Here is a 60796-nt window from a genome sequence, read left to right as displayed (position 1 = left end):
GTGACCTATAAATTAAAGTAACTTAAAGAGCATGTTAGCACAACCAGAAGTTAAAATAAAAAAAAATTCCACTGTGAATGCTAGTCATCAAAATGAGGGGAAAAGACTCTTCTCCACTTTACCTTATGATGGCTCTATTTCCCCCCAAATTGCTGAGGTATCAATTTGAGGAGGACAGTTTGAACTAAGTGCATCGCAACGCTTCCTTCTCTTGACTAGACTCTAAAAATTCTAAGTGAAAAGAAGCAGCAAACTAAAATGAATGCTTTGTGTACTGCTTGATGGGCAAATTTTATGATGGTTATTTCTAAGATAGTGTTTGACGTCTCTGTTTTTGGTTACTCTGCCTTAGTAACTTTTTACGAGTCTTTTGCTTGTCATCAGTTAATTATTTTATTTAATTCTCTGGAGGTAACAACTGCAATTAAAAACTTAGCATTATTTGTCTTGGTTCAGAATGATTCATCATTAAAATTTTCAGCCAAGAAAAAAAAATAAAAAAAGAAAAAAAAGAAAGAAAATGGGCGGGGCCGTTGGCTCCCTACTGCAGCCCAGCGACCGTCCCGCCTCCAGCTTGGCTGTCCTACTAGCTACTCGCGACTTGGGGCACCGGCACCGGGACTACGGGGAAGGAAGTCGTGTTGCACACGGAGGATCCGGGAAACGAAACCAGGAGCCACGGTGAGGTCACTTCGAGGCCTCCTTCCAGTTTTCTTCAGGAGAGGTTGTGCAATGGCTGTACCCGGCAGACAGGAGGAGAGTCGCTGCCCAGTACACGGTTCCAGGACCAGGGCTCCTGGGGGGCTGCGCATTGACAGCGACAGTCAGATGGTGGACGCCCTTCTCTGTCGCCTACCAGGGCGGGTCTGCCTGGATTGTGTAGAAGAGACTTCGGCTGCCTCATTCTTTTTGATGGAGTGGGGGAGAAGGGCCCGGGAAGTAGAGAGGGCCCTCGCCAAGGGGTCCTAGCTGTTTCGGTGGTAGCCCTGGCCCAGCCCAGAGGCAGTTCAAAGGCAAGGCACGTCCAGGAATGAGAAAAGCTGGCCTGGCTCTCCTTGCACACTGCTGTGTGCTTCATAGCTCAGAGAGCTTCTCTGAATTGAGGCCAGAAGGTGAGCTCAGAGCTTCTGACAGCATCATGGGGTAATAGGAGGAGGGAGTAAGTAAAGCTGCTAGCTGCCACTGAACAGCAAACATTAATTGGAGTTATGGCTGCAGCTCAAACTCTGCTTGGCAATCCAGAACACCAGATGAATAGGGAAGACAGAACGGTAGGTGGCAGGTGGGTGAACCCTTTGCTTCAGAGTCACATGTCAGTTTCAATCCTGTCTCTACTGTCTTACAGCTGTGGACTCTGGGCCAGTGTCTTCACTCGTGTTCCTTCAGTTGCCTCATCTCTGAAATCTCTAAAATTGTGTAACTATTACAAGAACCACCAAATTAAGACAGAGCATTGTGTGCATTAATATAAGGTGCAGGAGCCCCATCTGGCACTGCAGAACATCCCAGGGAAAGCTCGCTCCCATTATTACAAGCATTTGACAAAGTGCCTGCTGCTCCCAGCTGACCTTCTGAATCCCAGTTGGCTTTATTGATGCACTGGCATTCCTGGAAGTCTGGGCAGGACCACTTCCCAGTTCCAGGAACCAGCGCTTAGCATTTCACATTTCCCAACTGGAGACATGTTAGAGAGCCACAGCTTGGTGAGTGTTCTTAGGCAGATCAGAGCTCCTTCCCCTTCCTGATCCTGCCTCACAGCAGAACTTTCTCTTAATGCCACCCTGACACTTGCAATACTTGTAGGGCTTTGAACAATGAACATACACATGGGAATGAAAAATGAAATGAGTAGGATTCTATGTTTGGATAGAAAACCATCCTCACCTGCCGCAGTCTGGCTGGGCACAAAATCACGAGCCACTCAAGCAGGAACAAACTCTCAAGGAGCTCTCTCTCCTCTGCTCCCAGATCTCTCATTGCCTGAATGAGCCAAAATACTTCCAGCCTCAGGACTTGTGCTCTGGAGGTTCCCATAGCTAGAGCACAGTCACTCCAGGTACAACCCACACCCAGGACACCACCCAGTGGATGGTTGTAGACATTTTTCAACTCAGATCTGAGTTGCCTGACAATGTCACTGTCACTATCAACTAAATCATTGCCCTCATAGCCCTTTCTTCTAGCATCATTATTTTTTACTCAGAGTACTTAATGTATTGTAAATATTTAAATACAATTATATCTCTACATGTGTATTTTACATGTTTATAATAAATAATAAATATCACATATTTGTAGTAACTGTGTTCCATGTTTTCCTAGTGTCTGATGTAGTGATTTGCAAGCCCTGTGCCTTCAATTAATGTTTCTTGAATAATAGGATACAAGCTAAGTGAATATTTATAAATTTGTAAATGAATATGTATGTGTACATTGTGTGTCTATATGCACACATAAGACTATTTGAAGAATGATAGATTAAAAAAAAGTACTTAAATTAATCAGCACTAACAATTGTTATTTCCATTTTCCAAGTTTTGTTTTTAAAAAGTTCTTAGAAAAAAGTTTTGCCTATGTAAGTAAAATCTACGTGACCACAAGCGTAAATTGAAATTCAAGCCTTTTCAGTCTTATGTAATGACAGTCTTTTAAAAATTGTTACTGAAAGTTGGCCATTTGGGAGAATGTCTTTATTTTTTCAATGAGCATGAGTGCCAAGAACTTGCCCCTGGAATCAGGAATCATTTAAGTTATGTAGCTAGTTATTTATTTCTATGACATTAAGTAACTATCGTATATTTACTTACAGGCTTTGTTTGCTCATTTATAGGTAATAAAGTAAACACCTCAAATTTATGAGGCAGCAGTGGGTTGTCCAGAAAGGCTTTTCAAGAATAAATATGCCCTGGGCTGGAGTTGTAGCTCAGTGGTAGAGCGCTTGCTTAGCACGTGTGAGGCACTGGGTTTGATCCTCAGCACCACATAAAAATAAATAAATAAAATAAAGATATTGTGTCCAGTTACAATTAAAAATAAAGGAAAAAGAATAAATACACAAGTCAAATGAGAAACACTAACTTTGAAGATCAGTTTTTTGTGTCTTTTGGCTCTTTGGTTTACTGCTTAGTTTTTTAAACACTTGGCCACTGCAATCTCGTTTTATCCTAGTTGATGTAGGATCTATGTTTTAATTCAAAGCTTACTACAAAGTAACTACCCCAAATTGGTTGTAAGCCTATTTTGTCTAGTTTTGTTGAACATGAAATACAGAAGTAGATTTTTATAGGAAGACTCCCTGTTATAACATTGCAATTATAATCAGCCTCTGTAAAAGGCCTCTGTCTCATATTTTACAGGTATGGGCAGCGATGTACTCAAATGCTCACCAACTCTTATCATGTCCATATTTTAAAAGAAAACAGTTATTGTTCAGCTTAACTGTTACCCCAACCACAATGAAACCACAATAGATGAAATGTTTTTCTCTTCAGAAGTTAATCAAACCTTCTTTGAATGCATGCAAGTTACCCACAAACATACCTACAAGAACATGGAAATTATTTTTTTTTAAAGAGAGAGTGAGAGAGGAGAGAGAGAGAGAGAGAATTTTTTTAATATTTATTTATTTTTTTAGTTCTCGGCGGACACAACATCTTTGTTGGTATGTGGTGCTGAGGATTGAACCCGGGCCGCACGCACACCAGGCGAGCGCGCTACCGCTTGAGCCAGATCCCCAGCCCAAGAACATGGAAATTATTTGATTTTTGATTTACCTCAACCAATGTTGCCTTGTCTCATTGGCCTACTCCCATTACTTTTCTTCTCCCCAAACAAAATCTTATTCTCACTTATTGTTAGGGAGCTAGAGACCTGGACTTCTGGTGAAAGTTTTTAGAGCAGTAAAGTTGTGCTAAAATAATTTAAAACATACACCATCATATTAGGGCTTGAGAAGAACATGAATTGGTTTATCTTGTGTTTGGGTTAGAAAGATTTGTTCTTAGGCAGTTGAGAAGTAAATTCAGAACTACAACCCAAATTTAGTTTATGCCAACTTTATAAGGACAGTAATTTTAGGATCTTCTAAAATTATAAATGCTTCCCTTTGGGTTCTAGATTTTACATTAGTACATTTTGAAAGCATTCAAACAGAAACTTCAAGATCCCAGGAAATGGACCAAATGGTTTAGCTTTATCAAAACACAAAATTTCAACAAATTGAATGGACAGGTTTAATGAGCTTTTAGTAGCAATCCATGAATAAAGCAGTTTTTTGACTAAAAATAGAAAACTTACACTGGGAATGGCTGAACAGTCGGTTTTTATAAAGCAGCTTAAGAGGGAACTATGAAACCATATAACATTAAAGACAAGTTGGCAGTAGAATGAGATGGACATCATTACCCTAAATACATGTCTGAAGACAAGAATGGTATGAATATACTTTGGGTACAACCACAGTGTGCTCTATATGTGTAATATGAATTATAATGCATTCTGATGTCATATATAACACAATAAAAATAAAAGACAAGTTGGTTAACAACTGGTAACTTCAGGTTGCTCTTCTTAAAATAGTTATGGTGGGGGCCCTGACTATGCTAGCTAAAACCAGCTGTTTGCAGTTAACAATCTTTTCCTGATTTCTAGAAGCTCAGATAAACAACTTAGCTTCAGTTTGGTGACATGGAATTTTATCATGAGTGATTCCATTTTGCTTTGGTCTGTTAGAGCTTTGTTCAGGAGTTCAAACAAAACCAAGAGCTTGCAGTAAGTTTTATTTGACAATGACGATATGAACTATGAAGCTGGAATTGGATATCCTGTATGCTGTTTCACCCTCTCCCTGCTGGTAGAGGTTTACAATGATAAAACAGTCCAGAATGAATTTGAAAGTGATATACTTAGATGTACATAATAGGTAATAACTCAATTTCTCCAAAGCTGCCCCTAAACGGAATTAGGGAGAAGTGTATAGTAATTAGATTGTGACAAAGTTTTGTATTTTTCTTGGAGTGATTATGATTCCAATGGCACAATATGATTTTGGTTATAGACTTGTTTTCTTTTGGTACTGCATAAATATGTTTTCTTTTTCCATGAAGTCTTTTTAGCATTTGTTTTTTAGTAAGAACACTGGAAGCAGTTATTTAGTTATCATGTTAACTTAATTAACTAATTTCACTAGAACATAGCTCAGTCATTTTCCCCAGTTGAGTAATGTTGTGCTTGGAATAGGTCCATGATCCTTTGTATTAGAGTTATGTAGAGAAACAGAACAATGCAGAGTTTTTTTTTTTAATAAGAAATTGACTCATACAATTTTTTATGCAAAGTCCCATATTCAACAGTTTGTAAATGGGACACAGACACTAGTATGGCAGTATATAAAAAGCAGATGTGTAACCGATGTAAATCTGCAATATGTATACGGGGTAAAAATGGGAGTTCATAATCTGCTTGAATCAAATGTATGAAACATGATATGTCAAGAGCTTTGTAATGTTTTGAACAACTAATAATAAAAAAAGAAAAAAGAAAAAAAAAAGAAAATTCAGGGATGAAATTCAGTCTGAATCCAAAGATCTGAGTACCCGGGGAGTCAATGATGCAGACACCAGCATGGGTCTGAAGGCCTGAGAGCCAGAAACACTGAGACCAGAACACAGACAAAATGGCAGGAGGAGTTGGATTCCTCTTTCCTCCACCTCTTCTTCTACTCAGACTCTCAAAGAGTAGATGAAGCTCACCCACACTGTGTAGGGAAATTTAATAACTCATTCCACAGACCCAAGTGCTTGCTTCATCAAAAAGCATCTAAATACCTCTGGAAATAAGGTTTAATCTGAGTACACTCTAGCCAGTCAAGTCAACACATGAAATTATCCATCACATGTCTACCCTTATTAATGTGCCATTCATATGCCTCTCTTAAAATAAATTTATAACCTAGCTACCCCAAGTATAATTGAACATGCACTGGGGTATCTTCCCAGAAGAGGACATAAAGTCCTTGAGTGACTTTTACTCTTTTCCTTGTTATACCTTAACTTAAATGCTATGATGTCAGATTAAAAAAAAATGCTTGAACACTGTGATATATCATCTGTACATCTTATGTTACATGATATGAGATGAAGAGAGTAGGGAAAGCACACACACATCAGACATAGCTAAAAGTGGAGGAAATAATCTTATCATTACAGTCCTTGTTTCTGAAACTGGTCACATGATCATAACTGGTATCTATAGCTTTCTTCTACTGCTCTGTTAATCCCCTTTTCCTCCAGCAAGCACCTCTATAGGTACAAAGGTCAGTTAACACATTACACCAGAGCTTATGATGTGCCATTTTTAATGCCTGAGATATTGTGTGATTACTAAAATTCTAAAAGCCACGGGAAAATGAGGATGGAACCTTTATCTTCAATACTGTTTCACATACTTTTAACTATAGTTGAAGATGTAATAAAACAAAACTGGGATAAAGAAAGTAATCAGGGAACAAATGCACACTATTTTAGCCTGTGTTTTATTTTCTCTTTCTAGAATTTCTGTTCAAGATGAGAATGATCTCTGACCAAAGCACACATCAGGGCTGAATGTTTCACTTGGTACTCATTAGACAAGGACTCAGAGGCACAAAATGAGTCAGGCCTTTTCATATTTGTTGCTCGAGTTGTGCAGAACAGACCATGGGATGTGGAATTTCTAGAGATAATCACCCAGTGTGCCCTGTGAGTTCCCCTTTCTTGCTCCCGTGCTGGTCTGTTCCTGAATCCCAGCTCAGAGGCTGGACACTGGACCATATGCTTCCTCTGGATGTGTAGGTCCTGAAGGCTGCAGTTTTTAGCTTGCTTGGCAGTGGGGGGTCACAGGCTTACAGTGTTCCTTCATAATTTTTTTGCATCATTGGATCTTCTCCCCCAAAAGCTTTTAGAAAGTGTCTGCCATCATGGGCCACCCAACAACTTCTGAAATCCTACTCAAAGTAGCATGGGAAATAGGGCCCCACCCAGAGGTTTAAAGGACTAGGTGATGCTAGATGAGGTTAATAGAGAGGACTGTTCCATGAATGTGACTGTGTAGTTTAGAGCACCTTTTTTTCTACAGTCATATTTGAACTTGTAGATATTGTGTTAATATCAAATCTTCTTTTTCAGGACTATGTAAACCATGGACAAGAAAAGTAAGTAATTTAAGTGTTTTCTTTCCTCCCTGTATTAAATTTATGGTTAACTTGTCTTTCTCATATAGTTTTCTTTCCTTCTTTTTTTTAATACTTCTGCAAGGTTGTCATTTGTATCTGTGTTTAGGTGTCTAATGCTCAGCACTCCTAAAACCTTTGTGAGATATAAATGACAGATCTCACTTTTTTGCTCAGAATCCTCCAATTCCTGCCAATCACACTTGGAAGAAAACACCAGATCTTCCTAAGGTCCCAGAGAGGAGCTGTTTCCTACTGTTCTACTGATAGCTAACCCTATTCTTCTCTTGATGATGTTTCTGTTTTTCTAACATGACACATTCATTCCCAAAGTCGGAGTTTTTGCATTTTTCTTTTCCTTCCTCTTGGAACTGTTCTCACTAGAGCTTTTCCCTTGTCATCTTTTGGGTCACAACAGGAATTCTATCTGCCTAAAGTAACAGCCTCTTACCCTGCTGCTGACCAGATGTGTTCTTTTTTCCCATCAGGTAAATCTGAAAACGTTTTTTTTTTTTTTTTAAAGAGAGAGTGATAGAGGGAGAGTGGTATGTGGTGCTGAGGATCGAACCCGGGCCGCACGCATGCCAGACGAGCGCGCTACCGCTTGAGCCACATCCCCAGCCCCTGAAAACGTTTTGAAAATTTATTTTTTTACTACCCAAAGATAACTGTCAGCAGCCAGAGAGCAGCTGCCTTCTTGATAACAGTTTCTCCTCATTCTTCAACGGATCCTGTCACATTACTTATCATCTGTAAACATTCTTTTATTTTAAAAGAAATAAAATCCAACTGGGCATGGTGCTGCACACCTGTAATCCCAGCAGCTCAGGAGGCGAGGCTTTGCTAAGCAACTCAGTGAGATCCTGTCTCTAAATAAAATACAAAAAGGGCTGGGGATGTGGCTCAGTGGTTGAATGCCCCTGAGTTCAATCTCCACTACCAAAAAAAAAAAAAAAAAGGAATGAAATCCAAAAGTGATATTTGTAAGTTGCTAATATGTTTAACTTGTTTGTGAAGTCTTGTTTTTTTAGTGATATGCAAATTCATTTTCAGTTTTCCATTCAAATTTATTTTCTGTTCTAGGTATTTTTGCATGACTCAGTGCTGTAATATTGTGGACCTCAGTCTTCTGAAATGATATTCCATTCCTCAGGAGTTGCTAGTCTGTGGACTATGCAAATAAGCTAATTAAGCAGCACTGCAAACACACATTTGCATGGAACATAAAGAACATACTTACCAAATTTCTTCCTCTATTCTGCTTCATAAATACTCATGAAATGCTGCTCTAGCTTTTTGCCCTCTTTGTTTTCAAAGTATATTTTTTCAGATAACTGAAAGTGCAAAATTTAAATTTCTAACCAAAATATTATAATTGATTTCTTAAAAACGTATTGAACATAACTTAGGAAAGAATACTCGGCAGACCGAAACCCCAGGCAAACTACTAACCCAGACAGGTGTTTGGAATCAACTAAAAGGAATGCCATGCTTTTCTCTATATACTGAGTCTTCTCAATGATAGATAGCACTATAATATTTGGACTGGACAATTCTTGTTATCTGGGAAATGTTCTGGGTAGTTTCAGGTGTATAGCAACATCCCTGGCTCCTTCCACACTGAAGTGACGATGCTCTTAGAAATACTGACTCATGCCTTTATTTTGGGTTTCCCAATGACAACTCTGATTTTCATGAAGACATACCAGAATCTTTATGCAGGTTACTCTCCGTCATTGTTGATGTATATTTTCCATCTAAGATGGAAAGGGAAATCTAAGAGTGGAAGGAGAAGGCTGTGGCCAATTCTATTCACAGCCACCCCCCTCAAAATAGAGGAGGATGTGAAACCAAGCATGTTTTATGTAAAAAGCTCTGAAAAATAAAATCACACTTTAAATTTCACCGACATAGGATTTCTGAGTCAGAGTTTGATTTATAGATAGCCAGGTAATTCTTAAAGGCTTTGTAATTCTATTTTTTTCTGTATAATTACAAATTATTTCTCTTTTTCATATTTTAGAAACTTTAGGACAGTCTGGTAACCCAGAGCCCGAGGATTCCTATCCTGGGACCACAAGTGCTTACCCAGAACCCTGGGCTGACATTCCACTCCCACCATATAGCTTTTCACAGTTTGGTGGACCTCCAGGGACACTATTGATGCCTGTGCCACCACCTCTGAACTGCCCACCTGGATTAGAACATTTAATTCTGGTAATTTCAAATACATAAAATACTCAAAAAACTGTGCTTCCAGTTTACTTACCAAATTAGTTATAATGATAAAATTATTAATTATAAAAGTTATAATGATAAAATAATTAGTTATAATGATAAAGCAATTATTTTCTTTTTATTAATTATCTTTGGAAATGGTAACATCATGTTTGGTTAATAGATCCACTCCAATTCTTTTAGATTCAGTTTACTTTGAAACAAAATACGAACGTCTTTGCTAATTGTGTTTTCTATTATCTTGCATATAGTGTATGCTTGAAATCAAAAGCAAACACTTGTTTAGCACTATTTTCTAGGCTTTGTTCTAAGCATAATGCCTGTATTGACTGAATCCTCATACTGTGTGGTGTATAGAACCTATAATATTCTGTTTTACACAAGATAAAGCTGAGGTCCAGAGACAATATACAGCTTGCTCAGTGTTTAAAACCTAAGGAAGCAGGTCTGGCTCTTTTATCCTGGTACCTTGATTCTGGACCCCATACCCTTTAATATTAATACTGAATAATTTCCTTGACAGGTGAAAAAAAACTTTTTATAAATCTTAAGTGTTCAGCTTCAGTAAGTGGTACCAAAAAGAGTGTTTATGTGTAACATGATGATCATATTCTTATAATTATTAATTTTTAAAATCAATACAATGTTTATTATAAATATCAACAACAAGGAAAAAGAAATGTTGAATTTTGCAGTATTACATGATAGCTTATTTATCAATGTGAGTAAGTAAAATAGCACTATGAAGGTAAGTAAAATACACTATGAAGTTCTATATGTCTAATCTATAAACAACTAGATATTTCCATGATAAAAACTGATGTTTACGTAAATGAATTGTCTCTTTCCTACTAGCTTACTTTCTCACAATGCACTTAAGGAGTGTTTAACCACTCATCTTTCCACAAAATACCCTGAAATGTATATATTTTTAAAAATCAAGGTCATAAAATGTGTTGAAATCTTATTTACCACAAATGATGATATCAAGTGCACTTAAAAGAATACTTTTGAAACTTGCAGAAAAATTCTTTAATTGGATTAAACATTGTTCATATTTTATACACCTCATCTCAAAAGAGCACTGTGCTCTAATTTTTATAAATACCAGAATAACTCAACTTTAATTCACTTAAATTTATCTTCATCAATAGTGAATACTTTCAAATACATATTTTCAATTTAAAACATGTTAACTATAATTTTACATTAAAAAGTAATATAGACTATAATAAAAATTTAATATGAATAAATGTTAACATGTAGTACTAAACAATGAATTATGAATATTGATTGGTTGGCTGAAACATTTGAAATTCTTAATTTTGTTTTTACTCTAATAGATAGATCAGTTACTGGTTCAGCAGCAAGTTAAAATTCTGGAAGGTATGTATTCACTGTATTCTTCACATTTTTAGAAAGACAGAATATTAAGCAGATGAAACCATATGAACTCCCCAAAATACAGCACTCTAGATGACATAGGATGATAAACGTATTAATGTGCAAATGTCTCTTCAGAATAAGCAAACCACGAAAGTCATCAGCAATTCATTTCTAATCAAATAAAATTTACTTTATAAGTGTTATTTACAATAGTAAATGTTGTTATAGTAAATGTTATTTTTATTGACATCTGTCCTTATGATGTAGAAACTAAACTAGAAGAAAACTATCAAGATGTAATTTTGCTCTTCTCCTTCTCTCTCTCCAAGTCATTCTAAAAGTTTTGATCATTTTACTGGTTTCTACAAGCTCAGCTCTGTTCTCCCAATTTGAGATCACTTTGAGAATGGCACATAATCACGTGTGTTAGTTCAGCTGCTTTAGTACATTTCCAAAGTGAGTGATCTTCTGAATTCAAATGGGGATGTTTGGGAAAAATTGTTGTTCATGCCCACAGTTTCTTCTGGGATGAGATGAACCCAGTGGAATGTGTGGTCCATGGGCTCTGGGTTCCCCGGGGATTATGGGGACAGTACAGGGTTGGCAGATGCTCACCACGGGTCTGGATGCTTCTTCCTGCAAGAGCGCTGCTGCTCCTGTGTGGGCCCAATGTATCCAGGGCTCCCAGTTTCAGGAATAAACCCACAAAGCCAAAAATACTTCAGGATGTTTGCCAAGGAAAGAGGCCCAGGTAGATGTATGAATGATGGCGTCCTCCTTGCAGATATCAAGGCATAATAGAAACTCCGGTGGTTTGTTAGAGACTCATATTCACCTTTTCCACTGGTAGAAAGTTGTATTCCACTGGTAGACATTAGAACATGAACTGTATTATCAGAGTAATCAATTTTGTTAAAATGCACAATTGTCATCTTTCACGTTTAAATTGCTTATAAATTATTAGATATATATAATGTTTTGGTGTGGTTTCCATTCTTTAAAATAACTTTTTTTTTCTCTAGAATGCAACAACTTTTTAAATAATTTGTATTCTGAATTAAAAAAAAATTCTATTCTATGGTATACATTACTGGGATTATAAAATCCAAAAGGCCAGTCACTATATATTATATAGCATTCCATTTCTATTTTTTAGATACATAAGATTTATGTATATTTCAGTATATGTCTTTAATGTAGAATATATAGTGACAGATTCACTAGTTTTTAATTCTTAATTTTAAAAAGAGATATCTTTAAATTCATCTGTTGTGAGTAATATGAAAAGTACTAGTTTATTTTTGGCATCTGAAATTATGACAAGCACTTAAACCTTCGCCTAACTGAAAACTTAATAGATGCTAACAATATAACTGCAGATGCTTTTGATTTCATTTTTTCCCATGTAACTGAAAGGAAACTTGAGATTTTGAAAGACTGTTGATCTCATTTTGCAGACACAAGTATAAAAGTTTTGAGATTAAGCTACGTCATCAAGCCACAAGTTGGTTAATAGATGCCCTCTCAGAAATAAATTTAATTTTTAAAATTAGTTTTTAAGCTTTTTCAAAAACCTCAGCTTGTGGCAGATGTTGTGACTAAAGATAGTCCTTTAAAGGCCAAGACTAGGCCAGTTTGAGTCCCCTCAAATTCCTTGAGAGAGGCTACAGTGATAGGACTTGTGAAGGACAAATTCAACTGTTCAGGGTCCCTCTGGTTGCATGTAAGGTTTCCACCATGTGGATCTATGGGGAAATTTCTTTGGTAAGGTGATGTTTTGGTGTCAGCATCTGTCACTCCTCCCTTTCCCTCATGAAACGATGAGCTACCTGAGGTGCTGTGTTCACCTTGGGATGCCCACCATCTAGATATTTCGAGTTGAAGCCCTAGTTCCCTAGCCTGGTCCTGTCCCTTTCCTCCTGCCTAATACCCATCTCCCACTTCTCACTTCTCGACACATCCTGCTGAGCTGAACCAGGGTGCTGTGGGCCCCATGTGATGGTCTAATTCACCTTCCACTTTCACTCTCTCCCTTTTGACATGGGTCCATTGAGAGCAATCCCCACCCATTGCCACATTGCTCAAACACAAAGGCAAAAAATAAGATACAAATATGGTTTATTAAATAAATCTCCAACCCATTGTTTTGATGTAGTATTTCATAGAATATGGATACAGAAAACATCCTAGAGACCCTCCCTAACATGTGAAAACTACCACTATGTGAACATTTTATCTATGTAGCCAGTACCACTGTACCCACCTGTAGCGCGATACCAGGAGAGTGACTTGTTTTCTTTTCCATATTTTTCATAATGATTCAAATTCTTTGTATATTAATATCTCTTCTCACCCTTCCCCTTTGCATTTTTTTCTCACTCTGATCATCTCTGAACAATATCCCTTTTTCATCTTTCCTCTTCTACTTGGAATAGCATTCACCACTGATCCAGCTAGATATTACAACGTCTTAAGACATATTCAACATTTTTAACATACTGGTGACTGTGATTTCTTCTTTTTTTGTCTTTAGCCATCACAGGTTTCGAAACTAATAACAGATATGAAATAAAGGACAGACTGAAACAGACAATCTACTTTGCCGTGGAAGATAACGATTGCTGCACTCGCAATTTCTGTGGGTATAACAGGCCTTTTACCATAAAGATCCTTACTCTTTCAGGTCAAGAAATCATAATTCTGAAGAGACCACTACGATGTAATAGCTGTTTCTTCCCCTGCTGCCTGCAAAAGGTCTGTGAGCAATTATTAGAAAAGTCTGTGAAGTAGTTCAGTAAGAATTTTCACCCTTTCATGGAACTTGCATAACCAAACGAGATCTAATGGCAAAGTGACCATGAGCTATAGAGTTAGTATTTAGTCAATTGCATAGAAAGGAAGGCATGTAACCAATAGTCCTCTGTCCCTAAATAGTTTTCCCCATAGGGTTGATCAATAGCTCAGAGATGAGAGAATTCTTTATACCTTATACCCAATGACTATGATAAGCATGATCAAAATTGATGGAGTTACACCTTTGAAAATATCGTAGAATACCATTCTAAGAGCACATGGAAAAAGAAATGTGTGGGATCCCACAGGTCTGCAACTCAGTCATCCTATACAGATTGCTGAGAAACCAGGACACAGAGATAACACAGGCAAACAGTTATTCGAGGTCTTAACTCTGTACTTACTTTGAGAGGATAGGTGAATTATTCCCATCAAGTGATTCCTATCATTCATTATTCATTAATTACTTTGCTTTCCACATCATTTGGGATAGGAATAATTTAGTACAAATTTTGGCCTCAAAAGAGTTGGATGGGAAATGCTGTGCAGTTGAATAGTGCATTAACATGCATCCTGTTACCTTGAACTTTTCAAAAGGTCATTCCAGGTGAGCACAGTGAGGCACCGTCATGCTCACCCAGCTAATGAATAAGTCAAAATTCCAGTGGCTGGATTCTTTTTATTATAGTAGCACGAATGCTCATATTTGAACATTGCACCATTGAGCAGAGATCTGTCCATACATATAAGCCAGTGGTTTTAAAGGAGTTTAAGAAAACAGTTCCTTAACAATTTAGACAGTCTTTGAAAGTAGGGAACTTGAAAACCATGTAAGTGGAGATCAATGCTTTAGAACACTATCTGTGCAGTCTGCCTGAATTTCTGCTCATCTCTTCCATAAACTGAAGAATCTGGTGCAAGTTTATTTACCCCTGCCTTCTTTAGTCAGGTCCTCTATAAAGGATGGAAAGGAATAGTACTGACCTAGTGAGGATGTGTTGGGCATTGGAACAATATCTGACATTGAAAAAGTGCTCAGTAAATGAAAGCTACTAGTAGACATTATGACAGTGATAATTATATTCACAAATGTCCTTTTGCTTTTGTAGATAGAAGTTCAAGCTCCTCCTGGTGTACCTATAGGTTATGTTTCTCAGACCTGGCACCCATGTTTTCCCAAGTTCAGTGTTCAAAATGAGAACAGAAAGGAAGTACTGAAAGTTATTGGTCCAATTATGGTGTGTAACTGCAGCGCCAACATTGATTTTGAGGTAACAGATGGGATGGTTTGCTTTCCTAATATAAAAAGAATCTATTTTTTCACAAGATGGAACAAATATCTTAAATAAGTATTTGTGTACAGATATTTCAAGAGAAAGAAACTATGCTCATATATTTACTCTGGGCTCCAGAGACATGTATTGATCCAGTTAAAGGTCAGTATTGATTATGCTAAGTGAAGAAAAGAGAAGCAAAGTCATGTTAAAAAAAATAAGCCAAGTATCTAACACTTAAACATTCTTTCTGTATATTATCCATTTTAAATGGAATGCCAACCTTGACAACTCCACGATCTGTACTTTATCTATATCACAGTTTCATAGGATTACCACATACCTCGTTTCATGTGAACAATTAGGTCATTTCATTCAGTTTTCAAAGTCAGAATCCAACTGGTAGTGTGTTAAATTCATTGGCTATTTTTTAATTGACATTTTTATGACGCTAAGGCTTTCACATGCCAGAAATGTTACAACTTTTATTTATTCATGTCTTGTTTTGGATTCTTTATAAGACCACATAAGTTTATATATATAGAAAATGTGCGCCTTTTTTGTTAAATTTATTCCTAAGTAGCTTATCGGTATTTTTTGATGTTAAAGAGGTATATTTATATTTTAGATGTTTATTGCTAACATTGAGAAAAATCTTTGTGTTTTTACTTTTCATTCAGTCACATGTTTGCATTCTAGTGTGTAGGAGGTGTTTCTCTTTTGTTTACTTGCGTTTTCTATGTATAGAATTGCAATATAAATGGGATTGGGAGCTCTTCTAATGTATACATGCTGAATACCTCCTTTTCTTCCATGCTATTTTCAATAGCAAAGATGAATATAATGGTAATAATGGAAATACTGGTAAATGTTTTATAATTCTAACTCTTTGCTATAGTGTTTCATAGTATTTTTTCATTCCTATTTCACCTAGACGAATTAGCAAGCTTTTTTGTGTTTTGAAAATGACTCACACAGAAAGTACTTGGAGTTTATGGATGACATGGTGATAATTGTTAACAAGAATGTAGGTACAGAGAATGTAGAATTGGAGAGTTGGCTCCTGACAGAATTTCATTCACAAAAACAGGGTGACAGCTAGATTTAGCTCATGAACCATTGCTCACTGATTCCAGACCTAGATTCTTATTGGGATTTACTACTCAATTTTCAAAAAGGTAGAATATTATGGTCAAGAGTTCAGACTCTGTGATAGACTATCTGAATTTGAAACACATGTCCACAAATTCTTGCCTGGGTGACCTAAAACAAATTACCTAACATTTGTTCACCTCATTTTTTAAATATAAAAGTTGGGTATAATACTACATGTCTTGCAAGGTTTTTAAGAGAATTACATCACCCCATAATTGAAAACCCTTTACATGCTATGCATATATCAAACATTATATACAAATACCAAATTAGTAACTTAGAAATTGCTTTTTAAGCAACCATTCTTATGATCAGATGTTTTTAATTGCAAAGATATTCTAGTATTTTAGGCTATATTGTAGAACATTCTTCTGATACATACCTTGGCTCTCTGTTCCACTGTTCTTTACGAATAGTGATGTTCACATTATTTCTTTGGTATTCTTTTTAAATATCTTTATCTGTTATTGGTATTAAGTTGATGGATTTACAAGTTTAGTACTACATAATACGCTGTTCTTTTTGTTTTTGTTTATTTTGGTACCAGGGATTGAACTCAGGGGCACTTGACCACTAAGCCACATACCCAGCCCTATTTTGTATTTTATTTAGAGACAGGGTCTTACTGAGTTGCTTAGTGCCTCACTTTTGCTAAGGCTGGCTCTGAACTCGTGATCCTCCTGCATCAGCCTCCCAAGCTGCTGGGATTATAGCTGTGGGCCAACACGTCCAGCTACACTGTTCTTTTTATTTGCACTTTTGATATCAAATGTGCATTTTCTCCCCACAACAACATTCTCCAATTCTCCAGATACCAACTGGGTGTCCTACAACTCAGTTTAATAATGATGTTAACTATCTGACATTAGCACAGACCCTACAGACTAAGGTCTCAATCTCAAAAGACAGCCTGATTTCAGACACTAATCACAAATCCAAAATTTCCTGCTCTTCTGACCAGCTGTTGATAACATGGGATTTCCACAGCTCCCTTTACAGTTTTGAAAATTTGCTAAAACTGCTCATAAGATCCAGGAGCCCCTTCACTTGTGCTAACAGTTTATTTCAAAGGCTATTATTGTAAAGAATGGAGATGAATAGCCAGAAGAGCTGAGTGGAGCAAGGGTTCAGGGCACCCAGCCCTTGGAGCAGGGGTAGAACATGGAGGTGTTCACTACCCTGGAGAGACTCTGAGTATCCATGATAGACTAATCCATTCTCTACTGGTGGGTAACTCAGACCCCAGCCCCTGTCTCACCACTGGAACTCAGTGTGGGACTGAAATCCAACACTCCAGTCATCACTAGATCTTTCTGATGTTCAACCTCCATGCTAAAGTGAAGCTATCAGGGATCTACCCCCAATACCCATCTCATTAGCGTACAAAAGTCTTCACTCAGTAGAGTCCTGGATTTTGAAGCTGTGTGCCAGGTATCTGGGACCAACACTAAATGAAACAAGATTTTGCCTATCATCCTTATCATTGAGGAAGTTACAGGGTTATAGTAGCCCTGTGTGTTAGGAAGCAGGGACAAAAACTGGACACCTTTTCTTTGGCAGCACAAGCACCAACTTATTTCCAGAGGTCGAAAGACTATGTATAGGAGAATTTAGGGTTTTTAAATGTTCTTTAGAATTTAGCAAAATACCATCTATTATTTTTCAGTTATTAGTGTTCTTATCCTCCCTAAAAGTGATATTTCCTACTTGCACAAATTTTAGTAAAATTTTCAATTTTTTTTTTTTTGTTGTTGTAAGTATCAAAATGGGGAAATAGATCATTACGTTTAGTAGTTGGTTGACAGGGTCTGGTAAATAAGCTATCTTCTGGATTGTTTTCATTTATACAAGTGTTTCAAAATTAAACTAAATTTAGATAATAAAATGGAAAGTTTTTCATGAGTTGCTTTAAATACTCAGATGACAGCTACCAAAGGAGAAGACACCAAGTTATGCAAGATGAGATCTCCTGAGTCCATTATACCTCACTAGTGTTGCATAACAAGTAACCCCTAAAACTCAGAAGTTACAAAATACATTGTCACATGCTATGGGTCTGCAGGTCACCTGTTTTTCTGAGGATATACCAGGTCTCAGAGAGATGGACCAGTTTCAGGTGGCCTCAAGTCTGATCCAGGAATGTTCACTCTGGATTTGTAAAAGCAGTTGTCATCTGGATACAGTTTTGCTTGTGGCTCTGTACCTGATACCCAGAGTGAAATCACTTAGCCACATGTTAGGTCCCGGCTCATGTCACATCTGTAAACAGTGCTTATTCAAACAAATGAGAAGGCAAATCTTCATGGTCAAGGAGCACTGAGATGCTGCAGAGGGAAAATTAAATAAATATTTGATGAACAGTAATCCGAGTTTCATATTAAAAGTTTATTCCAGGCTGTTAAGAACCCATTCCAACAGATGCAGATAAAACAAATCAAGTGGTTTTAATTTCTCCATTGGTATCTAGCTGGTCCCAGCCAGAGGCAAGGGCTTCAGGGGATGCTTCTAGCATAAGGGGTGCTTGGTTCAGATTAGAAAAGGACACACTTTCCTGGGGTAGGTGAAACTTCCCATGGAGGAAGCTTGGTGAACGCTGGCAATGTGCATCCTCACTGTCCACCTGGATGAGTACCTGTGTCTGTGCACACGTGAGTCCACTCTACATGAAGATCCTCAGCTTTACTCAGTCATATTTTTTACAATTCTTCCTTTTATCAAAATAGAAAAATTTCACATTGGGGTCTTTGATTCATACTCCTTTCCTTTTTCTTGTTCACCAACCCCACCTATTAAACTGTCTGTCCCACCCTTGACCTGATGGACTGCGCTCATCAAGGTGCTTATAGGTCACTGCTGTGAGGTCAGGCAACAGGTGGCAACCAACAGGAGGCAGGTTTAAAAAGGCCAATGAACGAGGCTTTATTGAGACTCACTACCAGGTGGAACTCCATCAGACCCACAGAGTGGACAGGAGGAGGGTCTGATGAGAAACTGGACTAGAATTTTATGGGGCTTGCGGCAGGAAGGGAAGGGCTTGGGACAGGAAAAGGGATTTTTAGAGTTGGTCAGGGGAACTGGCTGAGATCCAGGTTTGGCTAGGAGATCCCGCTGATTGACAGAAGGTTCCTTTGGTGCCTGATTGATGTTTCTTTGCTGCTCACCGGCTGGTTGGTGCTTTGTTCCTAAGTCACCGCCACCGACTGGACAACTTCCTTCACTCAAAACTGCCAATCTTCTTTCCTAGGTAATTAGCAATGTATGTTTCCCAATAGTGGGCGGGAAGAAATCCCTACCAAATATTTAAACTTTCAGACTATGTATACTATCTGTGCTTCCTAAAGTAGAAATCAGAGACATGTTTTACTCAGTACCTTTCTGACAGCTTCTAGAATGTTCATCAAAGAAACATTTCAAAATTTTATACATTTCTGCTTCAACTTTGATGTGGACCAATTCAAATGATTTATTAGTTTCTTAAGTAAGACAAAATGTTAGATTTCAGCAAAACTATAATTATCCTTTTTCTGTATGATGAAACGATTTTTTCATGTATCTATAAATATGCACAGGTGCCTATTGTGGGATTCAATATTTGTATTGTAGTGAGGGATACAATATTTGTAGCTACATGTAGTGCATAATTTTAATAGACTATTTACAATATTCTATACAATCTGGATTATATAGATTATTTTATTTAACTCCAGATTTGAAAGTAGGTTTGTTAATAGTTTACTGGACTTAAGACTTATCTTTTTGTTTGTTTTGCTTTGCAATTCAGGTTAAATCTCTTGATAAAGGAACTATGGTTGGCAAGATTTCCAAGCAGTGGGCTGGTTTTATCAAAGAACTTTTTACAAACAGTGATAACTTTGGGATCCAGTTTCCTTTAGACCTCGATGTGAAAATGAAGGCTGTGATGCTTGGGGCCTGCTTCCTCATTGTGAGTCTGTCCTTTCTGATCCTGGTTGTAGGTAGTTTCTATCTATAATGACTGCCTATCTAATGCTGGCTTCAGTATCATTGTGAAGTGATTCAATGAAGTGTGCATTTTAAGATGACCGTAAAGGAACAGGTTCTATGCAAGAGTTCCCACTTAACCTACCTCTGAATTTCTATTCAATGCTTACACTTTGGATTCACAAATGCCTAGTTTTTGTCCAAAAGGCCTGGCAAAGAGAAGAAAAGAACTTTCTATACAGCAGAGGTCCTGGTTTAGGGGTAATAATAATAATAATAAATAATAATAATAAAGTTGATGCTTAGGAGAGGAATTTGAGTTAAGACTTACATGGAATAAAACTGTGAGACATGGGGATTTAATCTTGATTCCTTATTAAATGAAATCATGTACTACTGTAGTATAATACTTCAGTTAAAAAAAAAACACAAAAAACCCAAAGAACCAGGCCATACTCCAATTCAACTAAGTCAGAAGCTGAAAAGGAAAAGGTTTGTAGAGCATTCCAGGAACTTCTGCTGTGTAGTCAAATTAGAGGATTAACGGGACCAAGCAATTATCTTCAACTTTAATGCACAAGAGAAAACACAGGTAGTTTTCAAACTTCAATGTCCAGATCGTATCCAAATGTATTAAGCATAAATCTCTGCAGATGGGAGGGTCTTCAGTCTGTTTAGAACTCCTAGGTGACTCTAGTGTGCAACCAAGGTTTGGGACCACTAGATAAATACCTTAAACATTGATTTGATTTGGGGATGCAATCAGAAACAAAACTAATAGTTAAGGATATACAACAAAAGGATCTAATTTCTTCAACAGATAAATGACAAAGAAAATTTAAAAATAAAAATACAGAAATTTGAGAAACGTCAACCTAATTATAGTTTGTGGACCAGGTTTGAATACTGATTTGAACAAACTAATGTAACAACATTTTTGTGTTTTTCTGAGAAATTTGAATATTGACTGGCTATTTGATGGTAAAATGGAATTATTAATTTTTTAGATATAGTAATGACATTATGTTAGGTAAAAGCAAAACTGAATCCATAACTTTTAGAGGCACATACTGAAGTATTTCAGAGGATATGTTTTAAATAGTATTGGAGAGTTGCTTTTAAATAATGGGGGTGAAAGCAGAGAATTCTAGGAAGTTGAATAATTAAGCAAATATGGTTATGTTAATAATTACTGAACTAGGTGAAGAGTTACTGGGACTTTATTATACTATTCTCTCTAATTTAGCATATATGTAATATTTCTGTTAATAAATATTAGTTTAATTTTTAAATAATAATATTATTGTGATATTTATAGGGTTTGCTATGAGGTTTTGATATAGTATACAATGTGGAATGAATAAATCAAGCTAATGAATATATCCTCAAGTACCTGTCATTCTCTTGGGGTCTGAAGATGTAAAATTCACTATTTAAGCAATTTTGAAATTTGCAATATGTTATTACTAACTATGATCTCAGTGTTGTGCAATAGATCACTAAAATATATTCTTCCTAAGTGAAACACATTTGGAAACTTTGATGCATCTCCCATTTCCACAGTCCACCTCCCTAGCCCCAACTTCAGAGAACCACCATTCCATTCTCTACTTCTATAATTTCAGCATTTTTAGATACTACACATAAGTGAGATTGTGAGAATTTTCTTTCTTTCCCTGGTTTACTTCACAAAGTTTAACATTGCCCACAACAAAATTTCCTTGTTAAGTCTGTATATCCTTTTTGAATGTGAATCATATTTTATTTATCCATTACTTTTTTTTTAGGATTTTTACTGAGGGGTGCTTAACTATAGAGCTATAACCCCAGCCTTTTATTATTATTATTATTATTATTATTATTATTATTATTATTAATTTTGAGACAGAGTCTCACTAAATTGCTGAGTCTGGCTTTCAATTTGTGATCCTTCAGTCTCAGCCTCCTGAGCTGCTAGGATTATGAGTGTGTGCCACCACACCTGACTATTTTTTGATGGACAGTTATGTTGGGTCTGTATCTCTGTTATTGTGAATCATTCTGCAATAACTATGGGAGTCTAGATGTTTCTTTGGCAGATATTTTTGGCTATTCTTTTGGATAAACATCTAAAAGTAGGATGTGTCATAGTTTAATTCTTTTTGAGTTTTTTGAGCTATTTTCCATAACAACTATACTAATTAATATTGCTACTAAAAGGAATATTCCTTTGAACACTTTTTTTTCTTTTTGATAATAGCCATACTAACAAGGGTGAGGTGATATCTCATTGCGGTTTCAATTTGCATTTCTCTGATCATTAGTGATGTTGAGCCTTTTTTTCATACATCCATTGACCTTTCCTGTGCCTTCTTTTGAAAAATGATCCTTTGCCTGTTTTTTGGGTGTGTGTGTGGTGCTGGGGATCCAACCCAAAACCTCTGCATGATAAGTAAGCATTCTACCACCAACTTATATATCCACAGCAGTTTTAATCATTGTATGTGTTTTCTTGCTATTTAGTATTTTATACATTGTTGTTGTGAGGGGGAAAAATTGCTACATATGCAGTCAAGGAGAGAAAGAATGTCCAGGCACTTCTGCCTCTTTCATGTTTTATTCATTCAAATTACTCAATACAATTTCACTCTATAGGTTCTTAATCAAGAAAACAACAATCCTTAATATTAGGCACTGCAATAGACATAATCCACTCACAGCAAACAATTCTAGATTAATTAATTCACAGCAAACTATTCTAGATTAATTCTAAGCACTGCAAACACACTTAATCATGACAGGCTCATGACAGACATTCCCTCTGCATGCTAAGTCAAGTGTCAGATCAAAAGTCTCAAGCCTTAGGCTCTAAGTCCAGCAGATGCACACTCACTCAGACTGCAGTGATCAGGTTCAGAACCAAGGCAGGCTTTTCCTGGCATGGAGTGGACAACCAGTTGAGGAGAGGGTCATACAGAGAAGTTTCGGCTCTCACCAAGGCCCAGATGAGGCAGTAGAGTTTGAGAGCAGTGAGGATCATGCAGAGGATCAGGAAACTGATGACAAGTGATGGGATGTCAGTTCAGATCCTCATCAGGATCTCCACCTGGAGTGCATCCTTGTTTCGGCTGGCTGAATCCCTGTTCATCAACTCTGTACTAAATTTTGGGGCTTTTGACTCCTCTTTTCAATCATTACCAGCTACCACTGGATTTCTCCATGGCATTATTTACCTTGGGGTCAGAAACATGTGGTCTGGTGGTCTCCACCCTGATCTTCTCGCCTTTTCCTCCTATCAGGCGAGGACAGCCTGCCAGGGGCTTCACTCTGTTTATCAGGGTGAGGGGAAGTAACTTGTTTGAGGCCATACTGGAGGGATCTGTTGGATGTGCCTGGTGAGACTGCAGGTTTCAAACTGGAGTTTTTAAAGTGGCATTGCTTAGGCTCAGGCCTAAGGCCATCCTCTCAATAGTGGTTCTTAGCCCCTTTTCAGATGTATGAGTTCAAGCATTTTCTCTCAACCCACAAGTTATCTCTTGCCTCGTTGGTTGTTCCCTTTGTGATACAGGAGTTCATTGAATGGATGAAATCACATTTATTGACTTTTCCATTCGATGCCTGTGCTTTTGGAATCATATCCAGGAAATAATTTTCCAGATCAATGTTATGAATCTCCCCTCCTAAATTTTCTTCTTGTGGTTTATAGTTTCAGGTCTTACATTTAAGCCTTTAATCCATTTTTCATTGGCTATTTTTAGTACCCAGTGTGAGATAATGACCTGGTTTCATTATTTTGCATGTGGCTATCCAGTTTCCTAGTACCATGTTGTGGTTTAGATGTGGACTCCCTCTAAGCTCATGTGTGAGACAACGAAAGAAAGTTTAGAAATGAATGATTGGATTATGAAAGTCTTAACCCAATTAGTGAATTAATCCCCTGGTGAGGATTAACTGAGTGGTAACTGAAGGTGGTTAGGGTGTGGCTAGAGGAGGTGGGTCCCTTGGGGGGGCCTGCCTTTGGGGGTATAAATTTTGTATCTGGCTAGTGGAATCTCTCTCTGCTTTCTGATCATCCTGTGAGCAGCTTCCTCTGCCACACTCGTCCTCCATCATGATCAGCCTCACCTCGAGGCTCAAGGAATGGAACCTGCTGTCTTTGGAGTGAGCCCTCTGAAATTGTGAGCCCCAAAATGAAATTTTGCTCCTCTAAAATTGTTCCTCTCTGGTCTTTTAGTCACAGCCACCAAAAGTTGAGTATAACACACCATTTATTGATGGCACTGTCCTTTCCCCATTGTGTATTTTTGATATCTTTGTCAAATATCAATTGATCATTAAAAAATGGGTTTCTCTCTTTCTGGGTTTTCTGTCCTGTTCCATTAGTTAGTATGCCTGTGTGTATATAAGAACCAAACTGTTTGGATTGCTGTAGTTTTTTAACATGTTTTGAGACCAGGGCAAGAGGTCCTCAGATTTGTGTTTCTTACTCAAAATTGCATGACTTATTCAGGTTCTTTTGTGGTTTCATACAAATATTAGAATTGTTTTTTCTATTTTTTGAAAAATGATATTGGGTTTTTGATAGGTATCACACTGAATCTATATTTTATTGCTCTGTTTTTATTGCTCTGTTGTATAAAATATTACCAATATTGATTCCTGTAATCCATGCTCGCTGTATAGGTTTCTGCTTATTTGTGTCATCTTCAATTTCTTTCATCAATACCTTATAGTTTTCAGTGTACAGATCTCTTACATCCTTGGTTACACCTGAGTAGTTTATATATAATTGTAAATGAGATTGTGTTCTTAATTTGTTATACATGAGAAAAGTCATATTACTAGAGAAGGACTAAAACACATTAAGGAAGAAATATTTAAATAGGAGGATTTCAAGGGGGATTAGAAAAAAGATGACATTCATGGAAATTAACAGAGGATCAACTAAATTCATTCAGAGATCAGGATATAGATGGAAAGAAAGGATTAAATTGCTATAAGTGGGGAGCTGATGGCAGAGCTTGCATGGCTGCAGTCTTTCCTAGATCTACTCTACACTGCATTTTTCTTGCTCACAAATATTTCACTGTGTGTGATCAGTTCCTTCAGTTTTCTGCCTCTGAGAATCCATCCCCTGCTTTACCAAAGAAAATTCACATATGAATTTTTCTTTTTTTTCCTAGGACTTCATGTTTTTTGAAAATACTGGATTACAGAGACCAAAAATAAGAATATGGTAGTGGATTTGTGAAAATATCCTCAGAAAATTTGAAGGCTGTGTATTGATAGAGATCATCTAATAGGAAACCCCGTGGCTGCTTCTTCTCTGTGGAAATCACTCACACCTGAATAAAATGAACCGAAATGCCCACACCTTCCATTGTAGGGTTTTGCTTTAATTAGAGATTGTTTTCTGTCTCTTGCTGCCTTATGAACATTTGCACACACCTGTGTGAAGGTTCACTATGAATGTGGGAAAAGAACATTGGGGGGTGGGGTTTGGAGTTGTGGCTCAGTGATAGAGTGCTCGCCTAGCATGCATAAAGCACTGGGTTCCATCCTCAGCACCACATAAAAATAAAAATAAAGATACTGTGTCCATCTAAAACTAAAATATAAATAGTTTTTTTTAAAAAAAAAGATTTTAAGGGGGACTTACATCTAGGAATGAATGTTTATATGAAAAACTGGTTTAAATTTCAATATCCTATCTATATTTCATAACAAAATAAAGTCTTTTTTTTAAAGAAAGAGTGAGAGAGGGGGGAGAGAGAGAGAGAGAGAGAGAGAGAGAGAGAGAGAGAGAGAGAATTTTTAATATTTATTTTTTTTAGTTCTCGACGGACACAACATCTTTGTTGGTATGTGGTGCTGAGGATCGAACCCGGGCCGCACGCATGTCAGGCGAGCGCGCTACCACTTGAGCCACATCCCCAGCCCAAAATAAAGTCTTACTAAAGCAATTTTAATAAAAATAACTATTAAATACAGTTGTAATTTATACAAGAAATCCTAATGCTATGTTGAATATAACATCTATTCAAAAATTTTAAGAAAAATACTTCCTGTTTCCTTTGCCATTATGGTCCAATAAATACTACTCAGTGTGGATACTAAGAAAAAGTAAATTTTTTCTCTTTATGAAATCACATTATATTTTAATGCTCCTATTAATCCATGTACTGCTATAAGTATGATTTTCACACTAACAAGACACTAAATTATAAGTTTTAAATGGTTTTCATTAAACAAAGCATGATTCTCTGTCAAAGAAACACTCAGTTCAAAACCTCACTTTGACCATATATGGTGGTGCACACCTGTAATTACAGTGGCTCAAAAGACTGAAGAAAAAGGAAGTGAATTCAAAGCCAGACTCTGCAACTTAGTGAGAACCTGTCTCTAAATAAAAATATAAAAATGGATGGGGAATGTGGCTCAGTGATTGAGTGCCCCTGGGTTTAGTCCCCAGTATCACCCCTCTCCCCCTGCAAAAAAAAAAAAAATCCTCCCAAACAAACCCTCACTGTCTCTAAAATTTTACTGTTTCAATAATGTTAGAAGTTATTATTTACATGTGAAATGTTTAGCACCTGTATTCTAACAATCCTGGAACATAATAAGAATGAGATTAATCAGGTGTTAATTAAATGGAACAAATACATTCATCCACAGATTATGAACTTCAAAAATAGTCAAATCATCTACAACAATAATCAAATATCTAAAAAGAAAACTCATTGTTGTATTTTTGCATATATGATTTTATTTTTTAAACAAAATGTGGTCCCTGGACTCAGGTGGCACTCTGAGCTCATCTAACCCAGTTAGACGAGTTCCCCTCACTCTACTTCCTCTTCAAATTCTCCCTTCTCAAGAGCCAGGGCATGTGATGCCTTTTGGTAGGACCTGTACCAGATTAGAGATACCTGTACCAGGGCACCAGCTGGGCCTTCTGCCTGGCAGAAAGGCTAGGAGGGCTGCCATCTGCTCTGTGGGGAGCTTGCCTTGGGAAGGAGATGAACAGCCATGATTTGCTCATGTACAAGACAAAGGGCTCAGGAAATGAACCCTAGGAGCCCCCCTTTTGTCCTCAGCAGAGCTCCACCAGCAGCCACTGTCCTTATCCCAAGCATGAGCTCCAGCAGTGCTCCAGCAACCCCAGTAGCTCCACTGGAAATGAGGAGGACAGCAGCAGAACAGGGACAGTACAGAAGAAGCAATGTCCAGGTGAGCTCCCTAAGCCTCTGCAGCTCACCAGAGGCCAGGCTCCAGGGATGAGCTGTCACCATGACACTCACTCTGGCTTGTGCTGGGAAGGCAGCCTGCCAAGTGAAGTGGGGTGCCTGCAGAGTGGGGTCCCTGGGTTATTGGTCATGCCAGTTAGAGAAGGGAGGCATCCCAAGGCAGCAGTCAGGTGCCAAAATCAACCTAAAAGGAAGCATAAAGGACCTGACATTTCTAAAACAACTGAATCTCTGATTCCTTCTCCTCTCTCCTCTGCATGGGATTCTGGATGTCTGGTTAAGCAAAGCAAAACTACAACTGATCTACACATTTTCTACCTTCAACTTAGCAAGGAAGGTTTCAGGAGAAACCCACACACCATCCCCTGGACCTATTAAGTTCATATTCTAGACATAAGTCTTATTCAATATTCATAGAGAAAATCATCAAACATGAAGTATTAACAATTTAATAAAAAATACCAAAAATTGCAAGAAATGGCAAAAAATATCTGCATTTGTAATCTCAGAGGGATTTGAGGGCTGTCACAGGCTTGCTTTTATTACTTCTACTATGGGGATCATAGCAGTGCAGGGAGAGTGACCCAGAGCAAGGGTGACATGGAGAAGAGCCATTAAGACAGCTGTGGATGGAGCTGTGTTTTCAGTCCTGAGAAGGGAACTCTGCAAGAGGTCAGTGGGTATGGGGTGAGAATGGAGATGGAGGGAAAGGGGAAGAACAAAGGGTGCTTTTCAAAACAGAGAAGTGGCTCATGCCAAAGCAAACATTTGGGCTAAATTGGACTTAGATGTTATGGCTTAGCATGACACATAAAATTCACTCTGCACCCTAAGGCAAGTGCTGTTTCTTCTCTCTGGAGAGAGAGGAAATCCACACACAAGATGGCAGCCGGGAAATGATGAGTCCCTTCTCAAAGATAGGTGGAATACCATCAGGACAGAGAGGCACTGACTTTTCTTTCTTCACCTCATAAACTCCAAATGTGAAAAGCCATTGAAGGGATTAAAATTCTTGATTATGAAACTAGAATAAATGTAAGTGAACAATGCAGGGTTTGAACTTGAGGCTCAATTTATAAGCAGAGAGCCACAGGATGTGATCCACGGAGCCAATAGCCATAGAGCTCTGAATTCACCTCCCCACACCACACATTCAAGTTAACCTTCCATCTACTTATAATATTTATATGGTAGAAAATATCCTATCTATGCCAAATGATAGCTCATACAATTTTCTAAGTTGGAACTTGACTAGATTTGGAAAATGGATGCTTAAATTCTGCTTGCCTACTAATGGCAGTTGGTTTCTGCATGTGAATTCTGGTTTCCTGTCATTAATATTGAGGTTCTTCTGTCTGTCTGTGATAGGGAACAAACAATGATGCAATTCTTTCCACAGGATAAATTTCCTTTGAGAATGAGTTCTTAGAAAATATTTTAACCTTAGTCAAGCATTGCCCGCAGACATCACTCATCTAGGAATGACTTAGAGGAATTCTCCATTGGATAAACTTCTTGGATTAAATCGAATCACAGTCAACTACGTAATGACTGAACACATTTCCATTCATTCTACTGCCAGATTCTCTCCCATTATTGCTGATCACAAGCAGAAGAGGATTTACTCACAAAATTCATTTTTTCAAATCTATTTTTGTGTGTATGTGAAGATTCATTCATATAGTTCATAGAAATCTAATTGTGACGTTGAACTCCTTAGAATTGAAAAGAGAACCTACACAGGTCATGAGGGCTTTTTTTTTATTACTTTAACCCTTTGATCAGTCTTCTACTTCTTGCTATCGATATTGTTATCCTTATCATCTTCAGATGACTCAGCCTCCTCATCTTCATCTCCATCCTTTTCCTCACCATTTTAAAAGTACAAAATTCATTTTAAGAAGCTAAAGTCAGGGCTGGGGACGTGGCTCAAGCGGTAGCGCGCTCGCCTGGCATGCGTGCGGCCCGTGTTCGATCCTCAGCACCACATACCAACAAAGATGTTGTGTCCGCCGAGAACTAAAAAATAAATATTAAAAATTCTCACTCTCTCTTTAAAAAAAAATAAAAAAAAGAAGCTAAAGTCATCCATCGGTCATTTAGTAAATACACAGAAAGTTCCTGCTCTGGTCTGTTGGTTCTGCTAGGCGTGTTGGTCTCAATTAACAACAGAATTTTTATATTTAAGGTGCTTGAGGGCAGGCATACAGGTAGAAAATGTTCTGGTAGGGCTCATGGTACCAAGGGAGTGCGCATTATGGACATGACCCAGTTCAATGGTCAGGAAGCACTTCCTGAAGGAAGTGGGTTTTAAAATAAGAAAGTTTGCTGGGCAAAAAGGAAGCCGGGGGTTAGAACCTCAGCAGAAACCACACAAGGGGTCTGTTGTGCGGCTGGACCACCTGCTTTGTGTTTCTGTGAGTGTTGTAGGTTATGGAAATTGGGGGCAGTGGTGTGTGTAAGTGAAAGACGGCTTGACCATAAAGTGCCCTTTTAGCCACATTCAGAAGTTCAGGCTGTATCCTCAGAGCAATAGCAGAGTCTGGCCATGACAGGTTCAAATCTCTGCTTCACCTAAAGCTATTCAAGGCCTGTTCTGTGCTCACATATCTGCAAACGAGGCACCCAACACACGTGACCAACTTTATAATAAAGAAAATGCAATACCATAACAGTTGTAAGGAATATAGTCTCTGAGGCCCAGCTTATCTAATAGGTATTCATTTTAATTTCCTTCTTTATTTCTGGCTTCTGGGGTTTATGGGAATTGATACTTGTGGAATGATATGTACTGAAATAAAGAGACTTAGGAGGGTAGACACAGACAGACGTATAAGTTATACACTGGGAAAAGGTCTTGAGAAAAAAATTTCAACAAATGAAGCAAGTGAGAGTGGAGAAAGAATTTGATATATGTGAAGAACTTTGACCTGCATGGTCTCTGGAGTTTCTAAGTTTCTCAGACCTCTTGCTTCCCCCGATGATTCAAGTCAGAATCAGTGTCATTAGTGCATCGGACCATGCATGATTGGGCTAAGTTGTCCCATTAAGCAGGAACATGTTGTCTATCCTGAGCCACCAAATGGGAAACCTGAGGACTAAGTAAGGTAGACTTTTATCTCCTGATGACTGTGATAAGAAAAGTCATAGCCAGCTTCAATTAGATTGCTATATCCATGTTCTTTCTGTTTGCCAGGAATTAGACTCAGTTTACATAGATAAGTGAATCATTACAAAAAGCAAACAAAAAACAACAACAAAAACCTTGCAAGATATTTGCATTAGTTGTATCAGCTGTGTTCATCAGCTCATTCTTCAATCTGTGACTCAAATAGAAAGAATGTATCCTAGGGACCTGGCTTTTCAAGCAACTCCTGCTGACTCCTATTTGTTTTGGGGTTCACCACTACTCATGCCAGATCACAATCTGCCTTCCTGGAGGAAAGACATGACATTTCCAAAGTGAAGCTCCTCATGCTGGCAGAAGCAGCCAGAGCTCAGGGACCTCAAGGCCAGCAGAAGAGGAAAGGAGAAATCTGTAGCTTGTTGCGCTTTGAGGGTTTTGTTCTGGGCTTTACATATGCCTGCTGGGGCCACTCAAGTGAGGTAAATGCACAGTTCTGCAGGTGATTAAGACCTGGGGGACTGAGGGGAGGTAGGGAGCCTAGAAGACAACCCATGGTCTCTCAAAAACAAACAAGCAAACTCTGCTAGCCAAACCCTTGCTTGCAAACTTGTCTGATGAGGTCCAAAGGCCCCTGTTTACACCAACCTCCCAATAGGGTTGCCATATTCCTGAATAACTTCTCAGAAGCAAATGATTCATGAGCAAATTTTAACTAGTAAAATTTCCTGATAAGCATCATAATTTCTTTATGATTGAAAGTTAGAACAATGGCAGTTTTCAGAGTTATTCCAGTTCTACCACTTTTGAGCTCTGTGCTTGTTTTTTCCTACCAATTCTGTCTTGGGGGCAAATCAGTTTGCCTTTTCTGCCTTGGTCTCCCCATCTGTAAAATAGGCATTTGGGCAGAGAAAAACAATTAGTGCACTTATGGGTATACATTTAAATATTCTCAATGCACCTCACAAGAGGTTTTCATAAATGTTAAATGAGATATTTTATAAAAAGGCTCTAGAGTCACGCCTGGCAGTTTGAGAGTAAACACAATGGTGTTACCTAAGTTAAGTTACCGACTTTTTCTCTCTAAAGTGAGAATCCATTATAATCTGTTATCTAAGATTTACTGGCATACTTGCAAGGAGGAGTTTCCCTGAAATTATTCACTCTTCTTCTCAAAAATATTTTAAAAATATTCTTTACAGTTCAACGTTTAGAATAGATATAACTACTCCACCTAACCTGTTGGCTAAGGATCTTTGAGCTCAGTGATTCTTGTCAAACTTTAACACATAGGTGAATTATCTGGTGAGCTTGATAAAGTACAGACTTCTGGGCTCATCCACAGTTTCTGACTCAGTAGATCTAAGGTACTGAATGAGAATTTGCATTCTGATTCTTTCTAATGCAATACTAATGGAGCTGAACTGGAGCCCAGCTTGAGAACCTTTGTCTCAGGACATGAAATCTAATGTGTGTTGGGGAAAGAAGTTTGAAAATGCAAACAGTAAATTTATTTCTCTGTGTGTATACATGCAAGCCTGCATCTGCATATATAATTTAGCAGATATATAAGATTATTAATATGATTTACAATATATATATATATATATAGTTAAAATGTAAAACATTAAATAAAGCATCATGTAAAGCATCATGTAGTATAAATATCTAGGATATCTAACATTCATGGAACATGTCTTATTAGGTTGCCACATTAAAATGTTTTAAAACATATTTGATTTCACAAATACAGTATTTTTAATTTTGTTAAATGTGTGACCAACCCACTTGCCCACTCGCTCCTTGTCTGACCGATCTTTCCATGATCACTGCTCATCTGGGGCATGAGGGCTTTCTTGATATCTGCTTTTATGTTTATCCTCTGCCCCATCCTCTTGGGAAAGCTTCAATAAAGTAAAAATTAATTAATCAATGCCCAGAAACAACTTCTTGCTTCCAGACGTGCAATTTATGTGCATGTGGTTGAGATTTCCTGAAATTTATAGCATGTTATTCCTTTTTTTTTTTAAGTGAGGGATTGAATTTAGGGGCACTTAAGCACTGAACTACATCCCCAGCCCTTTTTAGTTTTTGAGACAGAGTCTCACTAAGTTGTACAGGACCTTGCTACGTTGCTGAAGCTGGCCTTGAACTTGTGATCCTCTTCCTTCAGTCTCCTGAGCTGCTGGGATTACAGGCATGTGCCAGTATATCTAGCTCCTTTTACCAAACTATGATTATAACGTGTGTTAAGCTCTGTGATGCTGAATTTTTAATAAGCATCAGTTACTGTGTAGTAGTATTTAAGGCAGAGCAAGGGCAATGAAAACACCGTTAAGCTTGTATATTGCAACTGAATTTTTCTTATTTGAAGTCAAACTTTTCTTATTATGAAGTGAAATGCAGGGTTACTTGGGAAAGATTCATTTGTCCCTCCCTGGGTGGAAAAACTGACAGGAGGGGACTCACACCTAGGGACTGATGCTCTAGTTTTACCACATATGGGCTTTTTTGTACTGTGTTAGTCATTGCTCTTATAAATGTGGGAGGGTGCTAGGATTTGATGATTAAATCTGTGTGTGTCAAGAAGTAGAAACACATTTAAACATGTACTGATTTTACTGTATTTTCTTATCTCATTGAAGATGTAGGAGTGTATTATTAAAGCAATCACATTCTCAAAAGAAAGAATTGAGGGGCTGGGGATGTGGCTCAAGCGGTAGCGCGCTCACCTGGCATGAGTGCGGCCCGGGTTCGATCCTCAGCACCACATACCAACAAAGATGTTGTGTCCGCCGAGAACTAAAAAATAAATATTCTCTCTGTCTCTCTCTTTCTCAAAAAAAAAAAAAGAAAGAAAAGAATTGATTCTCATCACTACCTGTTAATGTATATGTTATCTGAGGATATAAAAAAATGTAGATCTCATGTGGTTAAATTGCCAGTGGAGATCTGAAATTCTGTCAAGCAATGAGACAGTATTCCCAGTCAGGAGGTGCCTCTCAAGACCACAGCGTTCCAGACATAAAGAAATGCAGTTTCCCAATGCCTGATTTTCTAAAGGATCACCCACTTTTGTTTCTTTCTTCATTCATTGCTTTTTCCTCTTTTATTGTACAGGTTACAGACTTGACATTGTGCTTCTAGATTGAGTCAGAATTAAAATTTGGAGAATCAGACCAATTACTAAGACAGCCTTTTTTTAAAAAAAAATTGTTTTAGTTGTTGACTGACCTTTATTTTATTCATTTATTTATATGTGGTGCTAAGAATCGAACCCAGTGCCTCACACATGCCAGGCAAGCACTCTACCACTAAGCCAAAATCCCAGCCCCTAAGAGAACCTTTTAAAGAGTTGGTTCCATCCACTCTTAGGGAGCTATGTATAAGAGGTGATAATTAAATTCATTCATATCATAAAATGTAAGAAATAGGCAAATGTATATATATTTTTTAATGTTTAAATTCAAATATGGCCAAGATTTGATGTCAGGCTCCTGTACTTTGTACCTTTAAATTTAGCCAAAATCCTTGATGAAGTATCTCTAAGCTTTGGTTTTACTTTCCTTGTTTTAGGTTTTATTTTAGCATTAATTAAGCATATTATACCATTACTACTGTTAGATGTATAGCTAATACGCCATTGATTTTCCACTCTATTTAGATAGATAGATGACATCTGATTATAAACACCTTTATGACTTTAAGGTGATGCAGACAATATGCTAACCAGGAAACTGTATTGTGGGGAATGATTTATTCATTCTCCATAGACATTTCTAATGTAGTATATTCCTCACTAAGTAGCTCAGTGCTTTCTTGTACTACAAGCATCTATTTATGATTAATTTCAGGTTTTGGTATGTGATTCAAGTAAAAGTAATAATGACATTTTTGGGGGTTTATTTATTTAATTAATTCACAAATCCTCTAATTTTCCTAATTTTAGTTTCCTTGACATTTTATTGTAAATTGTGAACTTACAATAAGTTCAAAACTTATCAAACAAATATCATATCAAATATCAAACCATGAACACAGGAACTTCTTTCAAAGTTCAAAAAAAAGAGTATTTGAAAATATGCACACCCATAGAGGATTCTGAAAATACAGGAAAGCTTAAAGTACAATTTGTGCATAAGAAAACAAATGGAGGATTTAATATCACTAATTTAGTTAATGACAGAGCTCATGATATTAATATTAATCTTTAACAGTTCTGGTTTGGGGATTTCTGTGTAACCTCATAATTCTGGTACAAGCTGGAATTCCTAACATAGTCTTTCCAGTGACTGACAGACAAGGAAGTTGAAAGGGCCCATCTAGATGAAAGATTGTGAGAGGCAATAGGTCTCACTTTCAAAAATCTGGATATGTGAGACATTAGAGTTGAGATTGTTGTAGGGACAAATGAGGCAAGGCACCGAAGATAGCAGGAAACAGTTTTATTTGGCTGCAGCCAGGTTCAGAGGGCACAGCTTTTGCTATAATCAATTAATCCCCTGAACCCCGAATTCAGGGAGTTTCAGAGTTTTATACCCAGCATGTAAGGGAAGGGGTTCAGAAGTTCACAGTCTACAGAAGTTCACATAAAAGCAGCTTTTTCTTTCACTGTTCTGGGCAAGTTAACCCTTCAAGGCCAACACCTGAGAAGGGGGGAGCTTCTTCTCCCCTTTCTTTCCTCCCCCTGCCAGCTGTTACCATGGAGCCCATTTGTAACTTATCTTAAAAATGTAGACGTCTCTGTGAAACCCCAGCTCAAGGCCAGAGGCCTTGTTTGTACATTTCTACAAAGTACTATCCTGGATACGTTTGTGAAAAACTAGTAAGGGGGTGTCCAGCACCTGGAGTGCTGGTATCTTCTCAGCCAGTGGCCAAGTAAACAGGGTGACACGAAAATAGGAAGTTTATCTACATGGGACTCTCTTGCAGAGACTCTTTTGCTGACAGTCCTAAAATCAGCCATGGTGAAGAGGGCTTTTCGGTGGAGAAAGTGGGTGCCACTTCAAGATATCATCTCCAGGTTTCTTTTAACCATCTGTTTCTGTCAGTTCTATACAAACAGGTTCCTGGAGGCCAAGGGGAGGTTCTGGAGAGCCATTTGCTCCTTTCTGGTCCACTTCAAGGAGAGATTTCCAGCACGCTGCTCTGGTTGAGATGCTTATGGGACTGATGCTTGCTGTGAACTTTTAGCCTCCTTTCTCTTCTCCAGGGTGAAGTTGCCTACCTGAGGGACATCGTTCCTTCTGGACAGGCAGAGCTCAGCTTTTACCATGAGGCTTTATCCTAGGCTTTTCCCCCAACTAATGCCGGTGGGCTTTGGTCTCTCCTCAACCACTGGTGTGGAACCTGTGACCCTGTTCACGGGCAAAACCCATAGTGCTGCACTGACATCCATGGGGGCAAGATGGAGGATACCTTCCATGGCACATCCCTTCGCAGGAGTCCAAATTTCTTCCTTCAGCTTGGGGAAGAAGAAAGCAGCTCACCCTGCCACCCTCGTTCCCAGTCTTTCATATATTGAAGTGGCTCTTCCTTTCTTCCATCTTGAATATATTTTGCTCCCATGCTTAGGGACCAAGTCTTCATCCTTTTTTTTTTCCCTCCAAAGCCTGTTACCAAATATGTTGTTCTACTTCACACTCTACATAGCCATTCTCTTTTATATTTGACTGAAAGGGGGACTTCTCAGGAAAACCATCTCAAAAAAATAGTGAAAATGGAAACCAGCATCACAGAGGACAAGAGGTGATGCCCTTCTTTTTATGGGCCACGATGCCATTTTACAGATTGTTCCTCTGTTCATTGTTCAATAAAGCGGCACGGCCTTTAGTGATCAGGATACCAGTGAGAAAGTGGCCTCAACTGCTGAAATTTTTGAATTTAAAGTATGAAGGCCCTGGCACTTCTCCTGCTGCCATTCCAGCTCAGCAGGATCATGAGTTTTCTACACAAGTGCTCAGGGGAGCATGCATAGAACTGACTGCCTTCCGAGTTCTGAATGGAATGTTTATGTGTGGCTGCTTGGATCTGCTGGTTTTACACTCTTTAATAGTAACTTAGAGAGATTGTGGCCTGTGGCCCAGACAGAGGACCAAGCCTCTTCAAACTGACCTCTAAGGTAGGCATTTCACAGGTAGATTCCAGACAGTCTCTGGCTCTCTAACTGGCCACTCCCTTTGGTCTAGTCCCTTCTTCATGGCCATTCGAATGGAGATTTTATGACTCACATTAGGATCCCAACAGTCTTCAGTCAAAGGGGTCCCTGAGTTTACTGATGTTTCATTGCTGCCAGTCTGCTATAAGAGAAAATGTTGCTGTGTTTTCCTACAGGATAGCTGTAAACCCAAAGGTTTAAGGTAACATCTGAGCATCCTACACAGGTGTTCAGTATCCAAAGCAGGAAGCAGGCATTTACGTGATCATCTAGGGATCAGGGGAACAGATGCCATGGGACAGAGGTACTGGTTTCTCTGACCCTTAGATAGGAAGCTCTGATGTCACCTTTCTTCTGACTTAGAACTAACCAGTTGAATAAAATGATCTGACCTCCTTTTCTGGGTTCTATTTCCACCCTTCCATTAAGAAATCAAAGTAACAACCCAACATCCCTGAGGTTCATAGTTGTTGTCTCCTAAAACTGAGAGGACAGTTCGACTCAAAATGATCTGTAATTTCTCACAGTGAACACACACAATTTACCCTTCTAGGGGTAAACTATTTTTATATGTGTGATTGCATGGAGGAGCCAGAATTTCATTCCATAATTTTAAAACTATATATTTTATGAAACATTAATGCAAGCTGTATGTTCACTCTGAGGATACAGATGAACTATTCATTTTTATGTAATTGAGTGGTTATTACTGTTCTTTGAAGATCTATGACATAAAAAATACTTTAAATTGTAACAGTGTTTAAAAACAGTAAGGTTTAGGTACTAGTATTGATACATTGATTTAGCAAGCTAGAGATAAACATTAATAGGTCAAACATTTAAAGATTCTGGGTAAACATTTGAAGGGTCACTAATTTATCCAACATGATTTCTTTATATTCTTTTGTCTTCCCTATATATTTATACTGATTAAAATATGAAAAACATATGAATGTTTATATGTATATATACTAATACTATATAAGACTATACTTATTGAGGCATATAAAATTAAGATGTAAGTAATTGGAGTTCTTTAAATGTATATTTATTGTTTATTTATAAAATATTTGTGCACATAGCAATGCAGACGAATGATATATTTTGACTTGGTTTTAATTCCACATAATCATTTATATAGTGATTATTTCACACCCAAGAGCGCACACACACACACACACACACACACACACACACAATTTAAAGTATGGTTCTTTGGAATTCTGATTCTCAACCAAGTTTTCAGAACACTGGTTAAAACAAAATATCAGGATAAACTTTTTTAGAATTCTGAAAATTAACCAAAGATTTGCAAAAATCTAAAGGGCATTTATATAAGAACAATAAGAAAAATCTCAGTTAAAAAAGTATGCTTGGTGGCATTTCAAGTTACCTTATTCCCAGCTCCTCGCTCCAGCTTCACAGAAGCTTAAAAAATCAATGGCCCGGTAGCTACAATGGTCATAGTGTAATTGACAGAATAATGTCCCCCAAAGATGTGCATATTCTAAGCCCCAAAGACAGGATTATGTGTACTCTTGTAGTAAAAGGAACTTTGCAGATGTGATCTTGAGACAGGAAGATGTTCCTGTGTGTCTGTGAATCTGTTATAGTATCAAGTATCCCTAGTAGAGCAAGGAAGAGAGTGAGATCTAAGGAAACGCTACACTGCCAACTTTGAAGACTGGGTAAGAAACCTGGAGCCAAGGAATCCTGGCAGCTCTGAAGCAGGAGAAGGCAGACAAACAGAGTTTCCTTAGAAATTCCAAAAAGAACAGAGTACGGTTGGTTCAATTTAAACTTCTGCATTGCTGACTGTGATATAATAAACATGTGTTGCTTCAGCCACTAAATGTGGAGTGATGTTCCTGAAGCAAGAGAAAATTAATACAGACATTGATATCTGCAAGTGGGACACTTTGTTACTATTTAAAGAATATATATGTGTTTTTGGAATTGAGAATGGATGGAGGCTGGAAGAATTTGGAGAAGCACAATAAAAAGTGCCCGGTCTACTTCAACCAACTGTTAGTAGAAACATCATCATTTCCAAATGGATTTCTCACACTGCTGCTTGTGAGAGCTTTGGAGAAAATAATGTTACTGGAAACAAGAGGAAAGTTGATTCTTGTTATGTAATCACAGAATTCTTAGTTTAATTGTGCCCTGAGGTTATTTGGAAAGAGGAATTTATAAGAAAGGAGCTTGGACCTTTAGTTTCAATTTCTAAATCCAGTGCTGAAATCATGCCCTGTTTTTTTTTAATTGCTTACAGTGTAATATGATAAGACAGAGAAACCTGAAAAGAAGAACTTCTCAGCAAAAAGTAATCTTGACTTGACATTCTCAGTCTACCCAAATTTCAGAAAACACTGAAATTAGACCTCTCAGTGTCAGGAAAGAATGTCCCAGAGAGCAGGAAAAGGGAGTGGCTGGATAACCTTTTCCTGGTGCATGGAAGTATTAACATCTTAGACTATTCAGTCACACAGAGAGGGCTCTTTAAAAAGGTTACGTGAGTAACTTGTGATCTCAGCAGAAGTTGAGAATGCAGGTGTCCTTGTCAAGGCAGCATCTGGCGGAGCAGCCTGCTGTCTAACCCAGTGCATCTACATCTAGGGGTATGCCCAGGAGACTCTCAGAGTTCTTAAGGACGTTGTGAAGACAGAAAGAGTACCCAGCTGGGGCTGAGAAAGACAAGGAAAGGAATAAATAAGAGAAATTTTCTGGAATAACAAATTTCTATTTAGAAGTGGTCTAAATTACTCTGCTGAAAAGTCCTATGCTTCCCTAAAAAAACTGGTGATTTTCAGGGCAGAGCTGCAGGAACTGAGTGCTGAGTCCTGGAGCAGATGATGAAACTGACAGTCATGAGCATTATCCCAAGGCTGTGACACCTAGTGGAGCTGACATGCTGGATTTCAGAATTACAGGGGTTAACGATTCCTTTTCATTATTTTCTCCCTTTTTGAACAGAAATGTCTTTAACAGGTGTCCTATACCTCTCCTATCACTGGGTTATAGAAATAGTAACATATTCTCCTGTTTTATGATCAAAGTTGGAGAGAAATTTTGATTCAGGATGGGGGGATGGATCATACCAAGAATCACAACCAATATGTAGTTTGCTTAAAGATATTCTGAACGTTTGAGTTGGTGCTATTTATATGACATTTTGGACATGACTTAATAATATAATGTCTTGAGATTTTGGAGAATTTTGTGGATTGAATATACTTGGCATATGGGATGGATATGAATCTTTTGAAAACGGAGGCAGGATTCTAGTAGATAAAATAGTGGTCTCCCAATAGAATCATGTCATAATCCCTGGAGCAGGTAAATATATTACATATGTGAGAAAAAGGTATTTTTCCAACATTATTACATTTAGGTTCTTGAGATGTAAACATTATTCTGGGCTATCCTATTGGACCCAATATAATTACAATGATCCTATGAAAGCTCACAGGATGTCAAAATCTGGAAAAGGCATGTAAAAAAAATTCTTCCTACAGCTTCCAAAGCAAAGGCAGCCCCAAGATCCCACTTTAGACTCTTGACCTCCGGAAATGAGAGATGATGAATCTGGGTTCATTTAATCAACTGCATGTGGTAACTTGTTCCAATTGCAAAGGAAATTAGTAAAGCTGAAAACCAGCAGCCCAGCCATCCATCATGAGAGAGAAAAGTGCTAGAATCTCCCAGGTCTCATACTCAGAGAATTATCACTAATTGGTCTGGAAGTTCCACTGAAACCCACTGCCAAAGCTTGTCTATGTGGAATCTGGCTCTAAGCTCCATTAACAGGAAAGAACAGAGTTTTCCCATAGAGCGATTTTTGAAAACCATCAGTGAAACTTATTAAAGTAGCAATCAAATAAGACAACGATGACAGTTGGGAAATATAAAAATCTGTCCAAATCTCATGAAAAGCTGGGGAATAAGGTATCTATTGAAGGAGCTTAAAGTTTTGATATGATGCTAGAAATCTAAGAGGAAAAATACCTGTGTAGAACTGCACATACATGCCAAAAATACTTGACAAGGAAGTAACTTCTCCTCCTGACGGCCTTAGGGTTCTGTGCAAGCAGGAGAGGAAGCTTAGTCTGAGTTATAAATCAAATCTGCTGGATTATGAAAAAGGCTGCCCTTGAGTACACACAGCATCCCTCACAGAGCCTGCTAAACATATCATGCAAGGTATTTCAGGAGAGCTCTGTCCACTAATGAAATGAACACCAACCCAACAGTGAGCCCATGTCAGTGATCACTCATCAAAGAATACAGACTTCACGCAATTAATGGAAGAAATTCAACCAACAACAAGAAAAACAAACAACAGTGAATCCCAGGAAGGAGACAAACTTAAGTACCAGATTGGGCATATATTAAAAATACCCAGTTTTCAACAAAATTGTGAAACATGTAAAGAAATAGGAAAGTATGGCCTATGCCCAGGAATAAAAATCAACAGAAACTACCCTAGACAATGAAGACTTGGCACTGAACCAGAGAAAAACTTGAATGTGATATTTTAAAGAACTAAAGAATAAAAACCTTATCTCAAAACTAAAGTGTGAGAATGATGTGTCACCAAATATAGACTATGTACATAAATAAATAAAACAGTATTGTGCATATATTTCATTTTGCATCTCTATTTTATACATGATCGAAAAGGCAGCAGCATAAAGCAATAATAAGCCTATGCAGATGGTCACATGATATACAAAGTTACTGCATAATAACTAATTTTAAAAGTATTCATATAAAGCTTTATGTTTGCATGTTTATAATATATTATTGTGCTTATAATATATAGGAAAGCAATATTTAGCAATAGCAGCCCAAAGGAGGTGAGTTTGAACAAACCTGTCTTGGGCTAAGGAAATGACTCCAGATGTAACAAGTCCATAAGAAGAGGCCTGGAGTTGTGGCTCAGGGGTAGAGTGCTTGCCTAGGACATGTGAGACCCTGGATTCCATCCTCAGCACCACATAAAAAAATAAAAAACAAAATAAACAACAAGTAAATAAAGGTTAAATTCTTAAAAAAAAGAATAAAGGAAGAGAAGCAGAAATGAAGAAGAGAGTAATTTAAAACATCTAAAAATATGCATTCAGTCTCCTCTTAGACTCTCTAAAAGACATAAAATTATATAAAGCTAAATAATATCATTCAAATAATATAAAATTATTAGTTGTAACCATAACAATGTATTGTCTGCTTTATAATAGCAAGTTAGGTAGGCAGATACTATATACATATAAAAAATAATAGAATTAAAAATGGGCTGGGTGCAGTGGCACACACCTGTAATCTCCACAGCTCAGGAGGCTAAGGCAGGAGGATCTGGAGTATAAAGCCAGCCTCAGCCAAAGTGAGGCACTAAGCAAGGCAGTGAGACCCTTTCTCTATACAAACAACGGCTGGCCAGGGATGTGGCTCAGTGGTTGAGTGCCCATAAGTTCAATTCCCAGAATTCCCACCTTCCAAACAAACAAACGAAATGGGGTAGGGATATGGCTCAGTGGCTAAGTGCCCCTAGGTTTAATCCCTGGTACCAAAATAAACAAGAAAAAAATGAAGCATAGTTAGGCCATATTCACTGGATGCAGAAGAGATCATCAAAGGAGAAATGAAAAACAAAAACTATACATGAGATCTACAGAAAAACAAGAAAAAATGGCAAATATGAGCCAAATTATACGGATAATAATATTAAATATGAATTGATTAAACAATCCTCAAGAGGTAGAGGTGAGCCAAATGATTCTATGCTGTTTACAAAATACACACTGTAGATTGAAAAGCACAAATAAGTTAACCATCTAAGAATAGAAAAAGAGAGTTGGAGTGGATATGCTATCAAACAAAATAGACTCTAAGATCAGAATAATGTTTCTAGAGTTAGTCAAGGAATTTTATAGGATTAAGCAATCAGTTGGTTTAGCAATAAAAACAAATATATACCTAATAACAGATCCCCAAATTCATGAAACAAACATTGACAGAAATGAAGAGAGAAATCTCAATTTGACAATGAGAATTAGAAACTTCAATATCTGACTTTCAATACTCAATAGAACAAGACAGGAAATCAGTGCAGAAATAGAAGGGTTAGACAGCACTATAAACTGACTAGATTTATCACACATCTGTAGAACACTCCATGCAAAACAGTTGAATACACAGACTTCTCACATGGACATGAATCAGGGTCTAGAACAGACCACATGTTTGGCTATGAAGCAATTCACATTATATTTAAAGGAGTTAAAAGTCACGGAGTGGGTTTTCTGACCACAATGGAATGGAAATCAATAAAAAAAGGAAATCAGGGAAATTTACAAACTTTGGAAAATACACACATTGAGTGTATTCTTAAATACAAATTAAGAATACAATCAATGAGTCAAATAAATAATTACAAGAACATTAGAAAACTCTTTTAGATACATGAAAATGTAAGTTAAAGAATTAAAATACTGCATACACAGAAACGTGTAATGCTAAGTAGCTATTAAAATAAGCAAGGTCTCAAATCAATAACTTGCCCTTTTTTTTTCCAGACACTGGATAAAGAGAAAAAAATCAAACCTTTAAACAAACAGAAGGAAAGGAATAATAAAAGTGAATGAGGAAATTACTGCAATAGGAAATGGCAAAGCAGAAGTAAAAAAATCAATAAACCCCAAAGTTGCTTCTTAAAAATTTCAAAAAACTTGGCATTCCAAAAAATTGAAGTAGAAAAGCACTTTCCAATTCCTTAAGGCCAGTTTTATCCTAATATCAAAACCAGAAAAAGATACAATGAGAAAAGTATACAAAGAGCTCTTTTGAATTTAAACAAAATAATAATTAATAATAATCATGATAATAAAAAGAAAAAAAAAGACCCTCAACAAAATTCTGGCTAACCAAATCAAGAAACTAAGAAAGAATTATACACCAGGATGAGAGAAAACTTATTCTATGATTGAAAGTTTCTTTTGAGGGCTGGGGATGTGGCTCAAGCGGTAGCACACTCGCCTGGCATGCGTGCTGCCCGGGTTCGATCCTCAGCACCACATACAAACAAAGATGTTGTGTCTGCCGAAAACTAAAATAAATAAATAAATAAATAAATAAAATATTTAAATCCTCTCTCTCTCTCTCTCTCTCTCTCTCTCTCTCTCTCTATATATATATATATATATATATATATATATATATATATATATATCTTTCTCTCTAAAAAAAAGTTTCTTTTGAAATCTGAAAGTCAGTTAACACAATATGCCATAAAAATAGAATAAAATACAAAGGTGCCATGATTATCTCAATAATCAAAGGAAAAGGCATTTAACAAAAGTAAATTTTATGATAAAAAAAACTAAATAACAATAAAAAGAAATTTCCTCAACCTGATGAATGGCATCTATGATAAAATAACATCAACAAACATCCCAAATAACATCATGGTTGATGGTAAAAGACAGCATGCTTTTTCTTTAAAATCAGGAGTAAGTTATAAGCATGTTTCTGAAACTTCTATTTGACACTGTACTGGAGGCTATAGCCAGAGCAGTTAGGCAAGAAAATAAAATAAACACATTTAGATTTGGAAATAAAGAAGTGAAGCTTTTTCTGTGTGTAGATGACATGATCATGTAAGTAGAAAATCCTAAGTGCTCCATTAAAACATGATTAGAATTAAAAACCAAGTTTAGGACATCCTCAGGATGATGCAGGAGACCTAGTCAGCAATTCTCAACTCCTCCAGAGCTCAGAAATAAGGCAGTGAAAGTACAACTATTCTGAGAGGTGGGTGACAGAGTGAACACTCTGACACCTGATATTGGACAGCTTGAGATCTGGAGAGACTTGGAGTTTGGTTATCAGAGCAGAAAATAAGGAAAGAATTCCTTGATCTTGAACCCTGACCAGGGTAGATAGGGTCAGGGGGTAAGATAACAAGCAGTTAAAGAGGGCCAGGAGAAGCCCACAAGCTTACTTCTTTGGCAGTAGATGGAAAGAAAGGGAGACCAAGATAAAACAGGACAGGAGCAGCCAAGACAGTACAGGAAATCACACAACTTAGCTAAAAGTTTGGAAGGGCAGGGCAGTCATTGTAGAGAGCCTACAGTTAATCAGCCTCCTAGAAGAAATAAAATCAATACAGCTTCTCCCCACCAAAAGATAGTGACAAATAAAACCATAGGGGATATCTCTGAAGAGATTGTCTCACTAATCCATCTAGAAGGAACTTGTGGAGAGTCCCATGGTAGCTGCAGGCTACTGAAGTCCCTTCCCCCATATCTTATAAAAGGGGAGTGGGGTGGAGCTGGCCCAAGAGCTGATCAGTCCTGAGAAGTGCTACCTTCAACCCCAGTACTCCTAACAGCCTCAGCAGGACCTCAGGTGAATACAGCCAGCTAACACCCTTTCCCGGCTACAAGGATGGGTACAATTCTAGTGAGCTGCATCAGGCAGCCAGAAGGTTTTTGTGTCACAGACTGACCCCAGAGAGACTGTGCTCCCAGGCCCCACAGTTGCAGATAGCCACCAAGCACTTAAACAGGGCCACTACAAAGAAACCCAGCAAAAGGGTAACAGTACTCAGAAATTCATAGGTGCCAATCCTAAGAGGTCAAATGAAAGCAAGCCATCAGACACTCTACCTCAGTCACAGTGACAGGTGAAATCTGGCGATCTGTAGCAGCCAAGATGGAGGCTCCTGTGTCACTCACATACCACCCACAACTCCCAGGCCCTACAGTTGCTGACAACAACCAAACCTCAGGGTCACTATCAACAAGCCCCTGTAGAAAGAGGCAGTGCTCAACATTCCACAGTGGGTCAGCCTCAGCCCTGAGCCCTGCACCCTACACCCCACCCCACCCCCAACAGAAACAGTCAGCAGACACAGTGTCCTCCAAACCTGCAGATTTGAACTGCATCAAAGTTCAAAACTTTTGTGCTTTGATCAAAATCATCAACAGCACACACAAGGGCAGAAAATATTTGTAAGTCTTACTATAGGAAATTTTTAACAGTAGAGAGACAACACACATTAAAACGTTGGAAAGGACTGGAATAGATGATTCTCTAGAGAAGTTGTACTAATGAACAATAACACATAAAAAGACATTCAGTGATGCCAGTCATTAGGAGATGTATATCCAAACCTCAGTGAGAAATGACTTCACCCCAGGAGGCTACTTGTGTTTAAAAAGATAGAAAGTAGCAAATGTTGGGAAGACTGGAGGATCTGGTACCTCATTCATTATTGGTGGGAGTGTAGAATGTTTGGAAAACGTTTTTGATTCCTCAAAAATTTAAACATAGAGCTACCTTTTGACCCATCTAAACTAAAATAATAACTTTTAAGCTTACATGATCTTCTAAGTTCCCATCTTTGCTTCTCCTTACACCATTTCCTATTCCATGGTCTGTCTTTGGAATGGAAACTTGCCATTTCAATTTTACTCTTGTTTTCTGTAGTGAGCGTTCTGTATGTCTTGTGTACATGTTGTAGTCTCTTAGGTATTTGTTGATTAAATTCTTGGATGTGTATGAAAGATGATCATATATTTGCCTTAAAATAATGGGAGTAGGGCTGGGATTGTAGCTCAGTGGCTGAGCACTTGCCTCACATGCATGAGGCACTGGGTTCGATCCTCAGCACCACATACAAAAGTAAATAAATAAAAACAAAAATATTAAAAAAAATAATAATAATGGGAGTAAATTCTGCAGCACCTCCAAAATCTTCATAGGCATTGTTAGAATCATTCTCTTCAACTTGGAACCAAGGACAGGATTTGTAGATTTGTTTCATAAGTCTAATTATGTTCAACCTGAGAAAAATACAGAAAGTAGTAAGACCTAGCCAGGGTCAGTAAAGACATTCTGTTTCCATAGAGTTTTGCTCTAATTTTGTTAGAACAGTGGAACTGGAAGTAGATACCTTCCCAAATCATATTTTTAAAAATTTTATCTGGTTTTTGCCCAAAACAAAATGTTGCCATTTCTACCATGACATATCTACCTCAATATGAGTGGGGATTTGAAGGCTGGAACTCATCTAGTCATTTTCAAATAATTCTGAAACATAAAGATTTAATTTTATTAAAATAGATTAAGGTCACATGGGAATATAGATAGCAATTAATATTAGATTATCATGACAGCATAAACTGAGATTTCTTGTATTCCCAAGATTCTTATTTTCTTTTATAAAATCATGAACATTTCAATTGAAAACAGTTTTAAAAATAAAGTATGCCTGATATTTATGCCATTAAAAGATAAAAAAAATCAAACCTGGAGTTGAAGTTGATTCATGATTCTAACCAAGTTTACATGTTTCAGTGGTAGTAGATTTTAAAGCTAAAGAGCTAATTCAATTCAATTTGTCTCATTTCAAAGCATTTATATTATCCAGATTATGGCTTTTCATAATCTACAATCTATGATAAGTTGGATGAAGACATCAGATACAGCCCATTGGATAGACACATCAGAGTCAACCACTGACTGTCCACCTGGATTGGAATATTTGGCTGAGGTATAATAATGTGTTTCTTCACTTATTTGATCCATAATACCATGAATATAGCTTCTGCCATATTATATATTATGCTATAAAATTTTTGACTATATGTTAAACTACTATAATATTAAGATTTTTACATATTATTTGAATATAAATGTCCATGTTCACTGAGATATTAAACTTGCATTTTAAATATTATAATATTATTATTTGCAAATTTTTTATTCTCTAGGAAGCCCACTTAAGAATAAATGCCTACTTTTTCTGGGTGTGGTGGTGAATACCTATAATGTCCCCATCTCAGGAGGCTGAGGCAGGAAGATCAAGAGTTCAAAGCCATCCTCAGCAAAAGCGAGACTTCTTGTATTCAAGCAATTCAGTGAGACCCTGTCTCTAAATAAAATACAAAATAGGGCTCAGTGGTTGAGTTCCCCTGAGTTTAATCCCTGGTACAAAAAAAAAAAAAAAGAAGAAATGCCTACTTTTAAAATATGGAAATGGATTTTGAATTTGTAACTTAAAATTAACTCCTGAAATCCTCATTTCACCTAATGATTTTGTATTAGGTGCCTGGTATGTAAATGTGAAATATGAAGAATTAGGAAATCGTCTCTCATTTTGTACCAGATTGTCTGATATTGAATTAGTTTGTTTATCCTGTCAATTCAGATTCAATTTCCTGTGATAATGTCTCTGAAAAATTAACTTTGCCAATTCAGATGTCTGTAATAACTGATCACATTTTATTTTGTAATACTTTAAAAATAAAATGGTATTGATTTTCCTTCTTGAAAAGATTGCTTACTTTTTCAATTCTTAATTCGAAACAGTCATGCATTATTATAAAATACAACAAACAAAATATAGTAAAATTTGGGCAAAAGCTACATGAAAATTTTTATTTCAAATTAACAGCATAGGGTTGGGGTTGTAACTCAGTGGTAGAGCACTTGCCCAGCATGGATGTGGCACTGGGTTTGATCCTCAGCACCACAAAAAATAAATGAATAAAATAAAGTTATTATTTCCATATACAAATAAAAATATTTTACAAGAACAAAAACAAAAATTAACAGCATAGATAGTTCTCTCTGAATTCCCAAAATATTCCAATAATATTGCCAAAATATTGGTAAATAAATATTTGTTAAAAAATATTAGGTACATTAACAATAGATAAAGGTAAAACCTTTTATAAATTAAGACTTCTCCATTTGCCTGTTTTTTCACTAAAATAAAATTTAAAATTTAATTTTAGCCTAGCATATTATAGAAGATATGTGACAGAAACATTAGAGATATTGAAAATTGATCAATTTCTTTAAATGTCTCAAAATATTTATTTTTGTGCGTGTGTGTTGGTGCACTTTAAATTTAGTCTGATTATTTTTGCTCCAACAGATAAATCAGTTGACAGTGTGTCATCGTTTTGATCTGGAAGGTAGGTACCCAAACACACTGATGTATTTGTTCATTCTTGAAGATGTAATGTGTTTTGCTGTAGTTAAATGAGCCCCTAAAAATATAAATTGCCCTTTTGAAGAAAACTAGTCCCTGGGGGCAAAGAGACTCCCAGAAGGCCCTTAGATGAGGAGGTGAGTACAGGGCAGTTTTCTGGTAAAGGAAAAATATACCTGCCTCAGGATTGTGCCTGAAGGGGCTAGTCTGCACTTTCAGCTTTACTAAACACAGGTCTGCCTTCTCAAATGTTTTTTTTTTTTCATCCTGAATTCCTGAAATACAGGTATCCACTGAAGCAGTGATTGCAGGTTTATTTAGGAATTTTGCTAGTAGAAGCAGAATCAGCTAAGTTTTTATCAAGTCTGAGAAATTAAATTGTCCATTAAGAATCAAATTTTTTATCTTTATGTCATTTTATTTCCTTTACGCAGATGAAACTGTAACACACATAAACAAAATTTTTCATTTTAAACATAGTAATGTCATTACAGATGACTTTGTTGTATACATTTTCTGAGTAAAATAGGCATTTGTGTTTTCTAACTCATAAAAACCTTTCTAGTTTGCTATTTAACAGCAGTTCTTTGAGTTTTTTTTTTCATGCTGCATTGCATTAAGATGTTTCATTTTCATGAAAGTCATTTACTCCAGAAACACCACTGTATACCTACCATGAACAAGGCATGTGCTAATCACGTTGAGAGAATCAGAGAAGAGTCAGACCTGGGTTGCCCTGACGGGTTTGCTCTGAAGCCTGAGGAATAAATATGCTTAAAGAAAATATTTGTACTGCAGTCCCAAGGTCGTGAGAGAATTTGTAAAAACTAGTTGGTAGATACAAAAGAGAGGAACAATGAAAGTTGCTCATAATTTAAAGTCACAAAAATAGCGGGAATACTCTAAGCATCCACGTGTAAGGAGCTAGTTCTCTAAACCAGTGGTTCTCAAAGTATGGTCCCTGGAATAGCAGCATCAACATCTTCCAGGAGCATGTTAGAAAAACAAGTCCCAGGGTTCCATCATAGGCCCAAAGTAATTTAATATGTAATTTTCACAAGTTTCACATCAGTATTACTAACAAATCACCTTCTTGTTTCATTCTCCAGTCCTCTGCTATTTGGAAGCTAATAAAACATACGAGGTCATGAATAATCAAGGACATAGAATTTATGTTGTAGAAGAGCAAAGTAATTGGTTCCTGCGATACCTCTGTGGATTGGCCAAGCCATTTACCATGACGATTTATGATAACACAGGTCAAGTCGTGATCACTGTGCATAAAGGTCTAGGAGGCAGCTGCTGTTGCTGCATTCGCTGTCACAGCTGCTGCCCACAGAAGGTCAGTAACTGCTTCTTGCCCCACAAGATTGACAAGGTATTTGACATTCTTCACAAGGACCTCAAAGCAAGGCAGTATGATAAAAGTTAGACATTGGATTTGGTTATGAAAAATTATCTGGAATGAAGTGTCAGAAAGAGAACTAAATTTTTGTTCCACATGTCCACAGGCTCAGAGTTACTGATAACACGGTCAACTTTTTCTCAGGCAATGAAGGTCACAGGATATTTGGAGGAGTCGTTTGTTTGTTGTTTTTAATTCTAAAATATCTAAGCATCCATCTAAGGCTCCATTTTGAGTGTGGTCATTTATAATCCTGATAAGTGACAGTTTTGAGTTTCTCAGTTTTATAGTTCCTGCCATGCTTCAAACTATTATTTTGGGTTGTTTCATGAGACGGATAGTCAAGTACAGCCAAAAGAGAATCCACAGAAGCAGCACAGGAAAGTAAATCTAGTTATACTCCCACATTCTAGAGATAGTCACCTCGCAGCACTAGGGAAACACCTGTGGAGTGGCTTCACCAAGCAGGGAAAGAGAGAGCTGGGATTCATGGGCATGTGTCTTTGAGTATTGTTGATGCTCTCTTTCATCTGTCTATTTGTTTATCTATCTGTTTGTCTTTCTATACAATATGTATTGGAAGAAGAATAGAATAGAAGAGAGTCTGCATCAATAGGGGAAGTCTATTTTGGCAATTCATTTTCAGAAACATTACCAAGACATGTCAATGGAAAAGGAAACTTCTGCTTGATGGGTGTATTTCTCCTTATTTAAAAGTTCATTTTTAATAATTCCCAATAATGATTAGTTATTGAAAGTGTTTAGGTCTTGAAAATATTCTATTAGGGACAATGTAATTATTTTAAGTTTTTAATATATTATAAAATATACAAAATATTTGTAATGTTTATATATTTATCCATTTATACATTTATAATGTTATATATTATAACAGTATTTTAATTGAAATCTTTCTCTTCATGTTGCTCATATTATAAAACATCCATCTGTGTAAATTCACCCTTTACTCTTTGACTTTTACAAATTCATGAAGCTTGCTTTGTAGTCTTTTTAAATGTTTGTTTTCTATTTTGTGATATAAAAGTACAAAATTTTCACTTCTTTAACTGTCTGTATTTTTATATATAAATATATGAATGTATGTATTAATTACTTACTTCCTTTTCATGCTAGTTAGGAAGTGTAATATAATGTTGACAAGAAGCAGAAGAGAAGATAGCCTTGAATTTTGTCCTGTTTGAGAGGAAAGAATTCAGTCTTTAGGTGTGATGCTATATGTAAGTTTTTCTTTGAAAGATAGTTGTTATTCAGTTGAGAAAGATCCCAACTGATTCTAATTTTCTGATTTTATTAGTACTTACTTTTATACTTTGTCAATTTTTTCCCATGGATTAGAAGTATATGATTTTTCTCTTATTCTATAAGTATGGTGGAAATGGCAAATATTCTTTTTTTAACATTAAATAAGCCTTCTATTCCTGGAATAAATCTGCTTTGAACATTTTTCATTTATGTATTTCTGGGTTCAATCTACTAAGCCTTTGAGTCTGTACTTATAATATATCAGTCTAGTTTTCCTTTAAATCTTTATGTGACTTTAGAATTTAGAATGATGTTGGTCTCATAAAAAGCATCTGTATTTTTTCCTTCTTCCTTTTCTTTTCTGAAAGAATTTTGTGGGATTAGAATTACATATTTTTTCAATATCTGATTGTATTCCACAGTGAAGCTATTTCATCCTTGAGATGTAAAGGACTTTAATATTAAATTCAAAATTTCCTTAACAGCTCTAGTGATATCTGTTTTTCTATTCTTAACTTCATTTTTATAATTTTTTTTCATATACTTTGCTGATCTCAGTTGTTGAATTTATTGGCATAAAGTTCTTGATTTATTTCTATATTGTTCTAAGTTTACAAGCTTCGTAACAATAACTGCTCTTGCATTCCTGATATCTGTAATTTTTTATTTTATTATAATGTTGTATTTTTATACCTTATTTAATTTATTTATATGTGGTGCTGAGGATCGAACCCAGTGCCTCACACATACTAGGCAAGTGCTCTCCCACTGAGCTACATCCCCAGGGCCCTAATTTGTGATTTTTTTAATGCTTACTTTATGAATTGTTTTGATCTTTTCAAAGAATCATCTTTTCATCTCATTTATTCTCTGTGTTTTTGTTCATCACTCTTTCCATTGATTTGTTTTCTCTAATGTTTGATTCCTTTTTTCTACAATTTTTCTTGGCTTATGAAATTGAAAACTTTTAATTCTGGTTCTAAATCTTTTTCCACTTTTCACATGAGCTTTTAGAACCATATTTATTTATATGTATTTATTTATGTGTCTTTGGAACTGTGTATGTACTATATATAAATGTTCAGGACTATTTATGTCCTTCTGTAAGCACTAGTTAGATATAAGTTGGATAGGCTCTATTTAATTATTACTCATTTCAACTATTTTCTAACTTTTCTACACGGTTTCACTTCATCTAAGAGTTGTGTCAACAGACTCTGACAGTCAGGACACAGAAACCTCACAGTAATCTGATAAAAAGGAAGCTGATTATAAAGAATTACAAACCTGTGATAGGCGAGTATCATGATGTTATAAAGAAAGCATGAAGGGGCACACCTGTGCTGAGAGAGCCATACCCACAGTAGGGCAGGGCTACAGTTCAGCCTTGGTGGAGAAGGTATGCAGCAGCCAGCAGCTGGAGGGTACAGAAAAGCTGCCTGAGCCAGAGCTGGTCCACAGCACCACAAGGAAAACGTGTCTGTGGTGCAGGCATGCTGTGGTGGGGGATGAGCATGCAGGTGACTGGGTTTCCTCTGTGGATGCCGGAGCTGGTAGGCAGGCAGGCAGAGGCAACTGGAAAGACACTCTGGGTCTGAATCCTGGGATATGCTTGTCCATATGGGGAGATGAATGGAAAATAAATCTCAGGAACACAGCTGAGAAGCAGCTAATAAGTAAACATAGGATGGAGGGGTCTTGGGGATGCAGCCCTAGACTGTATAGTAATCGCCACATCAGGAATACCCCGTCTGGTGAGGTTGCAGACCAGGACTGCAGGTTTATGGAGATAATATACAAGCTTGATATGCTGCAAGGACAGAATACCAGTGAATGTCCCCAGACTCTTGCACAGCTAAGAAACCACGAAGAAGGAGCAAGAAGGCCAGGTGGAGGGCAAGGTCACTGCATCCAGAGGTAGGAAAAGAATCCCTCTGCCTCATGCAGTGTCCCTCCACTGCCCTCTACTGACAAGGCTTACTCTCAAGTTCATTGTAAAAGAGAAATGCTTAAAGTCCCAGAGCAAGTAGAGGAAGGGTCAATTTGGAGCTGAGAGGTAATCAAGTTGATAACTGACACCATTACTTAAAAGTGCACTTGTAATTTTCTAAATTTTTAAGGTGCTTTTATATCTTTGTATTATCTACTTCTCATTCAATTCTGTTGTAGCTAGGGCACATGCTGTGTATTATTTCAATCTTTCAAAATTGACTATGAATTATTTACTGGGCCAGCATCAGGTCTACCTTGTGGAATGTTCCATGTGGATCTGAGAAACTGGGTATGCTGGTAGTGGATGAAAGGTTTCACAGTGTCCGTTTGTTCAAAATTGCTATTAGATCAATCACATTTCCTATCTCTTTACTGACCTTCCACCATCATTGTGTTGTGATTGGATAGAAACGTGTATATATATGTTTTATACACACACTGTTTTGGTCAGATTTTTCAGTGTTCTGACTAAAAGGCCTTACGAGATCAATTTTAGAGGAAGAAAAGTTTATTTGGGGGCTCACAGTCTCAGAGGTCTCAGTCCATAGAAGGCTAACTCCACTCTTGGGGTCTTGAGGTGAGGCTGATCAAGACAGAGGAGCAAGGCAGAGGGAAGCAGCACATGATCAGGAAGCAGAGAGGCCACCCCATTAATCCCATCAGGGGATTGATTCACTGATTGGGTTAAGGCTCTCACGACCCAATTATTTCTCCTCCAAACCTATTTGCATTGTCTCACACATGAGTTTTCTTTCCAGTACCAGGGATTGAACCCAGGTGCACATCTCCACATCTCCAGCACTTTTATTTTTTAATTTTCTGACAGGGTCTCACTAAGTTGCTGAGGCTGGCCATGAATTTGTCATGCTGTTTCCTCTACTTCCTGGTCACTGGGATTACAGGCCTGCAGAGTTTCCATTTCTTGAGGGCAGGTTCCCGTGTAAGCTCACTCTTGAAGGAATTTTGGAACCTTTTATGACGACACTGGATGTCCACAGCAATATTGGGTCAACATTGATTCCTATCACGTCTCTCAAGCATTCCTATTTGCTTGTAGAACATTTTGCATTTTTTATGGTGATCCCATTGAAGAGTACAGGTTTAGAGATTGCAATTCTATTTACTGCAAGATATTAGACATACAGCATCTGAGTTCTTTCTGAATCTGTCTTCTCCATTGATCTCCTCCACTTTATTTGAACATCTTTCTTTCACCCTAGATCTCCCTATCTTGTTCAGTTGACTTAAAATTGTTCCAGACATTTCTTGTCAGTGTTAAGTACAGTTTTGTTATGAAAGGGAGATTTGGTTTTTTAAATTTTTTATTTGTTCTAATTTGTTATACATATCAGCAGAATGAATTTCAATTTAATGTAATTCCAATTAAAATCACAACAACATTCCTCATAGAAATAGAAAAAGCAATCACATAATTCATTTGGAAAAATAAGAGACCCAGAATAGTCAAAGCAATCCTTGGTAAGAAGAGTGAAACAGGAGGCATCACAATATCAGAGGTATAGTAACAAAAACAACATGGTATTGGTACCAAACTATACTACAAAGCCATAGTAACAAAAATCACATGCTATAGCAACAAAAAAATCCCACCAAGGAGTGGGATAGCTGAGTCAAATGGTATACAAATGGAGCACAACTTTTCATTTCTCTGGTTGTTCATGATGTAGAGTCACACCTTTCATGCAAATATACATGTACCTAAGGGAATGATGTCTGTCTCATTCCACCATCTTTCCCACCCCTATGTCTCTTCCCCTCCAATCTCCCCAATGCTCAATCCAAAATTTCTCCATTCTTCCCTTGCTTTCTCCCCCCCATCCAACTACATTATGCATCAGTATCCACATGTCGGAGAAAACCTTTGGCCTTTGGTTTTGGGGGATCAGCTTATTTCTCTTAGGATGATATTCTCTAGCTCCATCCATTTACCTGCAAATGCCATAATTTTATTTTCTTTTAATGTTGAGTAATATGCCATTGTGTGTGTGTGTGTGTGTGTGTGTGTGTGTATATATATATATATATATATATATATATATATATATATATACCAGTTTCTTTATCCATTCATCTATTGAAGGTCATTTAGGTTGGTTACACAATTTAGCAATTGTGAATTGAGCTGCTATAAACATTGAAGTGGCTGTATTACTGTAGGATGCTGTTTTTAAGTCTTTAGGGTATAGACCGAGGAGGGGGTTAGCTGAGTCAAATGGTGGTTGTGGTACTATATATATATATATAGTTAGTTAGTTAGTTAGTTTTTTGAGCACTGCAGATTAGTGCTCTATCTGATGTGTGTGTGGTAAAGATTTTCTCCCACTCTATAGGTTCTCTCTTCATATTGATTATTTCCTTTGCTGAAAAGAAGTTTTTTGTTTTGTTTTGTTTTTAGCTTGAATCTATCTCATTTATTCATTCTTGATTTTATTTTTTGTGTTTAGGAGTCTTGTTAAGGAAGTGAGTTTCTAATCTGACATGATGAAGATTTGGGCCTACTTTTTTATTCTATTAGGTGCAGGGTCTATTGTCTAATGACTATATGGTCCTTGATCCACTTTGAGTTGAGTTTTGTGCATGGTGAGAGATAGGGGTTTAATTTTTTTTATATATTTATTTTTTTTTAGTTCTCGGCGGACACAACATCTTTGTTGGTATGTGGTGCTGAGGATCGAACCCGGGCCGCACGCATGCCAGGCGAGTGCGCTACCGCTTGAGCCACATCCCCAGCCCCTAGGGGTTTAATTTCATTTTGCTACATATGGATTTATAGTTTTCCCAGCACCATTTGTTGAAGAGGCTATCTTTTCTCCAATGTATGTTTTTGGCACCTTTGTCTAGTATAACTGTATTCTTATGAGGTTGTCTCTGTGTCTTCTATTCTGTATCATTGGTCTACATCTCTATTTTGGTTCCAATACCATGTCATTTTTGTTACTATGGCTCTGTAGTATAGTTTGGTACCAATGCCATGTTGTTTTTGCTACTATACTTCTGGTATTATGATGACTCCTTCTTTACTCTTCTTATTGAGGATTACTTTGACTATTCTGGGTCTCTTATTTTTCCAAATGAATTACGTGATTGCTTTTTCTATTTCTATGAGAAATATTATTGGGATTTTAATTGGAATTACATTAAATCTGTATAATGCTTTTGGTAATATGGCCATTTTGACAATATTAATTCTTCCTATCCAAGAATATGAGAGATCTTTCCATCTTCTAAGGTCTTCTTTAATTTCTTTCTTTAGTGTTCTGTAATTTTTGTTGCAGGGGTCTTTCGCCTCTTTCGTTAAGTTGATTCCCAAGTATTTTATTTTGTTTTATTTTATTTTTTAAGGCTATTGTAAATGGAGTAATTTTCCTCATTTCCCTTTCAGAGGATTTGTCACTGATGTACAGAAATGCATTTGATTTATGGATGGTGAGTTTATATCCTGCTACTTTGCTGAATTAATTTATTAGTTCTAGAAGTTTTCTGGTGAATTTTTTTGATCCTCTAACTATAGAATCATGTCATCAGAAATAGTAATAGTTTGATTTCTTCTCTATTTATATCTCTTTAATTTATTTTGTTTGTGTAATTCCTATGGCTAAAGTTTCAAGGACTATGTTGAATAGAAGTGGTGAAAGAGGGAATACCTGTCTTGTTCCAGTTTTTAGAGGAATGCGTTCAAGTTTTTTCCATTTATAATGATGTTGGCCTTGGGTTTAGCATAGGTAGCTTTTACAATGTTGAGATATGTTTCTATTTTCCCTAGTTTTTCTAGTGTTTTGAACATGAAAGGGTGCTGTATTTTGTTAAATGCTTTTCCTGCATCTATTGATATGATTATATGACTCTTTAGGTCTATTGATATGATGAATTATGTTTATTGATTTCCATATGTTGAACCAACCTTGCATCCCTGGGATGAATTCCATTTGATCATAGTGCACAATCTTTTTAATAAGTTTTTGTATGCAGTTTTCCAGAATTTTATTGAGAATTTTGGGGTTTATGTTCATCAGGGATATTGGTCTGAAGTTTTCTTTCCTTGACATGTCTTTGTCTGCTTTTGATATCAGGGTGATAATAACCTCATAGAATGAGTTTGGAAGGATTCCCTCTTTTTGAACTTCCTGGAAGAATTTGAGGAGTTTTGATCATAATTCTTTTTTGAGGGTCTTGTGGAATTCAGCTAAGAATCTGGTCCTTGGCTTTTCTTGGTTGGTAGGCTTTTGATGGTGTCTTCTATTTCATTGCTTGCAATTGACCTCTTTAAATTGTGTATGTTCTTCTGATTCAGTTTGGGCATATCATATGTCCCTTGAAATTCGTTGATGTCTTTGAGATTTTCTATTTTGTTGGAGTATAAATTATCAAGTAATTTCTAATTATCTTCTGTATTTCAATGGTGTCTGTTGTGATATTCCCTTTTTCATCATTAATTCTAATAATTTGAGTTTTCTATTCCCGTCTTTTCATTGGGGTTGTTAGGGATTATTAATTTTATTTATTTTTTTCAAATAACCAGCTTTTTGTTTTGTCAACATTTTCAATTGTTTCTTTGTTTCAACTTCATTGATTTCAGTCCTGATTTTAATTATTTCCTGTCTTCTACTACTTTTGGTGTTGATTCATCCTTCCTTTGCTAGGGCTTTGAGATGTAATATCAGATCATTTATTCGTTGAATTTTCATTCTTTTAATGAATGATCTCAATGCAGTGAACTTTCCTCTTAGCACTGCCTTCCTAGTGTTCCAGAGATTTTGATATATTGTATTGGTGTTCTCATTTACCTCCAAAATTTTCTTTTATATTCTCCTTGATTTCTTCTAGTATCCATTTGTCATTCAATAGCATATTGTTTAGTCTCCAGGTGTTGGAGTGCTTCTATTTTTTATTTTATCACTGATTTCTAATTTCATTCCATTATGATCTAATAGATTGCGGGGTACTATCTTTTTTTTTTTTTTTTTGTATTTCCTAAGTCTTGCTTTGTAGTATAACATATGGTCTATTTTAGAGAAGGATCCATGTGTGGCTGAGAAAAAAGTATATTTGCTTGTTGATGAATAAAATATTCTACATATGTCTGTTAAGTCCAAATTATTGATTGTATTATTGAGTTCTATAGTTTTTTTTTGTTGTTGTTTAGTTTTTGTATAGAAGATTTATCCAGGGATGAGAGAAGTGTGTTAAAGTCACCCAGTATATTGTGTTGTGGTCTATTTAATTCCTGAAATTGAGATGGATTTGTTTGATATATGTGGATGCTCCATTGTTTGAGGCATAAATATTTATGATTGTTATGTCTTATTGATGTATGATTCCCTGAAGCAGTATGAAATGTCCTTCTTTATCCCTTCTGACTAACTTTTGTTTGAAGTCCACTTTATCTGATATGAGGATCTAAACCCCCACTTGTTTATCCTTTCACTTTCAGACTGTGGATGTCTTTTGGTAGGAGGTGAGTCTCTTGAAGACAGCATATTGTTAGGACTTTCTTTCTTTTTTTAATCCAGTCTGCCAGTCTGTGTCTTTTAATTGATGAGTTTAGGCGGTTAATATTAAGGGTTATTATTAAAATATGGTTTGTATACCTGGTCATTTTGGTTTATTTTTGGTTTTTAACTTGACTTGGTTTCTCCTTTGATTAGCTTTTCCTTTAGTGTAGTTCCTCCTGTGCTGATTTTAATTGTTGTTTTTCATTTCCTCCTCAAGGATATTTTGCTGAGAATGTTCTGTAGTACAGGTTTTCTCGTTGTAAATTCTTTTAGCCTTGGTTTATCATGGAAGATTTTTATTTCATTATCAAATCTAAAGCTTAATTTTGCTGAATATAATGTTGTTTGGCATCCATTTTCTTTCAGAGCTTGGTATATGTGGTTCCAGGATCTCCTAGCTTTGAGGGTCTAGGATGAGAAATCTGCTGAGATTCAAATTGGTTTTCTCCTATGTATAATCTAAAATTTTTCTCTTGTGGCTTTTAAAATTCTATCCATATTCTGTATGTTAGGCATTTTCATTATAATGTGCCTTGGTGTGAATCTGTTGTAATTTTGTACATTTGGTGTCCTGTAAGCCTCTTGCATTAGATTTTCCAATTCATTCTTCAGGTTTGGGAAATTTTCTGATACTATTTCATTGAAAAAGTTGTGCATTCTTTGATTTGTATCTCTGTGCCTTCCTCTATTCTGATAAGTCTCAAATTTGGTCTTTATGTGTTATCCCATAATTCTTGGAGGTTCTGTTCACAGTTTCTTACCATCTTCTCTGTGTGGTCAACTTTATTTTCAGCATTATATATTTTGTCTTCATTGACTAAGCTTCTGTCTCCCAAGTGATCTAGTCTGTTGGTGATGCTTTCTATTAGAGTTTTAATTTGGTTTATTTCAAGTGTTTCTATTTTTATTTTATTTTTTTCAGAATCTTTCTTGAAGTAATTTTGTTTTCTGCATTTGCTCTCTTATCTCTTCTTTGAAGTGATCACTTGTTGTCTCTATTTACTGTCTTAAATCATTCATTACTTCACAAATGTTATTAAATGCAATCAGTAAAGGCAGGCTGGAAGAAAATAGAAGTATATATTTTTTTTAAAGAGAGAGTGAGAGAGGAGAGAGAGGGAGAGAGAGAGAGAATTTTTAATATTTATTTTTTAGTTCTCGGCGGACACAACATCTTTGTTGTTATGTGGTGCTGAGGATCGAACCCGGGCCGCACGCATGCCAGGCGAGCGCGCTACCGCTTGAGCCACATCCCCAGCCCCAATAGAAGTATATTTACAAAAAGCAATGTCTCCCAAATGCTTCTTCCTAGGTCTTCTTTCTTTCTCTCTTTCTCTCTTTAGATGCAACTAACATTTTGAGTTCTTTATATATTCTTTCAATTGTTCTATAAATTTTTGTGTAATATATGCATGTTGATGCTGTTCTTATGGGAATATGGTAGTAAATTATTTATAATTTTGTTCTACCCCATAACTATATAACTTGAACACTGTCAGTATCTATAGAACTTCTCCAATCCTTTAAATGGCTACAGAATAATCTTTTATACGGACATAGCATAATATATTCAACAATGCCTAATGCATTCTGATGAACAGAGCTTTATGTAACAACAGGAACACAGAATTCCAATGAATTCACACTTGCACTGTCAAAAATACAGAAGTGCATGAGGTACTAGATAAATAAGCAGTTTTTGTTGTTATTGGAATTTAAGGCTTATCTCATGGGAGTGGTGGTCATTTAAAAAAAATCCTCATAAGTACCTAAAGAGAGTGTTATTGTGCCTCTTTCCCAAATGCAAAGGGAATTTAGAGACATAGTTACTTGTCCACATTTCACACAGCTAGTAAGCAGCAGAGGCAACATTTAAATCCTGAGTCTCTTCAATTCCATGTCCATTCCCCAACATAAGCTTCCTTAACCACAGAAAATTCTGTGCAAACATAGTGTAGTTAGCGGGTGGCAAATGACTAAGTATAGTGTTACTTGCAAATCTGACATCTCATTGGATCAATATTATGTCTTTCAATCTTTTGTAGTTAATAGTTGAAGCTCCACCTGGGAAAACAATTGGGTATGTTCATCAAAAGTTTCAC

The 60796-nt window shown here is 36.9% G+C and overlaps 1 pseudogene across 1 annotated transcript; it reads left to right on the top strand.

Moving 5' to 3' along the window:
• The first annotated feature begins 1151 nt into the window (after window positions 1-1151).
• On the top strand, window positions 1152-25232 carry LOC308658614 (phospholipid scramblase 1-like; annotated as a pseudogene). The gene is made up of 8 exons: window positions 1152-1271; window positions 7164-7189; window positions 9231-9424; window positions 10789-10831; window positions 13365-13589; window positions 14738-14895; window positions 19835-19996; window positions 25176-25232. The product of its transcript is annotated as a phospholipid scramblase 1-like (transcript).
• The last annotated feature ends 35564 nt before the right edge of the window (window positions 25233-60796 follow it).

The sequence above is a fragment of the Spermophilus citellus genome (genome assembly GCF_964194105.1).
Source record: "Spermophilus citellus genome assembly, chromosome: 10".
NCBI classification, from domain to species: domain Eukaryota; kingdom Metazoa; phylum Chordata; class Mammalia; order Rodentia; family Sciuridae; genus Spermophilus; species Spermophilus citellus.
Note: the sequence above shows the minus strand (reverse complement) of the source record. Positions and strands in the feature narration are given on the sequence as shown.